This window comes from Falco rusticolus, chromosome 6, assembly GCF_015220075.1.
Source record: "Falco rusticolus isolate bFalRus1 chromosome 6, bFalRus1.pri, whole genome shotgun sequence".
Classification (NCBI taxonomy): domain Eukaryota; kingdom Metazoa; phylum Chordata; class Aves; order Falconiformes; family Falconidae; genus Falco; species Falco rusticolus.
This window is the reverse complement of record NC_051192.1, coordinates 64,448,619-64,520,707: the sequence shown is the minus strand read 5'-3', so window position 1 is coordinate 64,520,707 and position 72,089 is coordinate 64,448,619.

The following is a 72,089-nucleotide window of genomic DNA, read 5'->3' as shown; positions in this document are numbered from 1 at the left end:
AAAAATTTGTACACACTTAGAGCAAGCATGCAAACCATTAATCTGAACTAGAAGAAATGCTGCAATGACCTCAAAAAATGAATTTCAGAGGGGAAACTTGCAATATCATGATGATGGATGTAAATGAGATATGGCAAAACCTACCATTAAATTGCTGATTTAACATAAAGTGATAGTTCTAACATGAACAAGTTAGTAGTAGACAGAGCAGATCCTGAGAGCACAGACTGTGCCACAGTCATCCCATCATCCTTCGTATTATTTGTGTGAAGAGAATGGCTAACAGATCAGGTTCGAGAATGTCCAGGTGCTTTGTGCTATATTTTATCAAAGTCGTACAGCCTGCTAATGAAAGCAAGGTAAAGTTGCAAACCACATTCTCTTCCTAAGTAATCTTTCCAGTCCCATTAAAGTCAATGGAACTGTGTGGAACCATGAAAAGCAAAATTTTTCCTTGTATATCTTTCCAGGAGCAGCACATATGAAGTTCCAGCAGACATTAAAACTGTACGTCTTTTACAGACAGGGCCTGATTGGGTTGATTCAAAAGAAATCTTGCTACTTCAATTTTTTTCTGTTAAGCTGTTTGATTTTGAGCTTGTCTGACTACTGATATATTAAAACTGGCAGCAATACCTTAGAATGGGTTCTCTCTTATTGAAGACCAATAAAAACTAATCACTGTAATTGTGTGTGGGTAAAGATTAGAACAATAGGAATCTTAACATCTCTTAACAACAATAGTGGTTGATATTTCACATCTTCAGTCAAAGCATTGCACAAACATTAACTAGTTAACCATCTCAGTGATACTACAGCTTGGTAAGTACTATACATTTATTTTTCAAATGTATTTGTCTTTCTATAGCTGAGAAAAGCAAAATACTAACAAACCATATATTGTGCCCAGCATTGCATCACCCGAGTGTTTCCATTATTTCTGGATGAAAGGTCTTGGTATCACGCCCCCCTATGTCATACCAATGGTTTTCAGGCTGGATTTGCTGCACGTTCATCTCAAACAGGGAAGAGAGGAGTTCATGCAGCTACACCCTTGGTCTTCTCTACCTTCCCATGTAGGTGCTTCAGACAGTTGTAAGGTGGATTTGTGACATGAATAAATGACAAATAAATACCTAATTCAGTAACCCATGCACAAAGTTACAAAGTTTTGCTGTTGATCCAAAGGAAGAAACTCTGCTGGGAGGCCGGGTATGGACAACAGTACAACTTCTTTTTGCGCCTCTAGATGCTGATACATCTGAAGGTGAGATCCTGACCCTGGCTGCCATTTTCAAGCACTGTCAGTTGCTACTCAGCCCACAACAACATGGCCATCATCATCCAGGCAAATTCTTCTGGAGGTTGTACTCTACAAGACACATGGATTGAAAAAGCTCATCGACACTGTATGCCAGAACACCATCTGTGCAGAGAGGATGCATGACACTATCCCATTTTAAACGAAGTAGAAGCAGAAGGGAATGGACCAGCACTTGGTGTTGGTAGTCCGTGGTCTTCTTTCCTATTAGCTATTTCTGCACCTTAAGTAGGAAGCTACAGAAGGAGCCAACAACCTTTCTTATGATGGGTATGGGTCCTTCCTTCCCAAGTCCCTACTTTCCCAAAAGAGTTTTCTTCAACCACTGCTACCCCCAAAGAAGATGCTATTTCTTGATCATATAGATCAGCTTACCAGTAATGCAGCTTCTACCAGAGCAGTTAGAGGCATATGTATCTCTTCTTTTTTTCCTTTTTTGTGTCAACAAGACACCTCTTCAGCACACAGGTGAGCAAGAGAAGGCCTTTCTTTAGACTACAGCCAGGTTGATCACATATCTATGTCTACATCAGATTGGCCTCTTGTTTAAATTATTCTACATATACATGTATGTTTGTTTTGTTTGTTTTTTTTTTTAATATATATATGTTTGATGATAGATTGGTCATTCTAAGTGTTGTGCCTATCAGAGGTTGACATCCTTGCATATTTTTCTCTGTCACAGGCACAGTGTGGAGGACACAGACTGTCTCAGTGTCTCATATCTAGGTAACAAAGATATGGGAAGAGAGCAATTGCTGAAAGGTACTGGCTGCCTGCATAGGGTATTTAACTGTCTGGTTTTATAGAGGCTTTTCATTTTGCATGCCTGACCCTGTTGTAACCCCACAGATATTATATATGAGAAAGACTGGGATCACAAGAGTAAGGGATGCTTTAAAGAGATATCATGGTTTATTGCATAGGTGTGTGAGGGAAGAGAGATGTGAATTCATGTATTTATTTTTTAATAGCTGTGAGGATTGGGAGAACTAATTTACACTTTATCTGTGTGGTATTTTGTAATAGGGAGATGTGATAGGAGGACTCGGGAGAAACATAATTCATATTTCTGTATTTTTTATAGAGGAGGAGTTGGAGGGTAAAGAGGTCTATCAATATTTTAGACTTTGTGAGGAAGATTTCAGAAGGGCTTGTTTATATCTTATATGTCGTATTTGTCTACATTGTGTTTATCAGCTGATTTGATAGCCATGAGGGCTGGAGTAATGTGCTTCTGGTTATGCTTTGCTAGACCTGTATTAAAATCATCCTTTAGCACTGAAAAGCACTAAAGAAAGCTTTTCAGCATGTGTAGTATAAAGTGCCCTAATACAGGACAAGCCAGCATGGAACACATAGGACACTCTACCACCACACTTGGTGGTAGGACACAAATGTGGAAAATGTTGTGAGCTGGGAAGGCTTACGTGCAAAGAGATGCAAAAGGCTTGTGCTACAAGCATCAAAGATTTGTTTCCTTAATACACCACATGAACAAAGCTAGTCCTTTCCGCAAGGTAATGTCATTGAACAGTACAGACATGAGACAGTCTGGTTGCTGTGAGGACCAGGGATTCCTTTCTGGTGTGATAGTGAAAGTATACCCTAAATGCCTTCTAGGTATACATGTTATGGATGTATGCAATGCCTTTTGTAGGTCTGCATCTCAGTGACTCATTCAGTGTCACACAGAGATCCTTGAGAAAACATCAACTGGTCTACACACAAGAAGTGAGAAGCACTATTCTGCCCTCTTTCTCCCCCATTTCACATGTGTAACCATAACTCAAAGAGTGGGGAAAGTCAGTGGAGGCAGAAACCCTCATTTGGCTTTAAGTCCAGATTTCATCTCTTTTCTGTAAATTTGTTGCTGTATGTGTCTCAGTAATATGAGCTGAGAGGAGCTGTAGAAATCCATGAGGGGAAGCTCTTCCAAAAATGTTTTATTGCTTCAACCTTCGAAACAGCTGGTTTCTTTCTGAGGAAAAGCTGACAGCTACACCAGACTCTGTTGAATTATGTATTGTACATTTGGGGAGAAAGCTGCAATATGCAATACAGTGAGCAAAGCTCTCCATATGCATTCATTTGAAGATAAGACACAAATCCAAGTCCAAGATGTGATAAACCCAGTGGTTTGTGTTCCAATCAGTTATAGCTGTGCTCAAAAATAATACTGTGTAAGTGCACGTTAGGAGCAATGAAGCACAAAATTACACATGCAAATATAACTGAAGACACTGAGCCTTGTTGTTGGAAAAGGATTCTCCTCTTTTGTAAAAGAGCACTGAAGAGTAGTGCTGTTTGCAGGGTTATTTTGCCATCTTAATTATGACCCTTACAGAGAAGGAGAGCAGGTGTAAGAAAGATTTCACTCAGGTGCAAGAGTGAGGTACAACAGTGTTGTATGACAACATTGAACCATAAACGCTTTGGTTATGAGAAATCTTCCTGATTATGAGGATTACTAATCCTGAAGTTGGAGAAGAAGTGAAGGTTAGGCCTTTGCATTAGCAGTCATGCTCCCGAATAACAATGCCAGCTGCTTTCCCAGTAAGATATTATTTTACAGGTTATAAATTCACTGATGACATTCAACATCAAACCCCCAAGAAATGGCAAAAAAGAAGAAATGTCCTTGTCAACATGACCTATATAGGGTCACTTCACCTGGATGATGGACATAAACACTCAGAAAATTGCAAAGCTGAAGATAATGAATTCACCATCGTTGCTGGGATAGTAGACCACCTCTATGAGCCTCAGGATCCTTCCATTTACACAAACAGATTCACAGCGCGTACTCCCATACTTACCATGTATACAGCATGATTCCCTGCCATGAAACATCTGGCTGTGAACTTCCTGACTCTAATTAACATTGTTTCCCCAAATTATTTTCTCTCACCTAGGGCATTTCTGAAATAATTTGCTGCTGCTCAGTAGTAAACATACGTACTTAATACTTATAAGGATGCCTGGTAAATTCAGCCTCTGGATATTCCCTTGAAAGGTGTAGTTCAGGTTAAGCGTCTGCTCTGTAGGTGGTTAATTAGCAATAAACAAGTTGTCTTCTGCATTCTAACAGCAATAACATGTTAACGCCTTTCCAGGAAACAAAAAAGACGGCCTCCTTAATAAAAATTACTCGATATTGAGAATTTATTATTATTAATCCCCTCAGATGTTTGTAATACTGATGACTCAGAAAGGCTGTAGGCTCTGCCCTGAGGAACAGACCACAAGCCAGGGTTTTCTTACTGACAAAGGCTCTATGTGTTCACCGAATTAAGAACACAGCTGACTCTCCTAAAACAGACAAAAAGAGAGTGAATGATTGACACCAAGATGGGGAAAAGGGTATAAAACATGGTGCAATGTGAACAAAAACACTCAAATGAGAGGAAGAAAGATGACAAGGAAAGAAAGAGGTGAGATACTAAGCATCAGAGAGGAGACAAACTATGAGAGGAATGGTCTAAGGGGATTCTGTTCTCTATCAAAGATCAGCTACTGATCCATAAGTGTTATAGAGTCATAGAATCATTTAGGTTGGAAAAGACCTTTAAGATCACTGAGTCCAACCATTAACCTAACATTGCCAAGTCCACCACTAAACCATGTCCCTAAGTGCCACATCTACAAGTCTTTTAAATACCTCCAGGGACTCCAGGGACTCAACCACAACCCTGGGCAGCTTGTCCCAGTGCTTGATAACCCTTTCGGTAAACAAAATTTTCCTAATATCCAATCTAAAATGGCACTAGAGATGACTCCACTCTCTAGTTTCACACTTTCTTTGACATTGCATTTAGAAGTGGATAGCTACTAGTTCAGAGGAGTTTGGACACAAGGGTAAGAAAGATTTGGAAGGCTGGCAGCTTTAGATGACATGTTTAAATTCTGCAGAAAGATAAGAGTCACCAGCAGGAAGGCAATTCCTGGCTGTAATCGCTTCTACTGCCATTCAGCTGTTACCTGGATAGGCTATCAGATGTGAAGATAAAAGTCACAAAATTTAACAAATGAACAGGAGTATCAAAATAAGAGATACATACATCCATATTTTTTCCAAGTTTTGCCTTACAGAGAGAAAAAGTTGGAAGGGCTTATCCTAGGAGCTGTGGGACAGCTTGAGCAGGATGTATGGGATTACATAACAGAAATCCCACCTTGAAGCACTAGCACATGGATAACAAGTAATCCTCGCTGGCGTAATGACATTTCAGTTTGGAGAAGACAATAGAGGTAAAATTCCACTAGATGGAATAGTTGAAGCAGATATTAACAGGCCATATATGGAAACATACATTTTGGCCAACACATCCTATTATCTGCTTTACTGGGAACACAAGCAGAAACAGCCAAAATACACAATCTTGGTCATGCTTGGGAGCAAGCTGAAGCACTACTTTTATGAGGTCTTCCTGTGTAGGACCTGAGTAAAAGAGAATATTTTTTCCTAGGACCCTCCAGATTTAGGACTGAGTAACAAAAAGAGAATTTTAGTTATTTAATAATATAGTAGCATTGGTATTAGTAACGATGGTTTTATAGGTATTATAGATATATTTAGTGACTGCGATTAAAAAAAAAATATCCAATTTTTGCTTCAGATCGAATAACCCTGTTTCATTTAGGGATTATTCAAAGTACTAATAAACAAAGATAACAAAAAAAAATATATTCTGCCTTGCTGTGACTTTGCTGCATGAGATTACTTTTGTAATGGTGAAATCCATAGCTAATTAGGTCCAACCACCTCTCCAGCCATAGTGGAGTGATAGACTAGAAACCTCCTCCATGAGAAAGCGTATCTGTGACAATACTCAGGACATCAAGTAGACTTGGCAGAATAAAAGCCTTGTTAAACAGGGAACTCATGACTATGCTTCAGCGCAAAAGTACAGCAAAGATGGACTGAAAAGGAGGAATTTAGAAATATTACATGGTTTTGTGGAAATGGTGTCAGGACAGTCAAAGCTCCACTGGAGTTAAGACTTAAAAGGGACACTGAGGGCAACAAAAAGAGCTTCTATCGCTATATTAGTAATAAAAGGGTGAAAAAGGGAAATGTGGGACTGTTGCTGAATGGGCCATATGAAAATGGACACAAAACTGAGTTTCTTTGGGATGACAGGAATAGGCCCCAAGTTAGGATGAGAGGAAACAGCCTCAGGTTGCACCAGGGGAGGTTTAGATTGGATGTTAGGAAAAATTTGTTTACTGAAAGGGTTATCAAGCACTGGAACAAGCTGCCCAGGGAAGTGGTTGAGTCACTATCCCTGGAGGTGTTTAAAAGGCATGTAGATGTGGTGCTTAGGCACATGGTTTAGTGGTGGGTTTGGCAGTGCTAGGGTAATGGTTGGACTCAATGATCTTAAAGGTCTTTTGAAACGGTTTGGCAGTGCTACGGTAATGGTTGGACTCAATGATCTTAAAGGTCTTTTGCAACCTAAATGACTCTTTGATTCTATGATTCTATTTTTGAAGCTCTTCAGTTTCAAAATGCAAACACTGTTTTCAATATTTGTGAAAAGCTGAAATATAATCTTACCCAAATGAGAGCTCTTTCTTTTGAAAGCATTTATACAGAACATTCCAATGTTTTCAAAACTTTACTCTGGTCTTTTTTTCTTAAAAGTGTTTACAAAATCAGAGAGACAATACGAAGGTCTGGTTCTTAGCTGTTGATGGGCAGCTGCTGATTGCTCTGAAACTACTTTTTTTCTTAATTTATTACATTTGAAAACGTTTTATCCTGCTCTAGGGCAAAGTCCAGATGCATGAGAGCTGTGGTGGGGGCTTGACTATCAGGGAATAGCTTTAGCTGTCGAAAAAAGATAATATGATCAGCACAGGACCGTCAGGGAAAAGACAGAGAACTCCTTTCACCAGGTCTCACTTTCCTCTGAAAGCCTACTGCTTTTCATCTTTTGTTGCTGGCATTTTTGACACACCACCATTCTGGAAATTGGAAACCCAGGCTACCATGGTCAGGCAATATGCCTCGCTCCTTTGTGCACCTGGTCAATAGTCTCTTGTATCGCTGAACTCAGGGCACAGATGGTTTACGTAGCTGAAAGACCTACCACACTCTTACTGCAATACAATCCATCACCAGGATTTGGGTCCTTAGGCAGAAGATATTATTTTTAATTTAACTGGATGATTAAAATACTCTAATGAATTTCAAAGCTCCATTAAAATTTGCTTAGAGAATATAAAAAAATCTGCATCTTTGTTATAATAAAAAAACTTTAGAAATACTAATGCGTTATGTGTTCCATAACATTTATAGAAGGAGGTTTCGTTACATCACAGCAGTTTTTCTCAGTCTGCATTTCCTGGATATCATTAGAATTTTACAGTCAATAAAAAGATGTCATGAGATTTACTGCAAAGCATTAAGCCACATTTATTCTGCTGTTCTTAGAAGTTGAACTGGTGGTGAGGCACTTTTAATAACACTCTAATCTTGAACCCAACTCCCAGTTTCATCACTGAAATTCATATGAGTGTATTACGTGCATAAATGTCTTCCTGACCCAATTACTCCTAATGGGATAAACATAGCAAAAATCAATGTCACCATCTTTTAAGTGATGCATTCAGAATGCCTGACCTGTACTACATTCATTCATTTTCAAAACTTTGGCCTACTTCTGTAATATTTGCCTTTGTGAATGACGGCAATGCTTTATCAGTGAGTAAGCAACATTCTCCTGCAATGTATGAATAAGTGTTAAGGAGCCAGGACAATTACAGTACAAGCAAGGATGTTGTATCAACTTCAGGAACTGGTCTGAAGCTGTTCACCTGATCATTGTCAAAGATGGAGATTGCCTAGAGGAAGGAGAATTGCCTTGAAGTAAGCTGAAAAATGAGTTCTGAGGGCTTGTTTTAGATGTTTCTTCCCATCCCACCCATGTGTCAGAGGTTATCTTACACTGTTGAGGAGTATCAGCACTAGCCACACTGATTCCCAAGCTAATATCTGAACTTACGTTGCCTGGGCAAGTCGGTCTGGACTAAGATACAGAATACAAACAGGACTTGCTAAATGTGCACTCAAATCCTCCTATGCTACCATTGTGACAGGGATGGCAACTTCTGGCAAGCCAGTCAAACCATCAGATGGAGATACAAACCGCTGCAGAGAAATTCACAGGAGCCCATCTATCAGACCCCTAAACTGTTTCTCTCCATGTAGGAAACAGCTGGTTGACAGCTGAAAAAGGACACTTCCAACTTCCCCAGCTACAAAGAGCAGCAGCATTGTAAGCCCAGCTCCTGTCCCACCTGCCGGCGGCAGTCCCCTTCACCCCTGCTGCCCTGCAGGTGCACAGCCAGCCAGAGCTCTAACCAGGGGACGGGTTAGCAGGCACAGCCTTTCTCTGCAATTGACTTGCAATCGCTTTTGATATGTATAGCTTTACAGTTAACTTCGGGGATACTGTTCTTCCCATGAAAAAAACAAACCACTTTCTGAATGAGCAAATTTTCATAATTTGTTATTATGTAATTATTTCATTTTAAAATATTTTATCATGAATTCATTAAAAAATCATTTTTCATTTCAGGTTATCAATATTGGGGTTTCCTTAGAGAAGCAGAACTTGATTTTATTTACATTTGATCAGCGTATAATTTATTTCACTTAATTTGCTTCAGATACTGCAGGGAATCCTGCAGGACAGAAGTTCACGGCTTCAAGCCTTTTCTCGGTTTTGCTTCCTTTTTCACTCTCTCTTTCCCTCCCAGTTCTGATACTCAGCAGTCAGATCTCATTAAAACCTTCAGAACGTTCACACAGTTAAAGATACACAGATGTTGATACCAATGTCTCTGTAGTCTGGATTCAAATTTATTCTTATGGGAAGCATTCTTTAAGTATTGCAGTTTTTGCAGAAACTTTCCATGACTTGCTATTCATCTCAGGTAATTATCATAATCTTCTACTTTTCTACCAGGTGTTTCATCTTTTTCAAATAATAAGCTGGAATCAATACAACATGCGCTGATGTTTTCTAGGCAATTCACATAATTTGTGACCCTAATTGTGACCTACTTTTGTCATATGCAGCCAACATTTGGTAACAGTTAAGAGTGTATTTATAAATAGAAGGGATCACATCCCTTGTTACAGGATATTTTCCTAACCATAAAGTGTGTGTAAATCTAGATCTGAGCACCCATCATCTCTCATCCAGAAGCTGAGCTGCTGGACCAGGAATGGAAAATTCATGGGTGCAGAAAAAAGGACAAACAAAAGACAGACCAGTTCCACTGATCAGTCACAAGATTGCTGAGCTGGAAGGAGACCTGAATCTCCAAATCCTACTCGTTGAAGTGTTTCCATTTGTTGGTTGTTGATTATGTATTAATAATCCACTGCCCAGGGAGCAAGAGAGTCTCTGCTCACATCTTCAATTAAAGTCTTAAAAGCCATTTGAGTGCCTAGCAAAACATGTAGACCACCACCGTACAAAGAAACTGTGCCAGCTGTGACACATCACATCAGCTCCCTGTGTGACACTGCCCACCAAGAAACTTTTGAAAGTGCAGAGAAAAGAACCTGGAGAAGAAGCTAACTTTTGTATGGAAGCACCATCTAAAACTGGAATAAGCTATGTGAGCACTGGTTAAACAGGAATAATACCTTGATAAGTGCAGAGAAGATTTGGAGAATGAAAGATATAATTAATTTAGCCTTATTAAGAAAAGGTTGTTCACCTCTAAGCAATACTTGTATGGAAAAAGAGATATTTGATAGTATTTTCTGCCATTTTCAAATTCAAGATCAACAGTTTTTCAGAAAGAGGTGTCATCCATTCTTCAGCATCTTTTATTCATGAAATCAAACAAGGACCTTTGTGGTCCTTTCAGACTTTATAGTCAGCGGATTTCTGATCAGAATCAGTTGCGTGTACACTGGAAATATTGAGAAGCTAGCTTTATTCCTCATTGTAGCTGTGAAATCCATGTGTGAAATGGGCAAAAAAAATATGTGATTTTTTTCAGAAACAGACAACTTAGCTTTTTCAGATAAGGTTGCTCTCTGCATTAACTGCTAGTCAAAGCAAATTTTCCTCTTGTATAGGTCTAAGCCTGAGATCTCTTTGCTTTCTCTGTTGTAAGCGTTATAAAATAATTATTGACATCGCTTTATCAATTGACTCTTAATTTCAGTACCATTGCAGAATCGTCAGATTCTGTCCAAGGATAAGATGCTACAAAAGTGTAAAATACTGCTTCTAAGAAAAGCAAAAGAATGCACTCCAGAATCTGTTACTTTTAAATTCCAGATGTGCCACTGTGTGCTTCTTTAAAAAAAATATTGATTAATTAATAACAAACTTTGCTGCAAACCTCTGAGTACAAAAGACAACCAAAATAAAACCTCATGTAAAAATAGTCAGCAAAGTCTCTAAGACGAACACGGTCTTCAAGAACCTCATAGATCTTTAGACAAAATGGAAATAAGCAAAATCAACAAACTAAAAAAGAGGTGATACAGAAAGTGGACATGGGAGCAGCATGGGATTTCATACATTGGCACAAGCATGGTATACATGGTAGCCGTCTTTTGCAACAGTGGCAAGGAAACCATGAAGTAGACTGTAGCATTTGTTTTCCCCTATAAAGGGAGTAGGATTAACATAAATACACATCCTCCTAAATATTAATTAAGCAGTTGTTGCTTATTGGTGACACTGGCATATAGCATATAATATGCAATTGTCAGTGCCTGAGCAGTATAATTAAGACCACATCTCAGCCATTGCTCCTTCAGCGCTTCCTTTGCTTTTCCTTTTCCACTGCTGAAGTGAAGAATGTATTTTACCAGCAGTTATACATTTGTGAGCAGATATATTTTACCTGGCAGTTAGTTCTGACAGTTTGATTAATTAGTCTTCAGTTGCTCTAAAGAACAACAACTACCACAACACAAACCCACTGTTGTTTTTTTCTAAAATGGGAAATTAATTTAAAAAGTATTCTTCCATTTTTGCTTAGAGAAATCTGCAAATTCAGGTTTAGAGTCTATTTTTTCCCTATCCCTTTCAATACAAAGTGATTGAAAATGAAAGGAAAATGTAACAGTAGAGTTCCTGATACCCAGTTTATTGGAGTTAATCAACAAAGCATCAGTAAAGATCCGTGCTGCCTAACTGGACTTACACTGCAATTTCAGGTGCTAACAAAGTACCAGGGCTAAAGCAGATGAAGCTCTGTGTCTGAACAACAGATATCCCCAAAAGAAAAATCTGTTAGCACAATCTAGACATGACAGCCCTTGGTGTGTGGTTCAGAAGCACTTGCCTCTGTTGGCTATATAGGATGTACTTACCTGCAAAGGGTACATTCTCAAGGATACATATGTACCTGTTTATGAGATATGTTTGGGACAATTCTCTGCCACTGAGGCTGACTGCCAGAGCACAGCATGTGCCCATGCTGCAGTCAGCTCTCTCATCCTCCAGAATGGGGTAGCTTCCTCGAAAACACTGATGGCAAAGGTTTCTCTCACCTGGCACTACTGTCATGCAAACTCTTCCTGGGAGCTGTTTGGAAAAGTGCTACCTATTGGAGGAAAACGTTTCTAGAATTATTCCAGCAATTAAATTGTAAATAATTAAGTCCTAGTGCTTAGCTCCAGTCCCAGACTTTTTAACTTACTAGCACAGATGTAGCCTACATCTTCAAAAACCAGGAGCAAGTTAGGCAAACCAGATCCTACACAGAGGTCTACCCCAGGCACAGACCTAGCCACATCTCTGAAACGGATACTCTCTTTTTGGCAGCTGAGGGAAGACAAGAACAAGACATGTAGGCTGCAACCTGAAAAATGAGGGGAGTGCTTTCTTTTAATAATTCTTATATGTGATATTTTGAACACTGAGAAATGGCTGCTTGGACAAAACTTGATTAGATCAGGTCATTGCAAAAGTAAGAGTAATAAATCTGGAATGTTCTTTAAAACTAAGTGGACATTTAATGCATTGCAAAAAAATTCCAAGAAGAATTAGGTTTAGCAGGTTTCAAACAAGAATTTGTGTATCCAGTTATACTGGTTAACACTTTAATAGAACATTGGGAGCAATATAAAACCTGATTTTTCAAGTTGTAAAAATATCCTTAAATTTTAAGGATTAGCATGCGATCTTCCTGGCAAGGAGACGGGGACAGATTATCCCCCATGTGCCTGCAGTGGAATTTCCTACATGTTTTTCTGAAGCATCTGGTGCTGGCTGCCATCTGAAGTAGGCAAGACTGAATAAGCCAAGGTATTCTGCCCCTCTGTCTTCCCCAAATGGCACTCTCTGTGCTTCCAAATTGAGATGGAGTTGATTGGTTTTTGCTGATTATTTTCTCCACACCATTCAGCACATACACTGAGATTTATGATTTCTGGGGCTCCTTTTGGCCATCATTTTCCCCGGTTTTATTAAAGTGCTAGCTCAGGGACCATTGCAATACGGGTTGCAATCAATAAATCTTCAGCCGTTTGCACTTACTTTACCAGAAAAGTTATATTTCTGTATTTCAGTCCCCTGACTCCTGGAGTGTTTGCTTATTTTTCCATTATTCTCCCTCACTTCCTCAACCAACTGATGTGAGTTTCTGCCAAAGTACAAGCGGTCATAGGGAGTTAACAGCAATCTCCCTTGGAGAAGCACCACTTGCATAGCTTCTTCTGGTTTAAGGAAACACATGCTGAGGTAGTTTGCAGCAGAAACCAGCTCTTTTCTTCATAGAGTCCCACGATCTCTCAGCAATTTGCTGACAGATATGAGAATCTGCAGCTCCAGCTGATAAATATTCAAAAGGTTTGTTGCATTCCCAGATTACCACCATAATTTCATGTTTATAGTGCAAGGAATCCATGATGTGACTAAGTTTTTTACCCTAGTATTTTCAATAGCTGCTTTAGGCTTCCTATACCTGCACATTCTCACCTTACGTGCATAGACTAGAACACATAGACCAGCAGAGGATTAAAGACAGAAGTGTTGCAGGAGCTGTCACTTTGGACATTTAATTACTTTGAAGTACAGAGAAAGTGGAAGAAAGGTCTCTGAGTTGAAAAAAGAAAACCTGGAGGCTTAACAGCAGTACTGGAAATCCCACCTTCTGACACATTCACCCAGTCACCTCCACAGCCTGTGTATTGAACCAACTCCAGCAGTCAGTAACAGCTTCTTTTCAAAGGATGATATCTAATTAAGCACTTTGAAACATGCTTGGATTCTGGGGGGATTTGAGTAGGGAGCTAAATTCCAGTTTGTACCTCCTTGTACTTTCATAGCAGTAATGTGACAGTTTTGTTTGGTGTTTCTACTTATTGGATTATTCTAATACATCTGCATGCATGCTCATCCTTTTTAAGTAGGTGAAACAGAAAAAAAAAAAAAAAAGAAGGAAAGAAAGAAGATAAACCCAACCAATCCTATTTTTTAGATAAGATTTCAGATTCATGGTGAAGACACAAGGCTTCTGCAATGGATTCATGTTCCACATGTTACATACCCTATTTGGGGGGGTTACTCTTGGGTGCTGCAGTCTCAGCTTTTCAAGATGCCTTGTATTCCTGAATGCCAAATGCAATTGGTAGTGTTTGCCAGTTTTCCAGATTTACAACAAAAGAAAGGGGCAGCAGCCTGCTGACCTGTTATCTGATGGAGAAATTAAAAAAACTGGTGTCAGAAGACGTACAGCTACTAGGTTAAGAACCTAGGGAACATATTGAATAAAAGAGTTACTTGAATACTTGAGGGTTTTACAAATCAGAGCTGATTCACAAAGGACCATCTTAAAATTAATCTTCTGGTTTACAAGGCATTTGTGACCAATGAAGGTATGCGCCCTGCTCACTGTAAAATGCAGCTGAATAAGCTGCAAGTGGATGCACCTAGCAGGACTGAGACCTACATATATCACAAAGTGTTTCACCAGCAAAAAATCAGGTTAATAATTAAGTAATAACTAATTTTCCAGCAGGTCTGTAGGACTTTGTCTCGAGTCCAAGTTACATTTTGTTGGTTTTTTATTACTGACATGTCTAAAGAGACGATACGTGTAAATAGTAAGTAAAAGGCTATGAAAATGGAACAGAATTCGTAAATGCTACAGGTAGGATCGATCTCAACCATGTTAGGTACTTAAAAGTTAGGTTGTCCAGCTCTGAGTGAAATTCCAAAGGTAGGGGATATGTTACCCTCTGCTGACACATACTTCTTTCTGTCCATGATAAAAGGAAGCACTGTGTGACCAAGTTAGACAATTAACTTGTAGGCAGCTTAAATTAGGTGAGGAAAATCCCACTTTACATGACCAGGCTTGTAAGGTAAAATTAGCACCTATTGGACTGCGGGGAACTGTTGCAAAAACAAAATGAAAGAAAACGGTTTCACATAGAAGTGCTCAAAAAAAAATCCACTCCAGAAAAGCACCATTCCCAGTGGATTGCTAGCCTCATTGCTAAATCTGGGGGCTAGAGGCAGTCAGGGTAATAAAACAGTGACTTTGTCTTGGCAAAGAAAGTATGAACATGATAAAAAGAAGGTGACCCTTAGAAGCCTCATCCTTAGATGCTAGAAGTGAGAACAGATTAATGAGTTGAAAGAACAGCATACACAAGCTGAGATTTCAAGGGTCTTTAAAACCTCAGCACTACCAGCATCTCACTGGAATATAGTAAGATATCTGACAAGTTCGATTTTTATTATTTTAACACTTTTTTATTTTTTCAAAATGTTTCTGTTCCAAATATGTTGCTTTAAGGACATTGTTTCACCTCTGGCTATAATTGCTATTGCTCCCAGTGTGAGGAGACATCTAGATGATGGATATGCCAGAGGTGCTAGGGTAATTGCTGTCAGTGTACATGGGATTTCAAACTCCAGGTCTGGCCTGAAAACGGGAGAACCATATGCAGCTGAGGCATTCAGAATAAGTTACACACTGAATTAAACCAAAATGAAGATCAAGTGATAAAACTCCCCAGTCTCAACTGGAACCTCAGTAGTTCAAGCATGCAAAGTGATTACAGTCCAGTTCTGAGCTGTAAGGAGGTTTTTGCCTACATAATGTTGATGTTAGACACTGTAAAATCTTCAGTATGTTAGAAAGTAAGCACGAGCACTGCCTGCCACAGAACAGGATTTGGGGTGTCTTAAGGGTGCATCAGAAAACAGCTCTTTTGAGACCTCATCAGACTGTCAAAGTGCTTATTGATAGCAAATATTTTTAAGGGCATTTCCAGTTGCATTTTCACTTCTGCATGAGACCTTTCCCCATCACTCTATCCATCCTATATAACTTCTCTCCTCTCACCCACTGCTGTGAAGCCCATGTGAAGCATATAGAATCATTGCTTTCCCCCTCTGTTCTTTTGATATACTTTCCAAGGCTTTCACTTTAATGATAGCTCCAAACCGTTTCCTGTATTTTCGTTAATCTTTCAGTACAGATCTACTCTCGGCAGACGGCTCCTCTTATTTGCATGCCAGCACAATGTTAAGCCCTTTCAGCCTGTTTTGAGTGATTGACAATTTTAGTTCCTTTTAGCAGTCTGGAACAACTGATTTACCACTGTGGGTGTAACTGCTTTCTTTCTGACACTGCTAATTTACCAAATGAATTGTGTTCTTGCACATTTACTGAGATTAACAGAAATTGGAAGTTAAAATTACGTAAATCAGTTGCAAACTTATTCTGAATATTTGACTTAAACTGCTTTTTATCTTTGCAAAAGTAGGCTCCATGTGCTGCCATTAACCAAAGTATAATTGATACAGATGGCTATTGCATTTTTATTATTAAGTAAATAAAAAAAAATCCACATCTGATATATAGCTAATGTTCATGGTAAAATCGATAGCATAGCAATATCTTCCTGCATGTGTCTTCTACCATTGCTTTTCTCATTCTTCTTCATTCTATACAACTACAAATGAAACTAAATTAAAAAGAAAGTACTTGCAGTTAGCCCAGGATTAATTTCAAATTCAGGATTTAACTGAATTTACATTGAAGAAAAACAGGCGAATTGCCGAGGTAGTTAATGACTTTCATATGCTTTATTTTAGATTGTTTTGGGTTTTTGTCAGGAGCAAGGAAGGTATGACAAAGAATGCAGTGATATTTTGAAATGTGTAAACAAATGTTACATTATGTACCTTCTTTGTTTGCAGACCTGCTCTCTGTGGCCTTGCTATGCCAAATCTGAGCTCTGTGTTCCTAAGGAAGTACGAGACAGCTTCTTTGCTTTGCAGTATGGCTGGTCTGAAATTATACAAATCTAGTTGGGGTAGGGCTGAAAGCTTTCCTGGAAATTCCCACCCATCAAAACAAAAACTATTTTCATAATGAATTGAGTTTCAAGGGTTTCCAGCCTTACAGAAAAAGCATTATAGGGTTTTCTTTTTTTTTTTCACATTTATTAAAATCCCTCTCATTGGATAAAGAACTTCTATTTTATAATTTAAAATTGACTTGCATGTACTTACATTCAGTTATAGAAAAAAACCACACTCATTTTGACATAGGATGAAATTAGTTACATAAGTAATTTCTCTTTCCAAGTGTTATATGTTGAAGTTACTCAATCTAAATTTCCATCAGTATGATTTTAATTTTCTTGCTAATGTATTGTGGAAATATTTCCTTTTTTGTTTGTTTGTTTGTTTAAAATCCTAATTTAGGTTGAAATTTTATTTTAATTTCATGTATTAAATACAATACATACTTCAATACAGATCTCACTTGCAGGGTACCCTGAAGGGAACAAGAACATTCACAATAAGAAATCTCAGACAATGTTAACAGAGGGAGTTAATATATAACTGCTTGCAAGGAGAGAACAATAAAATAACTTATTTTGCATTTGTTAATAGAGGAAAATATTTAATAGTGAAGAAAATGGAACAAACTGACCACCTAACTTCCATATGCAAGTCATGCCTTATTGAAGGACCAGGTGAACATTTTAAAGTGAGATTTAAAGAAATTTTTAGCTTAAGAACAAGGTGTGGTAAACCTACAAAATTGCTGAGGAACAATATATTGCCATGCTCCTGCTCACATTGCTGTACTTAGTGTCTGTTGACACAAGCAAGTGGGGAACCAGGTCAAACATGTTCGCCACTCTCAGGAAGCAACTCTGGCCAACATCTACCAAGCACAGTATTTGCAAGGATGATGCCATCCTGTGGAGCACACACCTAATGGAATGCACCAAGCAGTGGTAAGTGTGTTGAAGTCTTGTCCCTGGTGCCTGATGAGGTCCAGGAAGAGAAATGATGCCAGGCACACATATGGCAGCAGTCCTTTAAGAAGCCAGAAGAAAAGTGCCCTGCACCAGGCTCGCTAGAAAATACAGCTCAGTCAAAAAGTAGCTGTACAGCACAAGAGAGGAGGAGGGGGTTGCAGGAACCGTATAAGCATCCCGCACCAGGAGTTAGCATTGCCATGTGTTCGCTGTTACTGTCAGCCGGTTCACTAGATAACACTGAAAATTTGGTTTACTCCAGGCTGCAATCGCCCTTCCGAGTGGGACGTGGATCCATCTCCTCTAAGGAGTTGCTTTTGCTTCTCCTAATCTCTGTGGTACCAAAGAAGGTCTCCCCCAGTGCTTGCTGGGCTGGCAGCCCACTGCTAAGTGAGCAACATTTCCAGGGTAATGGATACGGGCAGTTGCATCTCAGTGTAGGGTCAGTTAAAAGGCACACAGCAGAATGTTTTGAAATGGACATCTGGCATGCAGTAAATGCATTTAGGAAGCAATAAACAGCTCATTTTGAATGACTTCTGCAATTGGTTTCAACACAAGCAGTTGGTGGAAAAACAAGCTTTTAGAAAGGTCATTTAGTGCCATATATAACCCATCTCTTCCAGTTAAACTGCTTAGCAGTGTACAAAGCAAATCCCAGCCCATTTCTGGTCTGATAATTAATAGAGTCTTCTACTCTAGCTGGAGCAGTACAAAGAAAGTGAATGTTTTCCTTGTTATCCAGACTTAATAATTCACCATTTGAATTGTCAGGGTGTCTTTGAAAGAAGCTGATTGTTGAAATCCAAGTGCAGTAGATGTGAAATATTGTATATTGTGTCTTCAAGATGAGCATGGAGTTCACATGCTTTTAGTCAGTAATAGATTACTGATGGCCCTTGGAAACAGCAAAAAGATTTTTCGATCGTAAGATGTAATACTGCAATTTTCTTGCTGATATTCTGTTCAAAGAGTATAAATAAAATATGAATACTAAAATATTTAAATTTCTAACCCTTAAAAAAGGGAAAATATTTTCTTCCTTTTATCTATCATTGGATATGGTAGACAAGCAACATGAATATTACAAATGTAAGTTTCCAGTGATAAATAAAATTATCAGATTTCTAAACTGGCCAGACAAATTGACACTGACAAATATATTGCAATTACCCTGAGAGAGGCTATGAGTTAGTTCCTAAAATAAAAAAATATAGTTGAGTTAGTAAGCTGTGAATACTAGAGAAATTGAATCCACATGCTCCATATTCAAAACTGATGATCTTTACTCCTGAAAATCAATGTGTTTAGTTTGATTTAGCTATATCATCTGTACTTCTGTAAATGAATGCAAGTAAATCACGTTTCAAGTTGTGCACAAAAATTGCAATGCCCCAGAACAGGTTAATCTGAGTTTTTGTGCCTGTAAAAATGTCATGAAGAGAGCTCAGCGGAATGTTTCAGATTAGCATCATATTAACTGAAATTACGATGGTGTCAGCAACTGTTCATGAACTTAGTCCATGGTGAGCAGGAAAAAAAAGAAGGGAAGAGAATTTTGGAAAATTTTCATTTAAGATTTCATGTTAGGATATTCTAAATGAAAACTTTGGTTTGGAAGTTCACTTTAAAAAATCAAACCAGAACATTAGCTCCTAATGTTGCTTTTGATCATCACTTGAAGAAAAATGGTTTATGCTATTTTAACCAGAAGTCCCACCCACAATATATGGCTCTTTACTAAGAACAAAGGTGTCTCCTTTTCTAAGTATTATTGTCTTAATTATCTGTGAAGAATCAAAAGACACGCAAATTACATTTCATGGTACAGGGGAGAAAATGTAAAGTGAGTGTGGAGTCCCACACGGGCCTGACTCAGAAACAAACTCGGAAATTTGTAATGATGAGCAGGAATCTGAAGAAAGGAGAAAACTAATCCTGTCTGTGCCCTTCCCGTATCTCCTAAATCACAAGATCTTTCTGCTGAAAGAACCTGCAAAAAGGTAGTTAACACTGACCTTAAATGGTCATAATTAGTCTGTAAGTTAACAAGCTATTGAAGCCAGCAATTCCAGCTGCATTTCTTCAAAAACTGCAATTCAAAGGCAACTGTCTCTGGACCTTGGCACAGCCTAACATGAGGTATGACTGCACTTATAGCTTGTGCAGACACAGCCAATCTGCATCTCACTAATTTACTGCAAATAACATCAGAGGGCTCAGCACAGGCCAGTCCCTCAGACACTCACCAAAGACCTGAGGTGGGCACTTCCAGCAATGGTTGAGCAATGTCACGGCCACCCTCCATGGCCTCCTAAGCCAGCCAAGTCAGCTCAGGATCGCTAAACGGAGCCACCACCCTTGGTCCAGAAATCTGCAAGTCTCGCATTGCTGGGAGATTGGGAAATACTCTGGGCAAACATTTTTCTGTGCCAGCTGGGGCTTCACAGTCTTTTTGGCCACAGCTGGTGGTGGAGGACTGTGCTGGCTGGAGCTGCCGTCCAACCTACTGAGAAATTCCTGAGTAAGTTCTCTTGCAGATATATCTCTAAGAGTGTCCAGCTTTGGACAGAAACACGAAATATCAGAGCATTTCATTTTCAGATGAAGCCCACCACGGGCTTCAGTGGGCCAACAACATTTACACCAGCACGGCTCAAACCATGAAAAGCAAGCCTACACACAAACCCCACAGCCTCACTAGTGCATACAAGCCGGTGAGCCTCCTTTTTCCTTGCTTAGTTCTTAACACCACAGCTTTTTCCTTTAGTATTCACAGCCTGCCACGCAGACTGATGAGACATACAGCTGAGATGGAGGGTTCACACTGAACCCTTTACAAGGGATTAGTGCTGTTTGAGGGCTGGAGACTGCCAGCAAGGGGAAGGTCACCTGTCTTGTTGGAAAAGTTAAGCATTTCATTGAACACGGAGATTTGACAGTGGCGCATGACACGCCAGTGACTTTATCGCACCTAGCTGAAAGTTTATATGCATTAAATCATCCTGCACTTTTCCCACTTAAAGGAGGATCAGGTTGGGCTGAACACCTTTCAGACTGAAACCACTCTAAGCAGAATGGATATTTGTGACAGTAGCTGGAGATTGTTCTGTCTTGGTAAATCAAAATTTGAAGCATCAGGAGTGCAATAATTAAATAAGGGCACACCGCTGGATCACATCTGGTCATTGCAGCACTGCCCTGGTTTCAGCCTGGACAGAGTTAATTTTCTTCTCAGTAGCTGGTACAGTGCTGTGTTTTGGATTTAGTGTGCAAATAATTTTGATAGCACACTGATGTGTTTAGCTGTTCATAAGTAATGCTTACACTAAGTCAAGGACTTTTCAGCTTCTCAGGCCCTGCCAGCGAGGGGGCTGAAGGGGCACAAGAAGCCGGGAGGGAGCAGAGCCAGGACAGCTGACCCGAACTGGCCAAAGGGATATTCCATACCATAGAGCATCAGGCTCAGTATATAAAATGGGGGGGGGAGTGAGCCAGGAAGGGCCGGTGGCTGCCCAGGGACTGGAAGGGCACCAGTCAGCAGGTGGTGAGCAACTGTATTGTGCATCACTTATTTTTTCCCCTTTTGGGTTTTATTCCTTTCTCCCTCTATCTCCTTCTCATTACAATTGTCATTGCCATTATTATTTTATTATTAATTATATTCTTATTATTAATTAATATTTTATTATTAATATTTTTATTTTATTTTTTATTTTATTTCTATTATTAAACTGTTCTTACCTCAACCCACAGATTTTGCCTTTTTCCCAAATCTCCTCCCCATCCCTCTGTGGGGCGAGGGAAGTGAGCGAGCAGCTGTGTGGTATTTAGTTGCCAGCTGGGGTTAAACCATGACAAGCAGCTTTGAAAATTTATGGGATATTTAAATCATTGTGATGCACAATTTGAGTTGCTGATTAAGATTTCTGGTTAAATATAAAATAAATTATTTAAACATTGTATGCTTATATGAAATTGAGCAATATTAGAAACGTAATTGTAATAGAAGTGTAGAAGAATACAGTTATAACACAGTAATGTCTATTTTTCTAGGACAATTTTGCTTCTTGCAAATTTTGTTGGAAGCAGAGTCACCTTATTGAGAGATTTATTATAAATCAATGTAAAGAATGTGTTGGATTAGAAGTGAAGGGAAGGGAGATGGTAAAGTAAATAATTACGTTTGATTTCCTGTACTCTTAACAGACTGTGCGGAACCAGGGAAATTTTGAGGGGAAGGTGGGAGCTGGCTGACTTTTGTCCTTGTCTAGAAAAGGGACTACATATGTACAGACAGGTTGTATTCCATCTCCAGATATAAATGTCAACCTCAGGTATTAATAGATTACATCATCTGAAGAAATTAACAGCATGTCTTCTCATCTGTAAAAAAGCATTGTAATGATTCTGTGCCAACATTTTCTTGGCACAACCACAATGACTTCAGAGATCATTTTGGTTGGAGAACTGCCTGTTTCCGATTGCACAGACACTTGCGGAAATGGATGCAGGTAAGCTAGGGATGGAATAGATCTGCTAAGTACTGCAGATGAAGGAAATTGCAATGGAGTCCTCACACAGCAGGTCCTCACACTAATTATGAAGTGGGAAGAATGACTAAGGAGGGATGACCTTCGGAAAAAGCAGCTCTGTTTCTTCTGCTCCCTGAATTAATCTACAATTATGTCAACTCATCTGTATCTTAGCAATAAATAAATAAATATTTCCTTCTATGCTTGAAAAATCAAAACCCTAGCAGTTCAGTTCTAGTAGGGGCACTACCATTGCCTAACCATATGTTAGCACCCAGACAGCTAAGAAACCACTTCTTATTCAAAAAAAGCCAAGCTTTTAAAATCCACTTTGATAATATGTTGGGGGTTTTTTTGAGGGGGAGGGGAGATTTTCCTCCAGAACTGGCATAATTCCTCACCTTTAAGAACGGAGTCAAGGAGGCATCTAGCTATTATCAGAGCTACAAGCTGCCTGAGCTCACCACCTGCACGTGACAAGGAATAAATGTTGTCTTCAGGCTGTGATGAGCACCTGGCTCCTCAGCTACCTCTCCTGAAGTGCTGAGCTAAAAGATGGAGACAAAAAGGAGGGACAGTATGAAACTGTAGATCTGAACTGTCTTCAGAAAGGAAATTAAGGTACCTGGCTGTATCCATAGATCTCCCCCTTGTAAAGCCCCACTTTTTTATAAACATTCTAAGCAAAGAGTGAACTTAGAACAAACGTTCTGTGTGGGAGATGGGCATGCAGGGGCACAGACTTCAGCAAAAAACAAAGCACAGAGAGAGAGGGCTTTGTCCTCAGTCCAATCCTCACAAAGCTGTCTTCCCTCAAAAACAGCACTCTGCACAGAACTGATCCCTTATTTCACTCTGACCCCTTGGTCAGATGTCATGGTGGTCAACGTACCGAAAACAAGTGCTCCGTGTGTGAGAAACAGAGAATACATCGGCTGTGAGAAAGGACATTATCAGTAATACTGTAATGCCAGGCAATAAACTGGTGGTACTCACTGGTGTTTTAAATATTTAAATCCTACATCATATTGATGTACCAAGGTGTTAGGTACAGTAGCCTGTGGAGGGACACTCAGGCACTCCTGGGATTCACAGACAAGGCATGGGACGTCTCTGCCCTGCTGTGGGCATCCTTGTTATAGGATATCAGTGTCTCAAGGCAGGCATCTGAATCTCACTTCACTATCAAACAGTAAAAATGAACATCTTTAGCATTTAATAAAAATAATGATGCCTAACATTGATCAGACAAATTACTATAAAAGGAGACAAGACATACCAACTCATACATTTTCTGTACTGCAGACTCCTTGACTCAGACAGAGTGAATCACACCATGAGTGTCTGCGTGCCTGGGTTTCCCAAAAGTGTCAGATCCAGTAGATCTTCTCAGAATATAATTAACTCATGTGGAGAGCACTCATCTGGCCAAAAGAACAGCAGCTGTGATCACTCTCAATAAAAAATAAAATAAGACAAAGGTTGCAGCAGCCTAATTTTGGATAAGGATCTAGTAGATCATTCACCCAGGAAGAAAGTGGATGATGTGTGTACCCCAGATAATAAAGGAGCCTGATGCTGCACAGCTCTTTGACCACTCGTGTTTTTGACTCCTTGTCCTCAAGAGTAATTTGTGGTGCTGTGAGCCCAAGGACTCCAACTCTCGACTGTCGTCAGGAACTGTGAGCAACAAGACCACCTTCAGCCTGGCTTCTGGAGAGAATGGGGCTTAGTGTGATGGTGCAGCTTAGCAGCGTTCCTGTTCCCCACATCGCCACAACAACCTTTGAACCCAACAGTCAGTCCCAACTGGGCAGTGTGTTGCCACTGTCAGTAGCTGCTATCATGTGAGCTTTGGCATTTTAATGAAATAAGACATTGCTTCAAATATTGCTCCTGATGTAAATCCAATCCCAAACAATTTTTTTTTTTTTATTAAATCAGAGATTCATATTTCTCTTATTTGAAAGAATCATTTTTTTTGCTTTTTAACTGGTGCAACAGCTCACAGAGGGATTGCTCTGTTCCTCCTTCGGTCTTCAGGAAGGGCACAGAAACAGTTGGGCTTCAGTTCCTCTGCTGAGAGTTACTGGAGGAAAGATAAGGGAAAGGAGAAGAGAAGCAGACAGCATAGTAATTAACATTAACTGCAGGCACATATGATTAATGTTATTTATATAATAGCATTTAACCAACAGCAGCACCCTCATAACAATAGGTGGTTTGAGGGAATGTTGTGGCAAATGTGAGGAGCTGCTGTTGGTGGATAATAATGTGCTTCTGCAAAAAGGCTCTTTTCATGATTCATGAATTAGAGTTGCAAAAATAACAGTAAGGGGGAAAAAATAGTACCTTGGTACAAATACCAGACTGCTGCTGAACCTAGCCAGAATAAGAACCTAGCACCTTTATGAATATTATAAGGACACTGACTTATCACCAGGGTGTTTTCTCTATAGCACAGTCTTCAAATTGTTAATAGGGCTGAATGAAACTCTCTGCAAGTCTTGTTTCTTTGTCTGTATCCTATTCTGGTATCTAGACCTTATAACACCAAAATACTCTTTTAAATATTTAAGCCTACAGATATTTTTGTGAGAATTATCCTTCAGTACCACCTCTTCCAGTAATGCAAGCAAAGGAAAGAAAATTGTCCCAAACTTTCTTCCACAGGCCAGAGAAACAGACAGCTTTTATTCTAAGTGCTTGCACTGCTGTTCATCTGCAGCCTGCAGGAAATCAGGTCTGTGAGGGTCACATCCTTATGTCATTTTTCTGTAGCCATCTAATGGTTTGTTCAAGTCACTTTTCCATGCTGGTCCTGGGGAACATTAGAAATATTCTGTTATACAAGCTATGGCTTCAGCTCTACAAAGACATGTGCGATATGCTAAATTTAACCCCCTCCAAGTCTTGCTGACTTCAATGAGATTATACATTTGAGCAGAATAGTTCACCAGTGATGTGGTTTAACATAGCAGGCAGCTAAACATGCCATTCATTCACACACACACCCATGGGATGGGGGAGAGAACTGGAAAAAAGGTAAAACTAATAGGTTGAGATAAAGGCAGTTTAATAGGGCAGAAAATGAAGGGAAAATAATAATAATGACAAAACAAGATACAAAAAAAGTGATGCGCAATGCAATTGCTCACCACCTGCTGATGATGCCCAGCCAGTCCCTGAGAAACAGGGAACCACCCCGGGCAAACTGCCCCCAGTTTTGTTGTTCAGCATGATGTCATATGGTATGGAACATCCCTTTGGTCAGCTGGGGTCAGCTGTCCTGGCTGTGCCCCCTCCCGGTTTCTTGTGCACCCCCAGCCTACTCACTGGCAAAGCAGTATGAGAAGCTGAAAAGTCCTAGACTTAAGTGTAAACACTGCTCAGCAACAACATATCAGTGTGTCATCAACATTATTCTCACCCTAAATCCAAAACACAGCATTGTACCAGCTGCTAGGAGGAAAACTAATATTATCCCAGCCAAAACCAGGACAAACAGCTATAAAAATAAGCATGGGTGAGCTATGCATTCAGGATCCCTAATTTTAACTGTTGTGAGCTACTATTATCTATGTAGTTGCTAAACATACACAATTTGCTTAGCACTAGCCATCACTAGCCACATTACAAGAACGTGAGGGTTAAGTCTAGATGCCATTAAGTCAAAGACAAAACTATCTTAGGGTCCAGTGGGGGTCATTATTTCAGCCTAGCAATCTGTAAGATGGATCTGAAAATAAGACACCCCAGAAACTCTTAACTGTACTTGAGCAAATAACGAAAAGGTTATTTAAAGTATTTGCTAAATACCAGAAAAAGTTGCGAATGAATATAACATTGTTTTTCTTCTTGGAGATTACATGCTTCATTTCAACACTTTAAGAGCCTTGTGATGTTCTGATATGACAGAAATCCAAGTCATGCAGGGTTCTTTGGTGCACTTCTGGACTTAGGTACGTACCCAGATGCAAAAGCAGCACAAAAATAGCCAAACAAGATGTTTATATGGTATCTGGAACAGGAATAGGAGAGTGAAAATAAGATAATAATACCTTCACAGAAGCAAACAGTATGTTTTCATCTGTTCTGCTATGTACAATATTGGCCATTCTGCAGGAAGAGAGAAATTCCTGCTGATATTGCTGGCAACAGCAGATGTGCTTTGGGGCATATGTTGCCTTCACCATCTGATGAAGAAACAGCAAATTCCAGAGGTTAGAAGCAATAACATTGTTGGAAGCAACACAGACCTGGAACAACCTGAACTCCTCTGGCTCAGGTTCCACCCTCTCTTCTGACCCACAGATATATGGTTCGTCCCTACATTACAGAACAGTATCCAAAAATACAGAGGTACATATTTCCAAATCACCTCATGGCAATACTGAAAATTAATTCTGCAAAATACTGTGATCCACAACTATATAATCCCAATGGTTGATTGCAGAGAAGGAGCAGGAACATGTGGTTTGGACAGCAGCTGGGGATACGCTTGACCCTTTCAACACAGCATGGTTACAGGCTGGCTTGAACATATCATGAAACTGTATTCTTCAATTATAGTGTGTCTAGAGAACAAATGTCACTGTTGAATCCAGGGCTTTTTGCAGACCATCAAGCTAAGAATTTGAGCTTCCAGGCTCCCTTTGTGCCTGCTTTCTGTGAGTCTCCCTGGAAAAGCATGAGGGAGAGGTCAGGGATGGAATGGATGTTTTTTGAAACATCTGCCTGCTTGCCACTGGACACTGATGTCCTTTATTCATTGGGAATTCACTCCACAGTCACAATAATGCCTGTTCAATTTTCAACCGTATAGGGTGACAGCATTTTAGATAAAACTTGGTTCTACGTGATATTTCTACTAGAAGATCTTCTGATGATGATTTCAGAGATTTTAGAGAAGGTTATTTACATTTAGATGTTTTAGAAAGGGAATTTGTGGTTTTATTATTTTGAAACTATAATCTTTTTCTGGTGTAAATTAAAATGGCTTAATTATTTTCTGTGTAGAGTTCAGCATTATGTGCTGTTATATTATCCACAGGTGTGTACAGTCGTTGAAGTCTTTCTTTCCAAGCAATAAGCTTATGCGATGACATGAGCATCTTGTACTAAATTAAAATTTATCTCACAAGAGAAGTAACCCCCTGCTAAGAGGGTTTTTTTTTTTTTGTCTTGGCAAATTGGGTGTTGTGACTGTTTCTAAAAACAGATGCAGCATTATCTGAAAGCTCAACTAAATGCCAGAGAATATTGGTTTTATTTAGAGGATTACTAGCTTTCTGGCAGTAAGTGTGTTGATCTCTGGATTTTTTGAACACGTTAATTGCATATGACAGGTTATCTTTTCTGTATTTATTGAGTAGTCTAGCAGTCTAATGTTGATGGAACACTAGTGGTATCTACTCAATTCTTGATGAAATTAACTCTAAAACTATGCTCCAAACTCCTAGTTTGAAGTTCAGATGTATTATAAGAACAGCATAGTTTTGGTTACATGACTGTCCAAAAAGAGCTGACTTACGTGGGTCATGGAAAGAGTTACGTGATGGAGTGAGGGCTGCTCTCAATCCATTCATCACCCAGTCTGTATTGGTATTGGGGATTGTCCCAGCCCAAGCTCAGGAACTTGCACTTGGCCGTGTTGAACTTCATCAGATTTCCATGAGCCCACTCGTCCTGTCAAGGTCCCTCTGGATGACATCCCTTCCTTCTAACATACCAACTGCACCACTCAGCTTGGTGTCATCTGCAAACTTGCTGAGGGTGTACTCAATCCAACTATCTATGTAGTTGATGAAGATGTTAAATAGTGTTGGTCCCACTATGGACCTTTGAGAGAAACTATTCATTACTGGTTTTCACTTGCACATCAAGCCATTGACTGTAACTTTTTGGATGTGGAAATTCAGTCAGTTCTTTATTCACCTAACAATCCATCCATCAAAGTGGTAAGAATGTTGCGGGGAACTATATCAAAGGCCTTTCAGAAGTTTATGTAGATAACGTCAGTAGAAGTATATGTAGGTGACATCCTTTGTCCACTAACACAGTAACTCCATTACAGAAAACTACTAGATTAGTCAGTTCTACAGGCCAGGGTGGGTCTATGAATTCTGACATTTCTTTAGTGAGGATATCACAATTATACGTGATAGGTGATAGACTGTCCTAATTCTACTTCTTTATAAAATTTGAGAAGCAGGTGAAGAGTTCGTGTGGTGAGAATGTGAAAGAAGATTGCAGGGGACTCATACAAAAGGGCTTTGCTGACAGCATGAATGAAAAGACAAACGGAATGTTTACTGTTTTGATTTACCTTTCCTCCATGTTTTAAAGATTGCCAAAAAGAAAAAAAATAGAGTGTTATAGTTTTCAAGACTATCACATAAGCACAAGGAGACTCTTAACTCTGTGTGTGAATTCAATTCTGGCACTGGGTAACTCCCGTACATTTGGAATTTTTGCCACTATGACCTTGTATTGCAACTTTTTGTACTTAAATTCTTAATTCTGGATGGAATGTTAAGAATTCAGTTACTGCGCTCTACAGAGCACGAGTTAACTAAGAGTTGTTGGTTTAAAACTTGAAACTCAAAACCTGGAATAATTATGACAGGAGGGATAAAGGCACACCTTTGACACCAAGACAACAGCTTTTCAGTTTTCCAGTTCCTGCTCAAAAGCCAAGCAACATGCAGGCTTTTCAGTTTAGAGTCATATGAATAACTTAATATAAAAACATAGGGTATTTTTCTTTGATGTCACTGGAAGAAACAGCTTCCCTGTTTCAACTGATTTTTTTTTTTTTTTCATTGGGAAATCAGATTGTGGCGAATATTTGGCAGGGAAATTTTTCATTGCAAACAGGTAAAGTCACAAAATTTCAAGCAACTTAAGCTTTTCAATCAACAACATATTGGACTGATTTTAGGCATCACAACTTATCTTATAATACATAAGCAGATGACCTTTCAATTAATTAAAAAACAGCTAAGCTTCAAAACCAACAAAGATTTTTTAAATAATAAATTGTGCAGGTAGACTGGGTAACACATGGCCACAGGGAATTGTTAGTGTCAAATTAAGTAAGATTTAGAAAAAACCTTCCTTTTCTGATTCTAGTAACTAGGCTGCTCAACACTGAAAATTAATTATAATGTCCTTTTGTTTTAAGTCAGGGATAGAAAGATTCAGAACTTGAGCCTTTCAGGATGGGTTCTAATACATATCATATTTTATATCTGCCTTTCTGTATAATAATTGCTACTGATTATGGTCAGAAACAGATTATAGGATAAAATCGACGTGACATCTCACCCCTTGCAATAACTGTCCTGTAGAATAATTCTGTGGTGTAAAGTGTTGCTTAAGATAAATAAAGGCAGCAGAATACAAATGTACTCAGTTTCTGTCCTTGAACTTCCATGAAAGTTTCTGGTAAGGAACCAGAATTGTTAGCTTCACTTAGATGCACTTGACTGTTGCACTAGGAGCAACTGCACTCATCTACCTTATCCATGGAGAGCTTTAGTTATTACTTCTTATTATATTTATTTTGAAAGTTTAGTAATCCTATAAATATGAAGAGCTGGTACATAATATTCATCTTATATATAAAAAAACATTTCCACATGATACATATTTTGTGAAATTCCTTGCAGGATGTGTCTAACACTGGTGCCATCCTTACAACAGCTGATGGAAGGTAGCTCACTGCAGTAATGCTTTGTCTGCAGAAATTGTGATCGAATTAGAAATGGATTTTTAGAAGTTGATGAAAGCCTGTGAAAAAAACATCTGTTTCCTGTCTTGAATCAAGAGGAGAAATGTCATATGGGATTTTTCCCCATAGGTTCAAAAGTGTACAAACATAGCAGCACTGAAGATACAGTTACTGTATTTTGCTATTTTATTTGTTAAGTGGGAAAAAAATATTCTTGAAATTGATGTCTTAAAACTTTTGCTGATCTCATGCAAGATAAGGCTACACTGGAGCAGGTACACCCCTAAGGGACTGCAGTCTGTGGATAAATCCATGCTGAAGCAAGTGCACGAGGGAGAATTCATGTCGATGTTAAACCCTATGGCCTGGTCCAAAGGGCCTAGGGGCGGAGACTGTAATGCATACACCTGTAAGTTTTTGTAACACATTATTTGAGTTGCATTTTATAAGAAGTACTACAGCAGAAACCACCCAAACTGATGGAGGATGAGCCTTACAAGAAACCGTTCATGTTACCTGGCCTGAGCTGGCTTTGGTGCCCAATAGCTCTACACAACAAACCACCCCTCCTGCCCTGACTGACCGCCTAGAAGTTGGAGCCCAAAGTCATGGACTAAATAAACTCAATGGACCTTTTGTGGACACTTAAAGACATTTTACAGAAGTGCTCCATAGACTATAGGAATGACATCTGTGTATCATAAGTGTGGGGAAAGTACCACAAAGGCTGGGAATGAGGACAGTAGTTAATGAGTATCTGTTGGATAGTGCAGGACCATGACATAAATGATAAGGAACAAGACATGGAGAATGTGTTGGGTTTTCCTGGGATAGAGTCAATTTTCTTCACAGTAGCTGGTATGGGGCTAAGATTTGGATTTCTGCTGAAAACAGTGTTGATAACACAGGGGTGATTTAGTTATTGCTGAACAGCGCTTACACAGCCTGAAGGTCTTTTCTGCTCTTCACATTGCCTCAACAGCAAGTAGGCTGGGGGTGCACAAGGAGCTGGGAGAGGACACAGTTGGGACAGCTGACCCCAACTGACCCAGGAGATATCCCACACCATATGATGTTGTGCTCAGCAATAAAAACTGGGGGAAGAAGGAGGAGGTGGAAGGGTATTTGGCATTATGGCATTTGACTTCCCAAGTCACCATTATGGTGATGGAGCTCTGCTTTCTTGACGATGGCTGAACACCTGCCTGCTGATGGGAAGTAGTGAATTAATTCCTTAACCTGCTTTGCTTGCATGTGCAGATTTTGCTTTATCTATTAAACTGTCTTTATCTCAACCCACAAATTTTCATACTCGTGAAAGTGAGCAAGTGGCTGGGTAATGCTTAGCAGCCAGGGTTAAACCACGACAGTACACCAGAACATTAATTCCCAATCTTCCCGGCTTTGTGAATGGCACTGTCTCCAAGTTGTGCAGCTGTTGTGGTAAAAAATGTGTGAAATTTCATCTTCAAGCCTTACTCTATGAATTGCTTTAAAAATAATGGACTGAAGCTTTAACTTTACATCATGAAATGAATGAGGATTATTAGAGATACTTAAGCATAAGCCAGTTGCATGACTTAGAGCCTGTGCTTGTGATCCATGATTCCTCTTCAGGCACAAGTAGTCGCAGGTGATCCAGCCCTGAGGTAAGAAATAATTTGTAGGTATTTCTCAAGGGAAGGTGCAAACCTTGTTTAGGAGGATGGAGAAACACTTCAGCATTGAGCTGCCTCACACAAAAGTATTCAGATCACGTCAAAAAATCAAAATACATTGAAGAATGTTGATTTGGAGTAATAGTTTCTTTTTTTATTTATTTTTGTGTTTTACCTACAGAAGTTCAAAGAACAACGCAGAGATTAATTTATTTTTGAAGAGAAACATAACTATTACAGCATTGGAGAATTCCAGTAAAACATTCTTTATCATCTCCACCCAAAATAATATTCCTTCCCTGAGGAGATTTACTCCCTCTCACACTCACACATAGTCATACCCAATATGATTTCTACCCATTGTGGCCTCTGTAATATTAATAACAACCATAATTACATTATGCCTTCTGACCCCAGTTTAACATAACACATTTGAGTTCACATACTAAGTAAAATGTTTAATCACAAGCATGCTGAGGGAAGAGCAGGTGTTCTCAATATCTCACCTCGAAATGCTTGCCCTATGGCTGGTTTCCTCTTACACACCCATTTATTATAAAGCTGATGGAACTCGCTGCTCCTGCCTCTCTGAGCTTCTTAAGTAGCACCTCCGGCATCAGCTTTATTAAAAAATAAAATCATACGTGAAAGAAATAGGGCAGGTGGATGGTCATAAGGACTTGGTGCTATTTAGATTACACAGCTCCTTAGGTATGTCCTTACATTTAACGATAAGTATTTGGTACTTGCAAGTGTATAATCACCTTAGCTCATGTCATTACTTGGTTTAACAGCTAATGCTTAAATCATGGTTCTTGATGGATTGACAAGAGAATGCTTTTGCTTTCCATTGAAATGCAAAGGATAGGGATCCAGGCTTCCTTTTTTTTCTAAGGGTTGTTAAGATTGCTTCGTTCCTGAACCTGCAAGGGCTAGTCAAGGGATTTCATGTAATAATGTGAGAAATGCATTTGATACAAAACTTGTGTCATTCTGTGCAGAAAGGTAAAGCACAGGTCACTTTCTTTTTAGCAGAGAAGAACTATTCAGGGTAAAGTAAATCTGGATTCTCATTGTGCATCTCTGAGGTTCAAAATAATGAAAATGAAGCCCTTGAAATGTTTTCAAAACCCAATGGAGGCAGATGCTTGTTATGCACAACTGACATATTGATGAGAATTCTTAGAAATTGCTACCACTTGTATGTTTGCAATGCATTTGGAACTTCCCCAGTGCTGACCTATGTTTTAAGGCCAGAAACAACTGCTATCCCTGCTACCTCTGACCTCCAACACAACACAGACTGGAGAATATTGCTTGTTAATACCTGAATAAAGCCTGTAACTCCTGGTTGAGATAGAGCAGCTGTCCTTTAGAAAGCCATTTGAAGACCTTAAGTGATGAGGAATGCATGAAATGCTTAGAAAATTAACCACTGTAAGAAGTTATTTTTATATAAAAAGGTAATTCAAGCTACTAAATTGTATGTTGTCGGTTGAGATGAAGAGCCTTCTTTACTCAAAAACAATCTTTCAAAGGCAGTATTGTGCTCTATAAACAAGTCACCTCTTAGCCCTCCCTCAGATACACTAAAGAAATCAAACTTCTTTATCCTCTGCTGAAAACATGTTTTTCCTGAACATGATTCGTTCATATAACTCTTGTCACCCTTTTCAAATATCCTTTAGCACAGACACCAGAACAGACAGTAATGCTCTCATTAATGCCAAGGAGAGCCATACAACTACTGCTTTATAATTTTCCTTGTTTCCACTTCCAAAGTTCCTACGGGTTCTTTTCACACTTAATATTGTTGGAAATGGGCGCTCAATAGGTTGACTACTGTGACCCTCTATCATCTTCAGCATTACCAGTTGCTAAAATAGAATCTCTTCCTATAAGTGTGACCCATTTCCTTGTAGCTGAATATATAAAAATGTGAATTGCTAAACACTTATATCTATTATTTATATTGAATCTCAGATCACTCTGTAGAACTGGCCTTCTCTGCACATTATTTACTGTTCCCCAGATTTTTCTTCAGCTGCTAATTGTCTGTTTTGTTCAATTTAGCATCAATGTCCCATTAGTTACTCCTCAGACTATTCCATGACCCATCTGTTCTCACCAAAAGAAAGTTATATTCATCTTAGTCCTTTTTCTTTCTTAAGTTCATCCATTACTTCTATTAATATTCCTTTGTGCAGTCTGAAGCCTTTCTTCTTTCACTCCGGGAAGCCAGTCTCCAGTGCTAAGCCTGGCAAAGGCAGTGATTGCAATAGGTGAAAATCTGTTTTGTTTATTTTTAACCTGCTTTTTTCCCCTCTGCAGCTGTTTTTAACTGATTTGGGAATGACCTGCAGGCAGTCAGCAAGCACCTCCTCTCCCTATCCATCATAACTTGGCCCTTCTTTTATTCTGTCTCATCAAGTTCACTAAAGCATTTTTCAAAGGATCTGTTCTTTTAATTCCAGTATTTTCCACATGGCAGTGCAGTAACAAGGCTGGCACAAGACACACTGCATGGAATGAAATTTGCCCTAAACTCAACTAAGCCATTTTCACAGCCCAAAGCTTAGCCAAAAAAAAATTATAAATTCCCTCTGCTATTCCTTTGTCCACTCAGTTTACTGCAGTCCCTGTATCAGGAAAAGGCTTTTCCCCCACAAGGGAAAATGACGTAGGCTAAGAGAGATGTTGCTTTGTACAGCACAACAGGAGTACTCGGAGACGTTCCATTTCTGTCTGTAGGATAACACTCTGTTCTAACCAAGCAACATCTTCTCTTACTAGAAGTTAGCCACAAATGGATCTTTAAACATCACACGTGGGCTACTGAGAAATATTTGACCATGTGTCAACACTCACATCTTGCTCATACGCCAGTGCTCACATACTTGTCTGAGCTGATGTGCTGATGCTGCACCCAAGATAGATGCATCCTTGCCTCTCCTCCTCAGCTGTGCACACAGCGTATCCTCCACAAAAAAAAAAAAAAGTTGGAGGATCTTTTCAAGCTTACTCCAGGAACTGAGAAATGCACCTGAGAGAATCATGACCTGCACACAGATCCATTTTCTGCCTGATTTTGAGCAAAGACTTTGATTCCAAATTATGGCAGATATTTGGAGGAGTCACTTTCTGCACAGCTTTTTAAAATACCTTTTTTATTTTAAAGGTTTTTTAGAATACCTTTATTTAAACAATATTTGAAGGGGCTGATGCTTGCATCCTCATTCCCAGGAGAAAGCCTATATCCTTGGTTGTAGCAGGGAATCTCCCTGATCTTCTGATGGGACTGCCCTTCCAAGTAGCAAAACATCCACAGCATGTGGAAGGGGCCAGAAGTGAGCAGCAGAAAAGGCTAAAGATCAAGACTCAGAGTCTGAACTGGAGGAAGTAATCCAAATATCTGGTCTCTGCTGCAGGGGATGCTGATCTATGTTATCTGATGGCTTTTCTGTGCAAATTGCAAAAACAAGGATGCAAAGCAGTAATTTTGGAAATACTGATCTGTACTCTGTAGCAGCTGTAGATGTCTGCCCTCAAAACAAAGTTTTGAACCAGAGGGGATACAAATGCCTGCCTAAAGCCCCTACTGGAAGTATTCAAGCACTGGAAGGAAGAGGAATTTTACTGTTCTGTGCTAAATATTCCTTTTCGTTTAGCAGTAAAGTGACCTTCGTTCAGTGTGCAGAATTTCTATTGCTGTTCTTTGTTGGCTTATCTTTTAAGTAACTCAGAGCTCTGGATGCTGTTCTAGGGCCTCAGGATGCTTAGAAGGTAAGTATTATAGCACCGACATGGTGAGGGGTGGCCAAAACCTGTGCTGACTCTAACCTCAGCTAAAGCAGGAGAAAAGCAGGTCAAGAATGGGTAGTGAATTTGCCTTGGACTGATGAAAATGATGGTTATGAAGGGGAAGTCCCTCCAGCTGGGATGCATTAGGGCAGGATGATGTAAGGATGAGAATGAAACAGATTTTTCCCAAAGAAGGAGTTGAGACACAGAGGGGAGGGGGGGGGAAGATTTCTTATAGTGAGAAATCCTTAAAAGTCACAAAGGCATAGTAAGGCCCTAGGTAAGAGTATTTCTCATGATCTTTTCTTCTGAGTCGCAAAATGATTCCTGACAAAAAAAGTATTTTTTCCTCAGTCTGAGGTGGTCCAGGGGTCAAAGCTTCTCCTGTCTCTGTAGTCCTTAAATGGTTCTTGCTGCTTTCTCTTTCTTCACTCTTTTTGTTTATCCCTAACGAAGCCATCTGGCCCAACTTTCACAAGGCTGCTCAATACCTCGCTGGGCAGGGCCTCAGACTCCCTTATTCATGTCAAGAGTTTTTTAGTCAGACACCACTTACAGGGTGTTTTTTTACTTCTAAAAACTACTAGAGCTTAGAAACAATAACTGTGGGTTGTTTTTTTAAAAATTTCTTTTTGCTATTGTAATAAAAATAACAGACCACGATAATAAAACCACTCTTCTACACTAATTAAATTAAAGCAAAACAGTAATGCTCTGATTCGAACATGGAGGAAAAGGGAATTTAAAGCTAGGGTTCGAAATGCCTGAGTCCAGACAAGCTGACCGAGACTGAGTTAATCCTTTGTGCTGGGGAACCAGAACCTTTTTCAAAAAGTCTCCAACTTTGAACAAGAAGCATATCTGAATTTCCTGGATTTTTACGTTCTCAAAATGGTGCCTTGTATTTTAACCTTAAGCCAACAATGGATTTAGTGGGCCTTAGGGTGCATCAGGTTTCTCTGGCATAACAGTTTCCCACCAGACCTCCTCCTTCCCGAAGGTCCTGTCACCGGTCACTACTGACTGCATTTGTAGTGGTAAATAAAACCTCCTGGGGCTGCCCAGCTGGCTTCAGGGACAAATGGTATAGAAAGGCTCATGTCTACACAGCTTAACTCTCTTAACCCTTCCTCAGACTACCCATGGAGAGTGTTTTCTGGCCTGAGCTGGCTCCCAGGTTATCCCCATGATAGCAATAACTGGCTGAGACCAAAACTGTGCCAAAAATTTCACAGAATGAATGGTTGCATTCATACCGTGCTCAGGCCCATGTGCTGACCTTGTTTAGGTCATTATTAGTTTAACTGTAACCATTGTGGCCACTTCCGATTCCCCATAGACTGCTCATTGGATTTAAGTAAGGCTGGGTTTATATACTCAGTGCTGGATGTGAATTTAAAGATAGACTGCAGGATTTTACTCAGGTAACATCACATCCACAAAACCCACAAACAAACAAAGAAGGAAACCCAAACCTTTACTTTAATATGTAATTAAAGGGTTTTTTTCTGAACTTTTTATCCTTTTGTTTTAAAATTTAGATACTGGAAATCAGTTGAAAACAATTCAACCATTCTAAAAAAATCCAGTAATAAAAATAAGAAATTACAAGTGTTATATATGGAATGTGTAGTTTTGAAAAGAGAGGGAAAAATTAATATCTATTATATGAAGCATATTAACAAGTAAACAAACAAGCAAACCTAAAAATGCATATTTAGTCACTGATTAGCCTTTGACCACCCCAAACTGACTCACTGTAAGTTCTGTTGGTTAAAAAAAATGTTCAAATTATCACACAGAAATATAGCAATGATATAAGAACTAGTTTCTGTCTCACCAAAAATTATTTTTAGAGGAGTGATTGTTATCAGATGCTGAAAATGCTTTTTAGTTCTCATCCCCAGAGTTGGCTTCAGCAGTGATATGACAACTGCTGAACTGGGAGGTGGACAACCCCAGGTGGACAGAAGTCAGCTTTATCATGAAAGAGGAGGCTCGATATGCCTAAAATAGCTATGACTCTGTTTTTATAAATATCTAGGTTTTTTTCCCCTCAGCCTGCAAACAAAACCTTGCAGCACAGAGTCCCGTATGTATTTATTTCTTCTGTTTAAAAAAATATTGCTTTTTTTTTTTCTCCTTTTTACTTATATTATTGTCTTGTCATTACAGCTCCATCCCTGCTATTTTCAAAAAGAAGAAAAAAAATGGTAACTACCTTGCTGGATATGGATGATATGACTTAAACTCCTAAAAGGCTTTGAGAAAGTTGATTTACCATATTGTGGTGCCAGTACTTAATTGGTAGATCACAGTATAAGAAGCAGAAAAGGTGCTGGTACCACTGCTTCCCCCTGCTGTGCAAGGCGTGGTGGCTGTGAGCGTGGGTGAGGGGTCTTGTTCTAGAGGGCAATAGCTTGCTCAGCATTTATTATAGGGGTGCCAATTTTTCATGAAAGATATCTTAGACTTTAATTTTAAAGACTTTTCCATAGTCAGATGTGCCTGCTCCAGAGAAACAGGTGATTTGCTTTCTTCTGCAGTGCTTTTTCAGTTCAGCAATAGCAAGCATGCATCAAAACTGTAACCTGCACATTGCCAGCACAACAGCCCAGTGGTCAGGCCAGGTGCTCAGTGGTCAGGGGGGATCTGGCCCTTGTCTGCGGTCCCTAACCTGAAGGGGAGGTGATGGAGAGAGCGCAGGAGACTTTCCTATCCTGAGACACATCATACCTTAGGTATTTGGGATCAGAGTGAAGGCTGAAAGTGCTCCTCAAACACATGTCCCTCACTTCCCAGGCATTGCTTTAATTATCATTAGGCTACCTGGCTTTGCAAGCCTGCTTTGGGAATCCTTTGCGACCACCTTTGCAGAGATGGTGCCAGAGCACATCTGCTACTCTTGATACTAGATAACCCTTCTCAGTTTATGAAGCACAGGCCTGAAGTGATATGGTTATGGCATATTTCTGTTGTGCTGTGCCCTTGAAATAAAGACACAACATCCAGTAGAATACAGCAGATGAAATCAGCAAGTAATAGCCATTAAATAAATGCTGCTTTGAAGAATAAAAATGCTGCAGAATGCTAGCAAGAACTTTGACTGTCACGTGAAAATGCAGCGTTAACTATATGGTTATTAAAAGTCAGGCCATATTTTCCATCCGTTTTTATTTGTGAGGTCTCCTTGAAATGACTTATAAAACTTGGGAACCTAGGCAGCTTTTCTCTAGGGAATATAAAACTATAGCAGCTGATACTGGTAAAATAGGTTATACAGAGCCTTAGAAATGACTGCTTGATTTGTCCAGTATTTATTGCCTGAGTAATGTACAGAAACAGTAAAACAGAAAAGCACAACTTTCCATCTGTGCTGCATTATGCCATACATAAGAACTATTTTTCATTTGAAATGGTGGTAGCCCCGTAGGCTTTCTTGCTTTGATATCCTATGCTACCACACATGATATGATAGAGTATAAACAGACTGACTATAAATCTGAATCTTTACAGTTTTGAAAGGTGAAACATTCCAGCACTCACTTCCCAACAAACAGGCCTCCTAAAGTGTAGTTTGTGTCAGGTGTTTGGATTTTTTTTAAAGTGGAGACCAAAGGTTGTTGCATCAGAATCCTGAAGCCAGCTAGCAAAGTAGAAAAAAAGGCCAAAACCAAGCAAACAAAAAAGCATACACATCTGGTACACAAGATGCCCAGCCCAAAAGCTCATCAGAACATAAGGAAAGGGTTTGCTGTTTTACACATACAACTTTCAAGCATTAATTTCCCTTTATTCCATAAAGCTCTGCTCATAAGTTTGCACGGCTTACACGTCAGTAAAGTGTGAGCCTGAATGACACTGTTCCTTTATCTCTACCCATTTGTAACCAGGGAGAGACAGCAGGTTAAAACAGATGGGCTGGTAGCCTTAAAAAGGGATCAAAGTTGTTGTCTGGCAGGAGGGGTCAGTTTATATTTTTTGCTATTCTGTGCCTTTATGTTTTTTTAAGAATATAAGTTAGAACTTCTATAACTAACTTTCTGGAACATAGTGGATTTTGTGAATTAAATGCCTTTCATTATTTCAATATTTTTTTTTATTTTTCTGACGTGAACCTGATATACGTTGATATGAGTATGAAACTGTATGCACTTTCTAGTGCTTAGCAGCACTTCAGAGCCCAACAAAATCCTGACCACAATGAGGAGTGTGGGAGGATGGGTGCCAGGTATTCTGAACAAAAGCTTTCTATACATATAGATAGGTATCCACCACTGGTGGCAATAAAATCTGTGTATGGAGCTTAAATTATTGTGGGGAGGGCTGTGTGGGGAAGAATGAAAAAACAAAGCTATGTGATAGCATTTCAGCAGAAATAAATACAACAGCAATACATCATTCTGGTTAGAAGAGGGCTAGGGGTGGTGAAATCCAGATGGTTTGCCCACAATATTCTGTCATTGCCTTGAGATGTTTTAAATCCTCATACTGGAGGAAAAAAAGGAAGAGCAGGTGAAGAGGCTCCCAGGTCCAGGGGGACCAGGGCAGCGGAGACAAGCGGGGTTCCTGGTCTCAGCCGTAGCAGGGAGCCACGAGCCTGCAGCTGAGATGTAGCACCGCGTGATTTCCAGCTCTCTCTGCGGGAGCCCCACGTGCTGGTAGGAACCAGGTCTACTAATCTGCAACCATCAAGCTGCCTGCATGTATGCAACAGCCCAAATGAGCACACACAGGCACAAGGTTACAAATACAAACCACATTATTACATTATGGAGAAAACAGGTGCTCAGGAGGAAAAATCTGAAGAGAATCCACCAGCAATGCTTAGAGAAACTACGCTATTCTTGAAGATGTACAGGTCCTGGAAATGTTGAAAATTTAGGCAGCGCAGGGGAAAAGGTGTTCCTGTGTCTCCTGGCATTCTTCAAAAAAAAACCCCAAACCTGGAAAAAAATGTGTGCAGTTTAGTTCTTTGTTCGTCACAACTAAATTTATTTCCTTCCTTAAGAACAGCATTGTTTATAATCTTCATTACAAAGGAAGCACTGTTGGGTGTGTTTAAGAACCAAAATACAAATTCTTCTTCTTGGAACAACAGGAATATCTGTATTAGAAATGAAGTTGTCTTAAACTCTAGAGCATTTATACATATGTATACTTATAAAGTACTACTACTTGAAAAAGGAAAAAAAGTTCAAAGAATTCTTCAGTATTTTTGACTTGTAAACATAAAAGAAGATTCTAACTTTGAGATGAGAAAGACTTTGAACTTTGTAATGCAGTTACTAAAGGAAAACATTCCCAGAGGAAAAATAGGAAAACAAAAATTACATCCCCCTGTATATAGTCATTATAATGTAGTCCAAGGGGATGACAGATACATATAATGTACACTGCAGATTTAGTGGAATTAGAGTTCCTTAATATGAAAGACTTCAAATGGAGTTATTTCAAATCTTATATAAATTAAAAAGACGTTTTGAATGACTGAAGTGCAATAGCTATGCCATTTTAGATTTCTCTTTTAAAAAAAACAACTTCCAGTGCTCATGTAATGAAAAAAGGATGATTTTGGGGTTGTTTGGGTGTTTGTTTTTTTTTTGCTAAGTTGCCTGATTTGCTGTCAGGCCTTGAGTCAGAGGCAAAGTGGTCTATTCCCTCCCTCCCCAAGTCTCCCTCAGGTACAATTCTTGAAACTGGCTGTATCACACCAGATTTTTGTCTTGACTTGGAACTAACCACCTGTTCTCTAAAACACTGAGCCAGCTCCACTTTTGCAATCATTTTCTTACTGAAAAGACAGAGTAAAGCATCAACTAAATGCAGGTGCGCACACAACCCAATAACCTTCTTGTGTTGCCCAGCAGTGCCGCACTGTTTCCTCTGATCCAGAGTGTACAGCAGAGCCCTCTGCACACCTCTGCATGGGGACAGGCTTCACCCTTCAAAGCAATGTCTGTAGCTTCTACATAAAAATAAAAAAAATACCTTTCTGAGTCAGATAGGGTATGTCAAGTTTTTTCATGACCTGTGGTGTCAAAGGCAGATGCCTGTCTTTGCTCCATTGCTTGCAGATGACTTAGTGACAGGAGGAGGGAAATTCCCAGACTTGAAGCATGTTATTGTGTTGTTTGCCTCATCTGCTGAAATTGTGCATGATTAGTTGGATTTCTTACAGTGCATGTGTCTGCGCTGACCGCTTGGGTGCTCCAGAAATGGCCAGGACCTCTCCTGTCTCAGCAAGGCTGTGGGTACAGCTGGAGCCTGTCCGCAGGAGCAGGCAGGACCAGCCTGGCCAGAGGGGCTGTGCCAGCTGGGACCCTGCCAGACGTGGTGAGACAGACCATCCTTGGCAAACATCCTTGGGATGTATGTAGAGGGCACAGGCCTCAGCGCTTGCCAATCCCTCCAGCACCACTCTTCAGAGGTGTCTAGACACAGCACTGCTCAACCTTACTAGCAGCTACCATGGAATAGAGGAGGAAAATGATTGAGAACTCTTAATGATCAGGAGAATCACACTCCTTCCTATGGTCATGCATCACTGACACCAAACTTCATAACTCGGATGAACGTAATTCAGGCAGACATTGCCATTATCCGAGGAAACACACTAAAACACTACAGAGCCAAGCAGCTTCATAACTATATGTTATGGTTAATCTTTTCCCTAGAAATCCTGGACATGCCTTTTTGTCTTCGTTATTTGAAACTTGCTGTAGCTGTTACACATGACACAACTCTGGAATGACCCTCCTACTTTACTCATCAGTTTTCGGTTCCACATCCTTGTCAGAAACAATTTTTCCCCTCAAATTTCTCTTACCCTGAAGTTTCTTAGCTGGGATATGACGATGGCATTGCGAGTCTGCCAGTCTGTGAGGACAGGCGCTAGTTGCTCAGCCTTGTTCTGATCATCTCATAGTATATTTTCTTATGAACTGTCCCCAGCTTGACAGATATTTTTAAAAGCAATGTTCTCTTAAAACACAGAAAGTGTTTGTGATACATGAACAAGGCTAACTGAGAGTCGGTAATCCTTTTCTTTAGAACTGCAAAGTAAGCTTTCACATCAGTTCTAAACCGGTAATTTCTTCACTACCTAGCATATGCTTGGCTCAGGATATTACTGAAAATAATAGAAAAAATATAAACTATAATGTGAAATAGGAGAAACAGATGAACTTCTAATTTTGATTCTAAACTGATAATTCAAAATGCAAGTTATTCAGAGAATGATAACTCCAATTAAGAAACAATTAAGAACCAATTAGTAATCAATGCAGTACCATCAGCACAAAAAAGGGGTGCCATAATAATAGCTTACATATTTTGCATTCATGAAGTATACATATGCTGTACCCATTAAAGCCAACTTAAGTTACTTAACATTCAATTGTGCATTTTGTGGAGTGAGTCAATAGAGTGACTCACTAGCCCACTATAGTGCCATATGGGAAACTTTCCCTCTCCTGAGCAGATGGAGACTAAGCATGTCACAGACAAAATGTGTTTTGTCTCTGGAGAAGGGATGTTGGCTGCTTTGTTCTTAGATTTTCAACATGCCAAGCCTTCTGCTTGCATCGGGAGTCCTACATTTTGGGGTCTTACGGGTATTTCAGCATGTATCTGAAATGCTGAGCTGCAGAAGACAGACAAAACCAGGCTATCCAGAAGCCTGCAAGTAAAATATGAGTATTGCTGTGCAATCCAAGATTTAACTGGTGGAAAAAAGCAGAAGAAATCATCACCTTTTCCATCCTTTTAACACATAATCCTCTCTGAAGGAAGCAAGTGCTTTCCATTTCCCTGTGGAAGATTTAGATGGAGGGTGATTTAGATGGTGTTATACTTTTGCAGGTGACAGGCCACAGAAACCCCATTTTCTATTCCCTCTGGCTGCATCTACCTAGATCTACATTTTATTTTCTTTATTCCCTTCTTCCCCCTCCACCACCCCACCACCCCCAATCCCTTTTGTACTCATTTTTCCTGCTGTACTTTTCCTCATTTTCTGTGGGTAAAGGATGACCACATTCCTATAAATTATTCTGAAAACAGCAAAAGGAAAATACTAAAAGATATTACTATTTTCCTTCCTTTCTTAAAGAAATACAGTCAGGACCACATACCTCCACCCTAACTTTTGTAAGTTAACAGGGGCAACAGGGACAGGAGTCTAGGCATCATTGGCTCTGCCAGTTCTCAATGGGCAAAATGGCCATTCAACCTATGCAAAATGTAAACCACCTTCTGAAAGTATCTGTCTACCACTACATGCTGATCATATTGGAACTTAAGGTAACCCTTAATTTAAATGCATCCAGGGCTGGATGAGTCTGACATTGTTTGCAAGAAATCTGGGCCTATGCATGGCCAAGTACAATATATTTTATACAGCTCTTTCTTTACTAATTCTCCATAGCTTTACAAATTGTACACTCCTAGGTTCAAGAGCATGAATTTTATGTTTCTGCAGTGTCTACCACAGTAAGATGCAGTCTAACTAGTGTCTTGAGTATAACGACTCTATGGCCTTTGCCAGATTCAACCCCAGATAGACCTCGGTTTTTCTAACCCTGCCCTTGCACACTCAGATAGTGTCTCTGTATTCCTTCTGGGTCCTATTCCTCCCAGGGAAGCAATATACCTGCTTCCACCTTCTGTTCATTTCCTTTTTATGTTTAATTTTAGTGACAAGCTCTTTGCTCATCCACGCAGGTCTCCTGCCATTTTTGCTTGAACACTCATCAGGATGGATGAATCTTGAGCTTGGGGAAAGTGATCCTTGAAATTCAACCAGCTCTTCTGGACCCCTCTTCCACCTTGTTTCACTGTTTTCAAGGTCTCTTCTGCCAACACCACCCTGCACCCTCTTACCAATCCACTCCACAACCTGTTCAATTGATTGTGGGTCACCATCACCTCCCCTCCCTCCCTCTTCATTCCTAGTTTAAAGCTCTCCTCCCCAGGTTGGTCAGCCTGTTGACAAAGAGTCTTTGCCACTTGGCACTTGCTCCACTTTGTCAGGTGGATGCCATCTTTAACTCAGTCCTCAGAAAGGGTCTCAGGGTTGTAAAAGCCAAACCCCTGTTGTCAACACTGGCTGTGCAACTGTTTGTTGACCCACAAGATCCATTGATTTTTCATCAAACCCTTCCCCCTCACTGGACGAATCAAGGAGACGCCACCTGGGCCTCCATGCCCTTGGCCTTCGCCTCAAGTGCGATGTAGTGATGCTTGCCACACTCTAGGTTTCCCCTGCCAGTATCACTGGTGCCCACATGGAAGAGCAGCAGGGGGAAATAGTCTGAGGACCAGACAGACCTTGGCAATCTCTCCACAGCATCCTGGATCCAAATGCCTGGCAAGCAGCAAACATCCCTAGACAACAGGTCAGACCAGCAGATGATGGCCTCCATCCCCTGCAGCAAGGAGGCTCCCACAGCTAATGCTCCTGCTTCCTGCTACTGCTGCTGCAAGGCTTAGGCTCAGCCAGCTCAGGTGCTTCATTGGACACAGCTCCCACCTCTTCATGAACCTCCTCTGTAGTTGCAGACTCGCAGATGAGGCAAGAGTTATCCTCCTAGTGCAAGAAGTCACAGGATTCCAGCCTTTACCATCATGGAAGTCTTTGGTAAACACAGGCATGGCCAGGCTCTTGAAGAAGATTAGTTAGTGTCTTTCTCACAATCTCTGTTGCTGCACTGCCTGCTGACCTCCTCCCATAGCTGCTTTACTTGATTACACAGACCCTTCCCCAGTGCGCACCTCCCACAGGCAAGGAGCCCATATCCCCCCACCCCAGAAAGAGGACCTGGTCAACCCTGCAGCCCCAGGCCACAGGGCTGCATCCTCCCTCAGGAGCTCGATTTGAGTTGAGCTCTTTGGCACACCAGGGAGAGCTGCTCCATTGAGTGGTGGGGGACCATGCTCTGTCGCACTTCATCACCATCACCACACATGTACACTGTGTACAGCAGAGCCTCTGACACCCTCCTGTGCATACTTCTGCATAAATGGTTATGTAGGAGTCTCCTTAGCACCTACTGGAAGGGTGCTTGGCCCTCCAAAATCAGGAGTCAGCTGGAAAAAGAAAACTGAAAGCACCTTTGGATCAAGAACAGCTGACAGAGCTGTTAGAGGCTTGCTAACCACCCCAGTCCCTGTAGCCACACATTTCCAGTGGCAGCACTCACCCCAAAGGTTCCTCAAAGAGTCCATCAGAGAAATTCTTAGAAGACCTAGGAGCAGAGACCAGAAACTGCTTGCACAAACTGCTGCATCCACTGGTTACCTCTTTTAGCTGTGGCTCCTGAGGCGGGGTGTTCAGTGCCGTTCATTATGAGCTAAATTCAGCCATCAGGTTTGTGGGGGTTTTTGGGTTTTTTTGTGGTGTTTCTTTGTTTGTTTGTTTTGGTTTTTTTTTTAATTACACTGACTTACAACAGATTAAGTTTCTGAAAAGGGACCTTCTTCAGAAGCAACAGCCATCAGAGTTGACAGCTGGGCTTGTATTGAACCTCCCAGATTTTAATAAGTCTCCATGTAGTTTTTCAGCTTTAAATATGCTATTGCAATTCCTGGGTTAGAAGTTGCTACCTAATGGTCAGATACTGCGGGATCAAAGAACTACAGCTGGTATAAGCTGCTTTACCCCCACCAAAACAAGAGGAATCACAGCAATTCACAATCGTTCTGCATCTGGAGAGTGTGGTTTCTCCATTGTACGTGTGAGTGACAGCTTCAGTGATGAGACGGGACCAGACTGAGCCTTCAGAATTCACTTAAATCACTGTCACCCATACATTTGTAACAGGAGAAAATGTCAACTGTGGCAAATCAAAATACGTTTTCAGAAGCTGTCTCTTAGCACAAAGTACTATTAATGACATTACACAGAACAAATATTTATTTTATTCAAAATCTGATAATGAAGGATCAAGATTTTAAATATTATAGTTGCTGGAGGAGGGGCGGCTTTGCAGATAGTACATTTGTTGGTGCTGTATAGGCAATATAGGTCAACTGAAGTCAACCAATTTGTAAATTTTTATAGCTAGCCTTTTCAGTTGTAATTTTAATGAAGTATTGAATGCACAGAAGTATAACACATTGAGGTGCATAAGTTAGTGTTAACACATTTTAAATATTCACATGTACATTATAAAAAAACTGTTAGAAAATGATATGCTAAAAGGTTATAAAAGCAACAGAAATTGAGAGTTTCTTGACTATAAAAGTTTTCCATCCATCACTTCCATAAAACACTAAAATAAGAACTTCCTTTAGTTATCAAGCCACAAGTTTATACTCAAATGAGAAGGGGAATATTCACCAGCCAAGAGAAAATACCTGTTGAAGGAGTATATTAGGGATGGAAATAAGATGACTGTGAAGCCTCTCAAATTAAAAGCCATAATCTCATTGGCCATTGAAATACTTGGAAGAATGAAAAAGGGATATGCCAGAAATCCATAATGTGATTTATAAAATGTGGGTCTCAACATCTTCCTGCCTACTTGTTTTTTTATTCTTTTTTTAATTGTGAGATGTTATTTCATCAGCTTGGAGGAAAGAAGTGTGGCCACAACCCGCTTATAATATGGACAATTATGGAGTTCTTCCCTGAGATAACACAGATTATTCCCCTCACTCTCTTCTTGCAGGAATTCAAAACCTAGTTCAACTCAAAATTAAAGCACAAATGTGACAGACATCAAGCTAATTTGTGATCTATAGATTTTGAATATTGCTCTTTTCTCCTCTGAAATTCTTTTTTTAATACTTATTTAATTGACTCCAGTTCACTGTTTTACGCTTTGTTTACTGATGTTTATATCTTTATTTTTATTGAATTTATTATTTTTATTATTTTTTAAATTTTACTTATGACTGATACAATGAGATGCAAACACTGTAGGCTCCAGAAAATTTTAATATATCACCTGGTTTGTCTGAAGTGGAGCCTAAATTTCAGGAACCATCAAAAGCAAAGGAAACCCACATGAGATTAAACCTGTGGTAGATTTTGGAGGAAGAAATTGTCATCTGGGACCTGCCTGCTTGCATTTGCCATAAGAGATAGCAAGCCTGTTTCGGAGAGAATACACAATTATTTGCTTTCCCTAAAATCTTGTCTCCCAAAAACTTTATCCACATGTGGCTGAGGTCAAACATCACTTGGGAATGTAAGAAGATTGCTCGATCAGTCCATTCACCACAGGTTTCTAACTACAGCTGGATTTGTTGGAAAAGGGAAGCTGGCTTTGTGTCCCTGCTCTCTTGCAGCCAAGCACTGCTGTCTGGGAGCAGAGATGGGGCCAGAGCCCAGATGCTTTATTTATTTAGAATGCATCTTCATCATTACATCTTCAGGGAAAGTTTGTTAGCTTTGGCAGAGTTCTCACTTCCCTGCACTTTTATCTTGTGATACAAGTTGACGACAAAGTCACAAATGATTCACAGAGGTTGGAGTTTTCGTAATACTTGGTGAAAGTGTCAGGACTTCCAGAGAAATTATCCAATTAATACCGCAAATACTCCTTAAATGCAAATGTGAACGACTGGTTTAAAAGTATCATTTAAAATTCTAGCATCTACTCACTAAGCTGGATTCTCATCAACTTTTTTAATTGTCCAGGAACAGCAAGGTCCTGCCTGTCCAGCCTGGCTGTGACCTCAACTCCTGGCTTTCCTGCCCCTGCAGACCAGACTCCCAGGCACTGGCGCAGCACCCCACGAAGCTGGTGGCAAGATGTACCCATGGCTTCTCGCTTAGGCTGGCCAGCAAAAGAGTAGTCATCTCAGGTCATCTATCCAGAAGTGACTTGCCTAAGGCTGAACTTACCAAATAGAAATAGGGACCACTAGGGAAAAAATCACCCCTTTTTCTGAACCAGGTGACAGGAGGAAAGACACTATGGAGGTGTCTCCCTCTCTCCATGGGAAGAAAGGCTGGCAGCCCAGATTTAAATGACTATTTTTCCTGTGTGAGAGGTTAAGTGAGATGAATCCCACCTCCAGTACTTGTATTAGGAGCCACAGCTATTTCTTTCCCACCAGCTGCAGTGGAGGCAAGATGTGGCAGGCCTGCATAGCCTGGATCACTCATCTCAGTCTTAGATTTAAATGCTGTATTAGTAGAAATGCCTAAATTAGGCATTTAGAGTAGTTGGTTTAAATATGGTCCCCAATCATAATTTCATATACTTTTACAGTGCCTGGAAACACTTGGGCTTCTTTCCAGACTGAAACATCCAAATAGTATTGCATTATAAAGATATCCTGAATGATATATAGCTCTGTATCACAAAGTAATGCATAGCATTTTTATCTATGTTTACTTTTTCCCTGAGTTTCGTCTGAATGTCCCCAGCGATGTTGCTGATATTAACCACAACAGTGACCAAAATATGATTGCCCCACTGTAGAAAAAAATAATAAAAAAAGAAGCTGTTTTCATATCTGAATATTCCTTTCTCCCCCCCTCATTGTCATTGTTGAAAGATATTACTTCAGAAATTGGCCAGTTCAGTTCATTCCAAGTTTTAAGAGGCAGTAAGAAGGTTGCAGACCTACCAGTTAGCCTTATCTAGTTATTTAATCAAAGAATGTATACTAATTGTATCCTGAACACTGTATTGTCTGCTTTGCCAGGAAAAAGTAGTCTCCAACTCAGTACCTTGCTGGCTTACGGTTCATGTAACAATGGGGAAGGTTTTATGGAATTTAATGTAAGGCAGAGAATGTAAATTCACTTGGCTTTTTTTGGGAAAAGAAGTATCAGGGGCCAGGATAAAGGAAAAAAAAAAAAAAAAAAGACAACCTTAGAGGAAAAAGTTCCAGTTTATGGGCCTCATAAATATGGATAGATATAAATCCAAAAAAAGTTATATACGTATGTTTCATCTGTTTCTGTTATACTCTGGGGTTTTTAATCTTATGTTTAGTTTTTCTATTCACAGTAATGACACCCTTATTAATTGAATGGGAATCAATGCAGAGATGATCTGGAAAGTACATTGAAAATACAGGTATTTAGCTTTTGTGAAAAATACAGAATTACTATGCGTGATTCTGTGCACCTTTATTCATATGATACTAGGGAGGAATATACCTGCTTTTGAAACTATATCCTGCTGTCTGTTACATAAATCCTCATTTTATTTAAATGTAACGGAAAATGAACATTCACTTTGGACATTCTCTAGAGCTTCCTCAGCTTCTGGAAAGGTGGGTTCTGCTTTTGGAGAATGAAAGAACAGTGAAGCCCGGTGAGAGAGAAGAGGCTGAGTCTTACATCTCCATGTGTTTATGTGAATGCTTTGTAGAAGTGCAGCCAAACTGCATTTAATCCAGGTCTTATTCTTTTCTCTGTTAAGGTGAGTGTCTTTTACAGACAAACCATGATCCTTGAAGATAAACCCATTGAGTGGCAAGATCTAAAAATGTCTCTCATCTGCCATATTTTGTATAAATTAAACCTTGCAGAGACCCCAGCATGTCCACTTTTTTGCACACGGCTCATAATACAGTGGCACCATACATTCAAAACGCCTTTATCTGACCATCACCACTCCATTCCTGCTAATAATTTTCTCTTCATCTGCTCCCAGACAGCTCAAATAAATGATTCCAAGCCCCTTTTTGGTTCTTTGGAATGAAATATAGTTACATACTATAGAAACATACATCCAGCGCAGGCCAGGGAGAGATTTGCACAGTTTCCATTAGTGCAGGAACTCCTTGGAGTATAGTTTAAACTGACTCCAGGAAAATGTATTTGAAGATGCCATATAAGAGAAAGGAGGAATCCTCTGTTTAGAACAAGCTTTGAAGCAGAGCCTTTGTGGGTTGCATTCCCCTATTCTAGCACAGAAAGACCAAATATAAGCTTTCTCATAGACAATTTCTGGATGGAGGAAAAAGTTGTAAACATAAGGTCAGCAATGCATGGATACTCTCAAAGTATTTCAGTATGACATGGAATTTACAGCCACCGTGACGTCTGTAGTCACTGCAAAGCAAGACCTGTGAAGTCACACAACACAGCTAACAGGCTGAGAGACCTCTGAGAACATTTAGCAAGTGGGAAGCTGACAGCTTCTCAAGGTGAGGCCAAGAATAGGCAGTGTTGCTAGAAACCTGTGCTAATAAAACTGAACCACAGGTTTGCATAAAAGAAAATATTCAAAGGTATTGTTATTTTTAGACTTCTATTATTTTTAAAAAGAAATACTCTCTTAGAACCTTGTAAATAGAAAATTTACTTTCATGAAAAAGATTTAAGGAAGATTGTCCTGGCTTGTGTGCCACAAAAGACCTTACCTTACTTGGTATGCACGAGTGAAATCGGTATTAGTTAGGAAATGTTTGATGCTTTTTGCTATGAAAGCATTAAATTTAGATGCTGTGTAGGTTTTTGCATAGATATTCTGGCATTAACAGCCATAACCGTATCTTTAAGTGTAGTCATGTTTGTTCAACACTGTCAGTTAGAAATCCATGTTTCAAGTATTCATAATTTTGTTAAATTTTAATAAACCAAGATGAAATTTCCCATATTAGAGGACTGCCTTAGGCTTATTTAATTTATTTTTTAATTTTGACAAAATGCTTTAGATAATGTTTTTGAGACCAGGTGACACATATAGTTGTGTCCACGCTAAGAAATTCTTACAACCTTTTTATTGAAAGGCTGTATCAATACAGTGCTTTGAAGCATGGACCCAAAAGTTGGCAGTGGATGCATATATTGTGTGGATGTCAAAGATGTCATTTTATGCATAGACATGCTGAACTTTGCAGCTAAATTAAGTGTATACTGTCTCTGCTAAATGTGCAGGTTTACGGTTTAGCTCTTCAGACTACGTCAGCACCATGCCTCCAGAGCAAGTGAGGAGCTGCCTTTCCAAGCACTGGGCAAGCAGATTCCTTTCCCCGCTGCTGCTGTAGGAGCAAAGCAAGGTGCAGAATATTGTGTCTTCACTGACCTCAACCAAACTGGACAAACTGAAAGAATGGGTCGATTGTTCTTTTCCTTGCTTCATTCTTGGAAATCACTCAGCCGTTTGTAACTTAAGGAAGCAGGAGCCTGAGGCACATTGTTGAACTTTGATCATTTGGGTTAAAAAAAAACAGTTACAAGTGGGACCTTGTGAAGGAAGATAAAGGAAGTGTTTCGCATAGGGACAAATCTTCATCTTCTGCAAATGTGTAACATCCGTGACTTTCAATGACAGACACCTCTTAAAGATGGAATATCTTGGATTACATACATCACATGCTACAATTCATTGGTCTTCCCATCAGGAAAATAAAACCAGATCAGGCCCAAAGCACAACTGGAGTCAGTTTTTAAGCATTGCAGTTTGGAGAAAGTGTCATTTTACTGTGTATTTCATGGCTGAGAAACAGAAACACTGGAAGGAAAGCTGTTGATGCTGTGCCGTATGTCTAACCAAACTGGAAAACAAATAACAGAGTATCTCATGAGATCTTGTCCTCATGAGATTTACAGACTTGAGAAAGTGTTAAGTATATGAAACTATGAATGCTCGAATCTCAGAATCTCAAAAGATTTATGGCTTGTCAGTTGTTTTTAACATGTTGTAGTCTACTTTATTATGAACTCAAAGTATCTAAACTTCTTTTAGCTTTCTTTCTAATTCTGTATTTCTGTAAAGCTATTTAAAACTACCTTTCATGCCACCACTGAGGTCAGAAAGTTTTATAATACCAGGGAGTGCATAATTTCCAGAAAAGATAGAGCATTTTATGTGTTTGCGCTTATAAAAAGTGCATGTGGTGTATTTGTTGTAGAGCTTCTAATCATGCTTTTTTAAAAAGCATAGAAGTTTTAATTCAGAACACACCAGTCCTGACAAAAAGAACAGAAATTCCCTGACAACCAAGGATTTATCCACACATCCCACTAGAGAAATCCACATCTCCCATTAGATAAAATCTTCCATGATTTGTTCAACCTACTAATCTTGATTTAAATTCGGAATCAGTCAGTTTTTGGAGCAATCCGAAAGTCACTTCTGCCTGTAATCATAAAGTATTTTTTTCCAAAAGCTGCATGTGATTTCTCAACCTGAGAATAGTGTCACTCTACATAAAGTTTCTACTGATGTGAGATTAAATTTCTAAGGCCAAATACCAAGTGCAAATCTATTGTATTGATATAATAACAAAACTCCTGACAGTGATCCTGGTCAAAGGAACCAGTCCCAAGACCACAGGCTACATACAGAGTCAGGTAATAAATCTGGAGTCTGCAATTTCTTCGTTGACCCTTTCCAATAAACTCCTGCTCATACCTTTTAACCCTTTTGCTTCCCTATTTGAAATACTTCCCTCTTCCTCAGGACTTTCAAAAAGCTGCTTCTGAAGGTCATAAGCCTTGTACCACTGGTGCTGATTAGACGGAGTCATAAGTCCCATGAGGTGCTCTCTCTCCAGTGAGTTCTGAGCTGAGCTTCAAGGACAAGGGATTTTTTAATTTTTCACTGAGGCACTGTTGCTAAGTATGATGGTATATCAAATGGAAGGAAGTTAGGTAGATGTGTGGGACAAATTCAGGCTGTATAATGATTTTTGGTGCTTCACAACACCTAAAGGTCTCAGAGAACAGTAAGAAAATGAGATCAGAAAAGAATGATCTGTGCAGTGTGGGTGAGCTGGTGATTAAGGTGCTGCACTGGCATGGGATGCCCTGGTTTCTCTGCCCATTCCGTGATGTGTCATCAAGGCGGTCACTGATCCAGGTATCATCTTCCAGCTTTCACCAGTTTTTTCTGAGTTCAGCTGTAAATTCACTGTGGCCTCAACATTCACTGTGCAAATTTAGTGCTTCAGACAACTTTGAAGCATCTCAGCCCTTCCTTACCCAGTCAGAAAGAATATGAATTCTGCTTTAGCTTTTGTGAGAAGAAACTCTAGGGTTTTATAGCATACAAATATTTCCATTCCCAATCCCCAAGTGAAATTTCACCAAAAAAACTTATTAAGGGAACTACATTACACTCTTCCAAATGTTTCTGCTGCTGTCTTTCTCTTACAAGTTTGCTTTCTCAACCTTTTTCCAAAGATTTTCTTGCTCCACTTCTGATCTTGTCCTCCCTCTCTATTCTCTGCTAGACTTTTCCTCATTGGTCTCTGTCTCCTTCCTTACTTCTTTCAGAAGGGATGTGGGTCAGCACTGGTCAGCCATGCTTCTCCAGGCTGATTAGACACTTCTGTCTCTGTTTGACGGATGAAATTCCCAAAGCTCCTAGTTAATTTTAGGGTGGCTGGGGGAGGAAGGAGCCTGGCACTGAACCAAACACACATTTAAATGTGCCAGAGAATTACAAAGCAGTCAGAAAATTGCAAAATCTGCAATTTTTATGCAGCCCACAATTTTCTAGAGGTCTTGATTGTCATCCGGAGTTCAGTGTTTTACAGGAAGTGCAAAAGGTTACGTTTCCAGTGATTTTTAGGTGACCCCAAAACTATTACACTGGAAAAAAGTCATATCAGGATTAACTATTTCAGTGATATTTATGCTTATTTCAAGAGCAGTGAACATGGAGAAAAAGCTTTTTTTATGAAACAGATTGCAGTTTTGAAGGTGATTTTTATGTAAGTTTATATCCACAACAAATCATTCAAGCAATGGTGGATCTAACACATTTTGTCTTTGGGGACATCCAAACTGAAAATTCTGCTGTAGGAGTGTAGTTTTGTGCATAACTATATAACAAAATGGAGGTTGGAGAGAACAGTATCTTACAAGGCCAGAGCAGTATAAGTTATTTGTTGTATAAATAATGCTAACATGAGAACATGTAGCTGCTGCCTGTTGGAAAAAAACAAAGAATGGAAGAATGGACGTTACCTTGTGACTGATCTAGCAATTTGCTCCAGTGTGACTACTCTGCATGCACTCCAAGCTGCCAAGCACCAGCTTGCGATCTTGTGGACAGCCAGCAAAAAAACACTGGAGGTGACAGTGCAGGCACCTGAAGGTACAGAGCTCTATAACATGTTTTTCAGCACAAAAAACCACCCTATTTTATTCAACTTCTTCATTAAAAGGAGCGCAAACCCACAAATATATGCCATGAATTCTCACGACTCAGCTCATGGATGAAATGTCAGGACAGCTGGGGTGTCAGCAGCATCTCATTTTCTCCTGGGTACTGCCTTCTGTGCTTAGGCAGAGTCGCCACAAGTGTGCATCTGCAGCTTTAAGGATAGCTGATGAAATCCCCCCATGGTGGGCTACTGCAAAGCCACAGCATGCTTTCTGTCCCAGTGTGTCATGGTGCCAGGTGAGGCGCTAGCACTTGTGCTGTTTGCCTTCAGTGCAAGAGGAAAAGAAGAGATCTTACTGATGGTTGCCAAGACCCCATGGACCCTAAGAGCTGCATCTATATCCAAGAATCCTTTTAAGGTTTCCCTTTGAGCTTTTGCTTCTCTCAACTCTTTAATTCTCATCAACAGACAGTTGCAAATGTCAAAACTTGCAGAGATTGTCTTCACTTGCAGAAGCTGTCTTATTTGGGGCCCTAGCCTGGAATAAAACTTATACAGCTGTGATTACAGTCTACTGTGCACCCCACAGCTCTGGCCTCTCATGCACAGCCCAGTCAGTGTGGCTTTGATGCAGGGATGGGAGCTGGGCACAAACAGCCACTTCTGAGGGGACTCAGTGAGCAAGGAGCAGGGAGTTGGACTAGCTGATACTTATGGGTCTCTTCCAACTCAAGGTATTCGATGAAGAGAGCAGGTACTGTCCTGCTGGTTCCTCAGTCTCCAAAAACATGGATTGTTTGGGGTCTTGCATTGAACCCAGATCCCTAGAGGTGAAGGATGTCCCATGTGTCCCAGTAGACTGTTAAGTACATGAGCACACATGCACAGCATACGTGTGAGGGATAGCACTTTATATACAAAGACAATCTGGTTTTCAGTATATGAATTTCCTACATGAAGAGTCATTTTTGGCCTACCTATCTTGAGAAAATCCTGCAAAAAAATACAGCTTGCTAATTTCCTCTAACAGGAATTCATATCAAATTAATCAAACAATTGTTACTTACATCACTGAGATCATCTGTTTAATGAAATGATGTCTCTCTTTTCTATTGACATACTTCCTAAGCTGATATTTAAGAACAGCATCAGAAATATGTGTTTATAAGCTTAATTTCTCCATGCTAAGTCTCTTTATAACTTACAATCATACATCAACTTACACTTGTGCTCCTTGACACTGGAGAAATGGTGATGACTGTGAGGTTCTTTTTATAAAAAAGAAGACTAATAAAATTAAGCAATAATCTATAAGCATGAGAAGGTTACAGTTTTAAATAATGTCTCCTGCTGCGAATGGAATGGCAAGGTAAAGTAAAGGTTTTAGCATTTATAAATGTCAAGGCAACACAGACGTTCACTTTAACAGCATGACATCCATATCACTTTTAAACTTATTGCACTTAAAGATTATTACCACTATACTATACAGATGGTTTCGGGATCCAACTTAAAATTTTAAATGGTTTTGTATTTTAAGGCTTTGTTGAAATAACTGATAATTCTGCTAAACGTCTTATCACTAAAGCCAGGAATAACAGTAATGCTACAAAAAGCGTCACATGTTTACATGATATTAAATTTTCTAATGAGAACAGAAAATCCTAAACAATTTGACTACAGTCCTGGATGCTGTCTCAAATGTTCTGATTAAAAAGCACTACAACTGGAATTGGCCAGAAATGTCATTTAGCTCAAGCAGTATTTTCTGTCTGCTTGCTGTCAAGAGACACAGGAAATGCTGGAATTAAATGGTATAGATTCACACTGTCATCAAGACACCGCGCTTTCAAAACAGTGGTGAAATGTATTTACTTAGCCAGAAAGAAATGAGGTTGAAAAAGTTAGAGATGTCATGTCAGCACCTCCAACTGGGAAATAAGATGTGGTCTATATGCCAGTTTATTGCTCTGATCAGGGACCCTGACATTTTCCTTCCCTCTCCCTCCCTCCTATCCTCCAACCTGCTCAGCTGAAAAGAATGATGAAAATGCACCACGGTGGTTTCTTCCAGGATGCCACTGCCATTTGGTGATCTAATTGGCCCCAGAGGGCCACTCAACCATTTCCATCAGAGATAGAAAAGATTTTCTTCCTTCTGCTAAAGACTGATAGGAGACATTAATTATGCGGACAGCATCCAAGAGAGCAACAGTCATTCTCAACTAAATCAACATGCAAAACAGCCATGGAAATTGTCACATCATAACAGCAAATCGCTATGGCAGGAGGAAAAAACCCTCCAATTTATTATAGAAAGGAACCAATGCAGAATTGCTTTCAATGTGCAGATTCTACAAAGTACAAAAGCTGCACTTGCTATTGTCTCGTTTTATTTCACTAAAATAGAGTATTTCCACAATTTCTGAAGAAATATTGTAATAAAAGCCAGAGAAGGATTCTTAAATCTTTTATTTGAGGTTCTTAAACTATTAGGAAACAAATACATTTCAGCCAGCCATAATGGGTTATGCTTACTTTTATAGGACCACTCTTTTCCCCACTTTGAAAGCATAAAAGAAAAAAAATGGGGGGAAAATCTCAGATTCCAGTCATTTCTCTCTCAGAAAACATGAATCTTTCTTAAAGTGTGAATTGAAAATCCTGGGAGAGGAAGAGAAAAAGAAGAGGTTTTGGACAATGAAGGCTGCTCCATTTTCTAGCAGTACAAAATTGGAGAAAATGATTCTTCCTTCAGAAAAAAAGCAAAAGGAAATATTACTTGGGGATGGGGGGGGGGGGGGGGGGCGGGGGGGGGGAATGGAAAGGGGAATTATTGCAGGATGAATATTAATAAAACAGGGCAAACAGCCCCAGTTCTACAGAGTACATACATATTGCAGACAGCTGCATAATTTACCCAGCAGAGAAGTGTCACACGGAGCTATTGTCAGTACCAAAGCAAACTCATTTGAAGCTAGCTCCAGCCCCCTGACACTGCACTGCCACCCCCATGGAGGTACCCTACTATCATCTCTAAGAAGAAAAGTCAGTCACTGGAGAAAGCTCTGGGCTGTGCTATCACCATGACTTAGCCCCACCAGGGCCAACAGACTCTATGCGCAGGCAGGCACTTTGCATCTGTGCTGCAGCACGGTTGATGCCACCAGTGTCAAGTCTGTGATCTGTCAATGTCAGGGAGCAGCAGCATGTCATCTACACACCATAGAAAGTAAATTCACATGCTGTCCAGGAAATTGTAAAAATATGCACATAATAGCTGGCAAACCCTCATATTTTGGAAAGGACAAGTAAAAGTGTAGGCAAGCTCATGGTTTGAGGTGGGCTTTGTTTGTCTTCCATGCATATGCAGCATGCCAGAGCACTTCAGCTTCCGTCAGAAGTGTTTCAGGTCATGGGCAAACAGTCCCTGCTCTTCCTGTGCCAAAGCATATGCTTGAGTACCTGAGGAAATTTGGGAATATCCAGAGGGCTGATCTTTCTTGCTCAGTTCTTGGCTTAAGCAATCAGTGGGATGCAGATAGGTGGATTCATCCTTCTCCCATCTTTGGAGTAGTAGAAAAAATTCTGGCCCAGCATCTGGAAATCGTCTCTGTGAGTCTGATTCCAGCCAAAAAAGATTCAAGCCAACATTATACATTGCATTACTAGACAACAAGCTGTAGTCTGCAGAGCTGAACTCTTCCCTGTACAGTCTTAGAATCCTCCAGAAACACTCCTCATGAATTCCCATCAAGAAAATTCCATTATCCCATGCTGCACAGCCAAGACATATTAATTCCACTGCAGAGTGTGTTGGAAAAAAAGAGGAGTTTACCAACACATTATGCCTCATGGGTCTTCCCTGACAAAAGAGTACCTTTGCCAGTAACTTAGATATTAAGAGGACCAAGACAAAACAGTGAAGGTGAAAGCACAATGCTCACTGTCATTGTTTTGCTGCTTTTACACTGCTTTTAATTAGAAGTATCTCACTTTTTGCACAAGTGCCTGTTGTCAATCAAACCTCACTGAAATTGGCATAGATAACTGTAGGTTAAATCACATCATTTCACAAGTCACAGGATTTTATGATAACATATCAAACACTTTCATGATGCCAACCAATCTGTCAGCATCACTATGAGAAACAGATTTTTTTTAAATTAAGAAAAGATGGTAAATGTAGTTAAAATGGTAATACAACCAGTGAAGCCAGAACATAATGAAGTCAACATTGCACAGTACATAGAGTGTGCTTTCTGCTTGAGAGAATGTCTTCTGGCAGCCAGTGACCAGTAAAATCACCCTCTTGGCTTAGGAAATCTGTTTCATCCTGAAAGGTAAGGGGTTTGGGTTTTTTTGCAAACAAATGTCTTTGCATAGCACTGGGTCCCGCACAGACCCAAGTCAATGGACTCTAATCACCATTGACCATTAGCTGTGGTCATTGGGACTCCATGCAGAAGCAAGTGTCTTCCTGCACTGTGTGTGGCAAGTCTAACATCCTGGTCTAGTTAAGCACTTAAATAGAATCACCTGAGCACAGTAACACTCGTTATATAGTGAAAACTGATCATCAGCTAAGAAATCTGCCAGATCAAAGACCTAATAGATTTCTAAGAATGCGATGAAAATATGTTCTACATAACAAGCATCAGTGGGTGCAAATCTGTGCTCCTTCCACTCTAGACACTGCTTTTCAGGGACAGAGGCAAGTGTTTCACAGCTGGAGCTGGTCTTTTTTTTTTTTTTTTTTTTTAATTCTAAAGTAAATTTTGTTTTAATTGGCAGCTAATGGAAAAGGGTGTTCCTGTTTTTTAAAGGGAGGCAGAAAAATGTAGGGCTGGTTTCAGGCTGCCATAATTGTAACAACATTCATTTGTCAGACCCACAGGGAAGCTAGGGTGAAATGGTAGCATGCAATACCAGTGTGTATGCTACAGATGCTACCCAGGGATTCAGGTTAATTACATACCAGGCATGCTTAGGGACCACCCATGTAAAACAGCTGGCAGGATGGAGACTTAAAATTGCTCCCTGCTGGTCCCACCGTTGCACGCTGCCCTCTTCAATTCAGTATGAATCTCTTCGTCTGGGCTCATTTACTTCAGCCAGGATAAGTAACTTAGACTCACTTATCTCTGCTCTCTGAGGCTTGTTGGCTTTGGAATTGATCTTCTCCACTCCCTACCTCCTATATTGCTTCGATTGTCTAAACCTGAAGAGTTTATTGATGTGGATGGATATAGATTTCCAAGTGCTGTACACATCACTGCAAAAGCCAAAGGAAGCAGGTATTAATTTAAAAGAAAAATTAGTAACAAAGACTCTCTCTAGTGTGTGAGCTCATCTACCCAAGGAATGATTCACTGTTTTACACAATGTTCTGATGTTGTTATACAAAATATTCTTTTCTTATCTTCACTATAATACTGAATCATCTGAGATGCCACTGAGGTCATCTTGTTATATTTGTCTTAATTCTGCACTTCTAGGGTCTTCCGGCTCTTAGCTGAACCACTACAGTGCTTCAGGATAGGGAGAACTTTGTGCTTTTTTAAAAAAGTGACGCATTATGAACACCAGTATGACCGTAGGTGATAGAGGGTAATGGAATATATTTGTAGTAATTCTTTTCACCCAGATCATGAATTGGGTTTCATTTCTTAAGCCATTCCATAACCATAAATTAAAATGGTGATAAAATGTCCTTGGCTTTAGAGATATCAGCTATGAATGACCATCATTCTTCATATAATTTTTATTGTTAAATTGTTTGCCTGGTATTGCTATACAGTAAATATAATATTTCAAGAGGGTAGTTATTACAGGCTGGATATTGTCAGGCATGTTTTCCAAAAAGATTTAGTAAACTGAATGCAATGAGTAGCACTAATGTATACATTGCATTGCTGATGCTCTCATTTTGCTTAGCCTGTGGAAAAGAGATTTTTTTCTTTAGATATGGCATGACAAACTGCCTGTAGACAACATGGACAATTAAACAGCAGTCTCTGACAGTGAAAATACTGTGCAGACTTCCACTTTCACCCTCCCATTCTCCCACTGCAATGTCCTTTAAGCAGAAGTTTGCTCCTTGACTTCAGTTCACTTTTCTACCCCAGTTATTGAGTAGGCAGCCTGAGACCCAGCTCTGGCCTCAATAACCAACCAATATTACTAAAGACCCTGCTCCAGCACTTATATGTAACTTGAGTAGCTGCTGGCACTTGAAACTGAATCCACAGCCCACTAAAGCCACAGGAGAGACAGTCACTGACTCTGGTAGGCTTTAGAGTAGACTCTTAAGCAGTGCTGTGTGCATTCGTTTCTTATTCATGGGTATCTATATCTACACTGGCATCAAATTCAATAGTATATGGAAAGGGTCCTACAAAAAGAAGCTGTCCCGAAGTTCCACTGTTTTTTCACTGGTATCAATAATGTGATGTCCTTTGATCTGAACAAGCCTATTAAGAAGCAATGTTAATAAAGAACTGTTAGCTAACAGCAACTGAAAATATAGATATAGATAAATTTATAAGCTTTACACAGTCAAAGGCTATGAGAGACATCCAGTAAGTGGGGCTGAGGGAAATTCATTCAATGTTCAATGACCAAAATGAGAGGTTGAATCATACAAAATCTTCTGAATCTCACCTCTGCCTGAAGGACATCCTCTGTTTGGGAGGATGAGCTGCTTCACTCACTTTTGAGAGTTAAAGCAGTATAAGACATACCTACTTGCATTTTAAAAAGATGTGGCAAATACATTGGCCCCTATCCACTAGAAGTTGCCGTTATGGCTCTATTTCTACCTAACCCTTTTTGACCTGACCAGGCAGGGGCTATGCAGGGTCAGACAGAAGGTAGTATTACCTTAAGCTCCCATGCAGCAGGAATGTAAGCATCCTCTGGAAGGAGTGACTTTGACAGGACTAGTTAAAGCCAAGGTTGCATAGTAACTCCCAGCAGTGAGACAGAAATCACTAACCACGTTCAAGTATGCTACTGGGAGGAAAGGGAAAGTTTATATCCTTCTTAGCCCACTTCATATACCTGTTATAACTCCCTGTGCCCTCATTCCTGGCATCTGACTACAGCCTGCCTTGTGCTTCACATGAAATCAAGTATCAAAACACAATAAAACTAATCTAGTCCATTTATATGTATAAATATATAGGTATACATGTATAAGTATATACAGTATATAAATATATAGTCCACCAGTGAATTACAATAATAGCAATAGATGGAATTTTAATGGAGTAGAGGCACGACCACCCTGCATTACAATCACAGTCCCACCTAGCTTAGCACCCAGCCTCTCACAGTGGCAAACAATATACTTCAAGGTACTGGAATCCAGTAATGAGGGACTTGAGCTAATTTGGCCTGAACTCTAGGCTGCACAAGATTTCATCTTCCTTTCCAAGAATGTTATAATAACCAAGTTTTGATCCCAACCTCTGCGGCTGGCAACAGGCTCCACAGTCTAACCTCCCCATGCCGTGAAAACAATTTCTTATTGCCCCTTTTGAATTTCTCACTTTTAAATGTCATTGATTGTTCCCATTTTTCCCTGTCATTAAAAAGGAATAGCCGGTTTCTGACATCTTTCTTAGATGTGTTTTAGCTATGTAGATACGGTTTTATCTTGAATCTCTAATAAGCAATCTCATGCTTTTCATAGCAAAATAATCTATGGAGCAGAGTCAAAATGAGCATTACTTTGAATACACCTGAATACACCAGCCTTAAGAGTGAGGCTCATTCTTTGGAGCCGTGCATTTTAAACTGGTTGCTCTGTGGTGGATTAGATCCAATAGTAAGAGCATTTTGTTGCTTGGTGGCCTCTAGCCAGATGGGTAGAAAACCTTCCTGAGAGATGAAATGAAAACTCTGATTCTCTTCAGTCTGAGGGAAACGGACCGGACCAATGTCTCCCTCAACATATGCCCCACTGGAATGCAAGTGCTAAACATGGGAGGTAACAGGCATTTTAAAACATATGTGATGCAGACTCCTTTTCTGAGGGACAGTTCAGCTCCTTGCTGTCTACACAACAGATCCACGATTCACCCTTAGGGACTCAGTAAGACTGCACTGAAAAACTTCATGAAAGGATGTCACCAATTTTGCAGGTTTAGGGCGTTTTTATATTTGAAAAGCCCATCTATATTTTGTATGGCTTTTAATTATTTCAGTCTCTGATCTGACAGGTGTGCTCTGTAAATGCCTATCAGATCAGGTTTCACATTGAATTTAGGTGTAGTTCTGGGCAAACCTGAACCAGGAGGTTTGGATATTTGAAGACCATTTGTGTCAAATGAAAAGCTTCTGTGAAGCATTGGTGTCCCCAGGAATGAGCAGGGATCAGGAGGTGCCCAGGTCCCTTTTTCAGAGCTGCTTAATTCCAGTTTGTCATAGCCTCATCACTTCAGCACCTTCTGTCACCTACCACAACCTCCAGCGTCATCTTACAGCACCTAAATCTCCACTGCTTTACAAGCTGCTGTCAGGAATTTAGTACCTTAAGGCTGACTTCAACACCTTTCTTTTATGTTTTATGTTTTTTCCAGTTTTATGGCCATTACACAACTGCTGTAAATGGCAACAAATCAAGTGAATGACTTAAAGCACTGCAGAAAAAAAAAAACCCTTTTCTGCCCATGCTGCTCTCTCAAAAAGAGTTAAGTGCTTATTAGAGTAATAAGTAATATTTTGACCTGCAGAACAGCACATTTTCTTCTTTTCCTTGTTGACTTTTTAATATAAACAAAATAAATTACTCTCCTGTAAGCTCTTTTTGATGAAGCAATGCTAATAAACAGCACCTGATTTCAGACTCCAGCCATTCCAGGTGCAGCTCACACTTGGCTCGGTGCTGTCAACAGATCCTTGGGGAACCCTGTTTTCTGCTCCATGAAAATAATTAACCCCCCCAGTTCTGGCTGCTCAGGGTGTGTCATTATATGATTATTCAAAGCCTGGTTACTTCACTTTTGATGTCAATGGGCTTCAAATTGGGCTTTGAGTGGCACCCACAGTCTTGTGATCAAAGGGTTAACTAGGCACATTTGGATTTTCCCTTGGGTTTATTACTTGGGTCAGCCAGTGAGCCAACAAGCTATTTCTATAGCTTATATTTTTTCTAACTCCCGGATATGGCATATATCCACCGGCAACAGGCCCAGGAACTCCAAGTGTGATCCCAAAAGAACACCTGAGAACAATCAGATGATTACAATATGCTGTTGTTAAAAATGTGACCAATCTTCAGTCAAATGCAATCTAGGAAATTTCTAGAAAGTTGAGTTTATCACAGTGCTAGTGTAGTCTTCATTCCTCCCCTGAAAAACTTTCCAATGTTTTTATATATATTCTCTCAAACACACAGGTACAGCTATACAAAATAATTTAAAAAAAAGATTATACGATCTAAAAAATATTTATATTTTGTTATCAGCTCCTGCTTTCCCACCAGTTCAAATTAATCAAATCAACCCTGAATAGAAAACACCAGACCAAGGATAATTATTGCAACCAAGAAAACAAAAACATGTAGCTGGTGCGAAGTATAGATACAGACTGCAAAATTTTTCACCTAAGCCTGTCCCAGAACACAGAATTCTTTTTAAAGACTACTTTCATTCTTCCCACTAGATCCTGAGACTTCATTTCATATTTGTTTGCAAGTAATTGGTTTTAACATTTACAAGAGGAACACAACAACCAACATTGATGTAGCATGAGCCTGCTGGACTGTTTCTAGACTAAGTGTGTGTGTGACTGTAAAATATAGCTGGGGCTGGAGAAAAGTGGTAATTGTTCTGTTCTTTATAATTTTTCCCGGATGGCTATCTGTGCTAGAAAGGTGGGGGCTTCTGTCTGAGGAAAAATCTTGCTGCCTCACTTATGAGGACCAAATTGCGAGGATGTTGGAAGGTACCTGAAGTGACAGGCTGGGTAGCCAGAGGCATCCTTAATTTTCTTTTTTACCTGTAAGCCTTTTTCTGATACAGAAAAGAGGTTGATTCCTCCTCTTAGGTGAAAATCAAAGCATTCCACTTAATTTTAATGGTTAGTTTATCTCTGTCAACTTTTCTTGCCAGGACGTTCAAGATGTTTACTATTAAAGAGGGAGAAGTGTACAAGGGAGTGAAACAAGGTAGGAAGAGGTGAGGGTGTAAAAAAATCTTCTGGTGACATTTAAAAGGAACAGCTCAGTGTAAGTCCTCCTTTTATCTACACCATTTTCCCCTGACCCAATCATATTTTTAAATCAGGGCCAGGATTTTAGCTGTGCAATTCATATGACCTTTAGCTGGATCAGTCTCCCCAGCCTCCCAAGACACTTTAAAGATTTAGACAATACTATTTGTTTTAGCTGTGGAAATATTGATATCTTTAGTCTTTAAAAAGTGGTGTTAATTCAGAACTAGCATTTGGATATCAGATTGTGTTCCTTCTTAAGGCTAGGTGTTCTTTTTTAATTAAAGTAATAGCACACATTCTCCCAATTGTGTTTAGTTCATTAGTTTAATCTGTTAAAAATAAATCCTAAAAACATTATTTTGAAGAAATGCCATCTTTTTTGTTTTTCTTTTATGATTTCTTTTTTTTCTTCACCTGACTGAAAATTGATTAACATAAAACTTCTCTTTGGTTTTTTGAGGGCTCCTCTACATGCCATGGGCTAGATCAGTCCTTCAGGAGGGCAGATGTGCACTCTGAGATCACTGCACACTTTCCCTACTCCTGATGGCCTCTCTCTGCCCGGGAGAAATGAATACAACAGTCCACATATAAGCATGGTGGTCCTCTGTGCCCAAAGGCTGCAGCGGTGGTGCACTGAAGGCAGCCTTCTGGCGTCGCAATGCTGTGCTGGTACAAAGGAGTGAAGCCCGGACCCAGAATCTGGTTTATAACACAACACAAACAACTGCCAAACTAGAGCCTCGGGTAATACTCTTAAAAATACATTTTGCTGACTGTATAGAATTGATAAGTAAACTGTCATGTCCAACCAATGTCTGTGCTGCAGTATATTGTGTAACATGACTTTAAATGTGTTTTCATGAAACCTAGGTTTTGAAAGGGAAAATTTAACATAATAAGGAGTTTATATCTCACGTGGATTCTTCCACACCTCTTTACTTGTGCCTGACAGATGATACGTGGTCACTTGTAAAACATCAGCTTTAAGGTATATTCTGTTTTGTTGCTGTATAGAACAGAGGGACTATGCAGGGGGCTGATTTCTCACCATCATGGCCTGTTGTCAAATGAGGCAGCATCTTAAACTAAGCACAGACTTAAAACTCAATAGGTGGTATGAGGTAATTAAGCTGAGACTCCTCTATCCCATTCAGGTTAATGCTTCAGTTCAGTGCTAAGATTTGACAACGTTAATCATCAAACTGAGCCCTTTTAAAGTTTAATTGATTTAATTACCTTCCTGAATTGGGCCCATATTAACAAGTTTAGAAATCCATAGATTTCTACCTCAAATATCATGGATATTATAGGAATACTGATAAAATTACAATTTATTGACTGCTTCTATGATTATGACTCTCTGTTCTTTTTTTTATTGTCCAGTTTATTTACATTGTGTTGAAACCCATTAAAAAATTCATATGTGCGGTGATGACAGAGTAGATTCGTTCCCTGCTGTTGGCCAGGCTGTCTATAAACACATCTACCTGCCTAGGTGCAGAGCACTATGAGTTCATGCTGTCTCTGCTCTAAGTCAACAAGAGGTAAATCAATACAGAAGCTGTTTTGACACCTCCTCATGTAATTTTCCTGGAGTTAATATATCCTGCCTCTTTGAACAGACATATCCTGACAAGAGTAGACATAGCCTGTATGTGTGTGGGTGCTAATCTTGGCAGTAACACTGAACGCCCATAAGCTGATGAACTCCAGACACTTATTCCCTTATACAGAGAATTTATTGAGAGTGTTGTGCTTCTTTGAGCACATCAATGGTGCCTTGAACAAGTGTTTTTTTACCAGTTACCACTTCATTGATAAGCTTTTTTAAAAGAAGGAAGAAAAACAAAACCAAAGATTATATAAATATGAAACCAAATAAAAATATCAAAATTTTCCTGGCTGGATTGCCTCTGGCTGGGTTTAAAATTCCATTACTGACATTATCTGTTAATCAGTTAATCTTAGATCTCCTGAGGGAGGCTGAACTCCCAACTTCTTTTCTAGACACATTAAAGAAAAACTAAATTAGACAGTATAAAAGATACTTCAGTAACCACATTAAGTAAAGAGGAACAGATTTTTTTTTTAAAAAAGAAAGTCTAAAAGATGTCTGAAAGATTAAAACTGGAATTCAAATTAGAATTACCTGTGATAAGTAAGAAATCTTTAGCCAAAAAATAGTTGAAAGGAAACTGAACATGATGTACCTTTTACAAGTCAGGACTTTAAAGCACAATTCTCCTATAGTCCTCGCAGGACAAGAAAATACATATTCCCAAGAAATGCTACATCAAACTGAGCTCCTTGGCTCATGGTGGAGGAGTGGGATGTTTCTGGGTCACTTGTCCAACAATTAACAGAGTGTGAACAAGGAATATATCTGAGCATGGAGAGAATCCTCCATTTGTAACCTGGTGGATGGAGGCCTCCATCAGGAATCCCCTCTGCAGGTGTGTCACGGCTCAGGAGGAAAGGGGTCTGCTTTGGTCCATGCAATCTCTTTAAAACATTTTGCCTAGTTGATTCATACCCACTTTCCAGAAAATATGTACCCATTATAATGATGTTACATGGGTGACAATGAAGCACTGACACAAAACCAAGGGTGTTTTCTTGTCATTGTTTTCTTACTTGAATCACACCTGTGGCTGAAACTGATGTGGACAGAGTCATGTGGCATGGACTGCAGAAACAAGTTAGGTAAGAGACAGATATTTTTTTTTTCTGTAAAGGGCCAAGAGACTTGTCAAATCTTTATGAAAAGTGAAATGAGTCAAAGAATCATTAACACCAGCTGTCATACAGGCATCCTGGAGCCCATAGGTAGAGGTGGTGAAAGAACAGAGTTATATATTTGGGACTTGTCTTTCCTTCCCAAGGACTGCAGTTGTGATGGTGGCTTTTCCCTCAGCTCAGCAGTTTTTAGGAGGCTGGAGTAGATTTATCAGTCACTGTGCCAGTGCTTGCCTTTCCTTTATGTAAGCTCCCCTCAACATTCAATCTGTCTTCGGGCAGCTGCCAAGGAGGGTGGGTTTCTGGTACCGAGAACTGTTCAGCAAAAAGAGCCTCCTGGTACCAAGTGACAATATTCCATGTTCTCTGTACATGTCAAAGATTCAAAGCAGAGTGACAATGAAAAGAATTTTTACTGAAATTGAAAAACATTAGAGCTATAAATATGAATTTTAAATTGCATTTTTCCTAAACCAGTGTTTGCACATATGTATAGCAATAATTTTGGTATTTTTCTTCCATGTCTTGGCTATCTTTAGAAAATAAAATAAAATGGTTTCAGCAGTTATTTATATTTTGTTATATCACTTTTATCATATTACTTTTGAAGAATTAAGGGTTTTCATAATTGCCCCACTAATTATCTTTTTTTTTTTTTTTTTTTTTCCTTCCAAAGTTAAAAGCAAGGAAAATGTCTACTGGAAAACTAGCTCTGTTGTGAAAACTTCAAAAGTCAAATTTCTTAATGCTGTTGCTTTCAAATACTAAAGTTTAACATGGGTTAAAAATGGAGCACAAGAGAATAAGAAGCCAAACTAAGCGTAGCTTGATGGCAGAACTATCTGCAAGCTTTGCTGCTGATAAAAGAAAGATAAATGTAGGATTTAGATCTGTATAAAACCAGGAAGAAAACTGGCAGCTCCTAGTACTGATAAGGAATAAAACACCAGTGCCAACAGCAGTAACAAGGCAACAGGCACCACCAAGACAGCAAAAGATAGGTTGGCAGACAGAAGTAAGAAAGAAATTATACAGACCTGACTACAGTGATAGGACAGAGTTTGAAGGCTTCCAGCTTTGTGCAAATGGGCAGAGAGCTGCCGGCTCCCTCCTGGGGGAGTACCCAGCACACAAGAGGCTGTGGGGGCCACGTGGACACCCTCTGCCAGCCTCCTTCGCTTGGGTCAGCCACCACTGCCCTACTCTGCTGTAGCTCAGTGTCTTTGTGGGGTGTCCCCTGCGGGTACCCAGACACCAGCATGCACAGGCAGGGAGTCCTCCAGCCTGGGGAAACTGGGAAAAGAGGGGCACACAGCATGGTGGGCCCTGTTTTCCAGAGCATGAGCAACAAATACCACAGAACAGTATTCAGATGGTGTAAGGGCATCGGGCAACCTGATCAGACCTGCCCTTATCAATCTAGGTTCCCAGCTTTCTAAGAGTTCATGATGGAAGCAAGAAAGAAAAGGAAACTTCCACCAGGATGGGACAGGTGACACCTCCTGGAAGAGGTACAAGAGCAGCAACTGACATTTTGGGACAGATAGATGGGTGCATCCTCTGCAGCTGATGAGTTTTCAAAGAAGATGATTGCCCATTGCTGCAAAATGCCTATGGTGTTACTCTGGGTTGCAAGAATGACACTGTAAATGATACACCTGGTAGCCCATTGCCATTTATTGTAGCAGGTCTGTTTGCTAATGACAAGTATCACCTGCCAACCCAGATTTCCAGGCCAGCTATCACTCTCCTACTTAACAGATGACCTCCAGCTGCCCTTTGTAAAGCCAGTGCTCCCAGGTGTTGCATAGGAACGCAGCTATTTAAAAATTAGTCAAGACCCTGAAAGAACACGAGAAGCTCTGTAAATAGAGCTTAAAGTGTTGGTGGTTCAGGTAGGAAACTTTGCATGTTAAATCTGATTCTGTCCCTGCAAATCACAAACTAAAAATAAAACTGTAACTTTGTCACAAACCTCTCTTTCCTTATTTCAGACTAGTCTTTGAGACAGGAAAATAATGCTATAGCAAATGAGAAGGATGTTAACAAAGTAGGCTCTGCCTCAGTTATCAGGTCAATTCCAATAGCATATGTTGAAGAAGAGATGAAGCACGTATCATTGTTATATGGATTGCTAGTGACACCAATACCTTGTAACAGCAATAACCTTCAGATTTTTCCTGCTAGAAAAAGCAAGAAAACTAGCAGAGGAAGGAGTGATTTGGCTGTCACATAATGAGTTAAACTGATAGAAAACTGTTTGCTTCTCTTTCCTGATTAAACCTGACTTACAATAGAAGCAGGGAGGTAGAAGAGCATACAGTCTGTGCCTGTAGGCACCTCAATGTTAGACGATGAAAAACTCTAATTCGTACTCTTGTTTGTTACATGCAGGTTGAACCCCTTTTCTCTGGAGTTTTCTGGAATGCTAGACTGTATAGGAAAAGAGTGAGGAAACCACTTGCTTCTTTCATCCTGTCTTACAAAGTTATTCTCAGAGAAATACTTAATGCTTGCCATCAGGGATAGTATGATGGAACTCAGCTTTTGCAATGTAAAATGCAGTAATTTCAACCATTTATTCTCTGCCTTTCAGAAATATGTTTGATGAAATAAAGAAGTAACTTCCCCACAACCCCCTGCTGAGTAACAAGTAGGTAGTGATAACTAAAGAAAAAAAAAGTCTCCTAATTTGATACTACTCCCACTCTTCCCCAAAAGGTGTTATATATGGATCACTGTGTTTCCAAGCAAAGAATTATTAATAAATGACCTTTCCTAAAAATCCATAGGTTAAGTCTGTTTCTAAGATGGCAGTTCAGGCAGCTCAGAGTGCAGAAAGCCCACACAACTCATCGGCTAATGCTCAAATACATTAAGTCATATATTTGTCAGGCTTCTAAAGCAGGAATGTTCACATAACTTGTTTCAAATGCTCCTGTTCTTTTTGGAGATGGTCAAAAGCCTGGAGATGCTGGGTTTTGGCACCATCCCTAATGTAAGCACAGGCTGTAATGTCATGAAGGCTGTAAAAAATTTCTACCCTGCCTTCTATCAGCAACTGGAGCAGACTAAAGTACCTGAACCATTTTGTAACCTGGTCTTGGCTATTCTTTTGGTAGCACACCACACTCCTATAGCAATGGGGGTATGCTAGAACAGCAATGCACTACCCAGGGAAGAGCTTGTGGAGGTCTTTCATCAGCAGGGTGTGCTAACCTTGGCTGTCCCTAGAGCCAGCATGCAGAGGTCATAAGTTAGCCACAGTTTGAGTCTTATCCTGTTGCAAATGCTCTATACCCTTCATTAACAGTAATGGGTATTACGTGCAAAGACATAAAATACAATGTTTCAGAAATTATGAATCCACTAAAGCAATTGTACCCCTTCTAGGAGTTTCCTTGAATACACTGTACTGATACACAGTGGTGTATCAGTATGGGTGATAAAGAAGCTACAAAAAGACTGAGCTTAAATAATATTGTATATTTTAAGTATACTTTATTTCCTTATTTCTAAGATCACGCAATTTTGTTCATTATGCATATTAAGTCATAACATAGATTGCTTCTTGCTCTTCTGGCTCCCAAATAGGTTGGTTTTTTGTTTGGTTTTTTTTTTTTTTGTTTTTTTTTTTTTTTTTTTATTCCCCCTGTGCCACAAAGACTACGTATTGATTGAAATCCCTAGTGTGGCAGGGTGTGCGAGTGCGCTGGCTTTGGCGCTCCCAGGCTTCATCCATATGTGTCCAGGCTCCCTGGGAGAGGCGTGGGAAGACCTGCATCCCTGGAAGTGGGACGCGGCACTCCAACTTCCCAGCTGTCACCGTACGCCCTGCTTGTCACAACAGCTTAGGACAGATGAGTCTGTGGCATATTAAGAAAGCCGGCTGAGATCCCCCTACTCAGCTATGTAGGCTTCAACCTGCTGGCTCTCCAGCAGTACCTCCAAGCATAGCTACCCTTTGTTTGGTTAATGGATGCTGTTAGCAATTAAAAGCAAAGCACATGATGGGCCTAGTGGATCCTTTGCAATCCAATTTCATCTTTTGCTGAGAGCTAACGAGAGTAAACAAGAAGCTGAGATAAACCAGGCTGATAAGGAGCAGAGCTTGTATATCTCCTTGGCTTCATTTGCACAAGTCCTAGAAATGTGTCTGTGGGCAACCACCAGACTAAGATTTATTTGTTTGCTCAACTTGATTAATAATTTTGCACTTTTGACTTGGTTTAGTGTTTTCTTTACTTTTGTCCAGATATTTGAACCAGATAGCTAGCAAATGACAGCTTAAAAGGCATTAAGCAGGCAGATATACAAACACACCCTGCCATATCTGCCTTGGGTTTTCATGTGAATGGCATGTGTCAACCTGATCAAGGCAGAGGGATGCAATGATTTACTCTTTGTGAAATTGTTCACAGCCATGTTCCTGTGAAAGGTTGTTCAAGTAAATTAGTTTCAGTCAATAGCACCGAGGAAAAATGGGTAGAGTGCTAAACAGACAGGTGGATCCAGTCAGCCTTTTGTGTATTTTTACCAAATCTCTGGGAAGGGTCAGGGGATCGCATTTCCCCCTGCAGCAGTAAAAGCCATAGAACTCCTCCTGGTGGCTTTGGGAGACCCGTTCTTATCTCTCCCGGGGGTAGGGTGGGGTCCTGCCTTGAAATCACCTCTTGTGGGTGCAGCCCAGGTGGGGGGCAGCAGGTAAGATTTAGAAAAAAGTCCTCAGGGCTTCAGGCTGGTGTAATTTTGAGTGTCTGTGCCCAAAGGC